Source organism: Balaenoptera borealis, assembly GCF_965194805.1.
Source record: "Balaenoptera borealis genome assembly, chromosome: 5".
NCBI lineage: Eukaryota > Metazoa > Chordata > Mammalia > Artiodactyla > Balaenopteridae > Balaenoptera > Balaenoptera borealis.
In genome coordinates this window covers 81,228,386-81,291,290 of record NC_138862.1, presented here as the reverse complement: position 1 = coordinate 81,291,290, position 62,905 = coordinate 81,228,386, and the positions used below count along the sequence as shown (strand labels likewise).

Here is a 62,905-nt window from a genome sequence, read left to right as displayed (position 1 = left end):
GCCACCTACCTGTCTAGCACTCCTACAGTCCCTGCCACTTAAAAAATATATATATATTTACTTTTATAAATGGTGGTAAAACATACATAACATAAAATTAACCATTTTTAAGTTTACAGTTCAGTGGCATTAAGTATATTCACATTGTTGTACTACCATCACCACCATCCATCCACAGAACTCTTTTCATGTTGCAAAACTGAAACTCTGTACGACTAAATGATAACACCCCATTCTTCCCTTCCCACCCCCAGCCCTTAGCAACTATCATTCTACTTTCTGTCTTTATGAATGTGACTATTCTAAATACCTCATATGAATGGAATCACTGTATTTGTTCTTTTGAGATTGGCTTATTTCACTTAGCATAATGTCTTCAAGGTTCATCCATGTTGTAGCATGTGTCAGAACTTCCTTCCTTTTAAAGGCTGAATAATATTTCATTTTATGCGTGTGTCACATTTTGTTTATCTGTTTATTCATCAATGGACACTTGGGTTACTTCCACCTTCTGTCTATTGTGAATGCTGCTGCTGTGATCGTGGGTACGCAAGTATCTTCTCATATACTTGCTTTCAATTCTTTTGAGTATATAACCAGAAGTGGAATTACTGGATCATATGGTATTCTATTTTTAATTTTTTGAGGAACTGAGATACTGTTTTCCATAGTGGTTGCACCATTTTACAATCACACCAACAATGCACAAGGGTTTCAATTTCTCTATAGCCTCAGTAACATTTGTTATTTTCTGTTTTTTGTGGGGTTTTTTGATAATAGATATGCTAATGGATATGAAGTGTTATCTCATTATGACTTTGATTTGCCTTTTCTTAATGATTAGTGATACTGATCACCTTTTCATGTGCTTACTGGCCATTTGTACATATTCTTTGGACAAATGTTTTTTAAATCCTTTGCCCATATTTAAATTGGATTGTTTGTTTTATTGTTGTTGAGTTTGGGGAATTCTCTATATATTCTGAATATCAATCCCCTTTCAGATACGTGATTTGCAAATATCTTCTCCCACTCTTTGCAGTCCCTGCCACCTTAACTTAGAAATGCCCGGTGAAATTCTGGGCTCCCACCCCACACTTCATAATCAGAATCTCTGAGGGGAAAGTCTCCAGGTAATTTGAATGTAAATGAAAATTCATTCAAGAACTGCTGGGTTGAGTGCTGCCTTGTGAGCACTTAGAATAGAAAGCAAGGATACTTTGCAACTAACCAAGTTTCACTCAGAAGTCATAGCAGGTGATTCCTAAGTCTTTTTGATAAGTCTGTTAGTTACATAACTCAGAGAATGTGGTAGACAGAGGTTGTTTAAGCACAGGATATTTGACAAAGTTTCCCATGAGCCTTGCAGGCACGAGGGAGAAATACGTGTTGAATGCAAAGACAGGGACAGTATGCCCAAGACCACGGATGGAGTGCAGTGTCCAGTGTAGGTTCTGACACGTTAAAGTGAGTTTTAGATAAATTGTAACGGAGTCATAGGAGATTTTCCAGAGGAAGTTAAGAATTAAAAACCCTGTAATTTGATAAATCACTGAGGGAACTTCTTGTTTAGCAATGGTTCTTAACTCTGCTGAACACTGGGGTCACTTGGGGACCTTTAAAAAAAAAATACTCAGGCCCAGGCCCTAACCCCAGACCAATTAAATCAGCATCTCCTGGATTGGGACCCACAACCGGTATTTTTGCAAAGCTCCCCAGATGATTTTAATGTTTAACCAGCATTGAGAACCACTGGTCTAGAGAAAAGGACCATGTTGACAAATTTGTGAGGCTCTAATATGGAAGAGGAATACAAGAGTTTCTGTAAAAACCCCCATGCTTGACCACTCACCTGGCAGAAGTGGGCATTGGTCTAGCTGGGTCAGCATATGGCTATTGGCACAGCTTGCCTGTCAAGCTCAGACTCTCAATGCTGTGAAAAGTCTCCTCCCTTTGTTAAAAAGGCATGAATCTCCTTGATATGGATCTTTCACATACTGGCAGTACACGTATCAAGATAAATGAAAATTGACTCTCCTATGATCTCGTTGGCTCTTGTGGTTTCACCTACCACTTAGACTCATGCCTCCCCAACGTTGGGTCTCTAGCCACATAGCTCGTCTATCAACTACCTCTCCATCTGCATCTCTCACCGACACTGCAAATTTAGCAGGCCCCAAACTGAACTCATCAATAACCTCGCTCCTGCTCCTTGATCCTCTTGGTGGATAGAACCACTATCTTCCCAGATGCACAAGGTAGAAGCCTGGGAATTGCCCTAGGTTCCTCTGCCCTCCTCACTACCTTCATATCCACCTAATTACCAGTTCTTTCCTGATTCTGCCCCTTCCTCCATCCATACTACCTTTTCCAGCCCTCATAGTTCCTAACTTCCAAAAAAAGCCTCCCAATGGGCAGCCCTGCTTCCTGTCTTCTCCCCTCCCAACACTGCAGCTAGAGGGGTTGCTCTAATGTTAAAATCTGATCATGTCAGTTCCCACCTAACATTTCTTGGTGGCCCCTCACTGTCTATGAGAAATGATCCACACGCTTTAACTTGGGAGACAAGACTCTCCTGTCCACATCTCTAGACTCATCTCCCATCATTTCTCAATGCAGTTTTTGCTCCAGCAACACTGGAGACAAGAGCTGCCTCTGAGCCTTGGTTTACACTGTTCCCTCTAACTAGAATGTATTACTTACACTCACTTCTTCACTTAACCTCTAGCCAGCCTTTGGATTTCAGCCGAAGCCCATCTACTCCAGAGACTATTACCTGACTTCCTTGGTCCAATACCTTCCCAGGCTGGGGAGGTGACCCTCCTCTGACTCTCATCTAAAGGTAATGCTGCATGAATATCTGTTTCTGTCTCTGTTCTACCCAGTTCCACCCAGCTCCTGGAAACTCGTCCTGTGTCTAGCACAGAGAGGGTTCTCAATAACTATTTGCTGATTTAATGTTGGTCAGATGATTGAGTGAATCTCCTCAGGGAGATTCACTCAATCATCTGAGCATTTGCCTGGCATCTGAGCGTTTGCCTGGCATCTGAGCATTTGCCAGGATGTGCATGATTTAGGGATTAGGAACAGTGGGGGCTTTGGGGCAGAGCGGGAATTTCCCCAGCTATAGAGATGTACGGCTACTGGCTTTCTAATTGTTGGGAAGGATCATTTTGTGATCTGCCAAAGCCTCCTGGACATCCTGGCATGAGAAAAGGGCAGGGACTGTCTTCTACCAGTGGCTGTCCTGATGTCAGGTTCTGGGAGTCATGAACATCCTTGTTGATGAGACCTTGGGATGGGGAGTGTGGGGGACTGGATAACAGCACCTATTTTGTGTGTCTTTCAAGGATTCTGGAAGGAACACTCTGGCCCTCGGGGCGGGGGGGGAATGAGAGAGCTTTCTCTAGCTCCTTCATGTTATCTGAAGGGCAGGGGCACCGAGGCAGCTGGTAAAGTGCTATAGGCTGCTGTCCCAGAGCAGAGAGGTGAAGAAACACAGCAGGGAATGAAAACGTTTGGGCCAAAACATTTCAAGAATTTCAGCATCTCAGGGTCAAAGTGGCCTTGCTGACCTCTGGCCACTTGGTACTTTCACACCAGATCAGCCAACAGGAATGTGAAAACTTGGTTCCTGTGTAGATGACACCATCTATGCCTTAAGCAAGAAGAAAACTTTACATGCAAACTCACACAGAAAGGAGTGATGGGCCCAAATGGTCAGCTGCTGCACGGCCCCTGAGTTTTAGCCTTCATCCCTTTTCTTGACATAGTAGACTCTTCTACTCTTCACAGCCTCTGCTTCGGTGAAATCACACTAGTGAAATGAGGCCCATGGCATCCAAGCTACCTGCCTCACACTCATGATTAGAATCAGGAGAGATCATGGATATGAATACATTGTTATCTTTCAAGTGGGTACATGTGTAAAGGACAGTTATTATTATTGTGATTTCATCATCAAAAAGTTTACAAACAATACATGCTGGAGGGGGTGTGGAGAAAAGGGAACCCTCCTGCACTGTTGGTGGGAATGTAAATTGGTACAGCCACTGTGGAGAACAGTATGGAGGTTCCTTAAAAAACTAAAAATAGAGCTACCATATGATCCAGGAATCCCACTACTGGGCATATATCCAGAGAAAACCATAATTCGAAAAGATACATGCACCCCAATGTTCACTGCAGCACTATTTGCAATATCCAAGACATGGAAGCAACCTAATAAATGTCCATCAACAGAGAAATGGATAAAGAAGATGTGGTATATATACAATGGAATATTATGCAGCCATGAAAAATGAAATAATGCCATTTGCAGCAACACGATGGACCTAGAGATTATCATACTAAGTGAAGTAAGTCAGACAAAGGCAAATATCATATGATATCGCTTATATGCAGAATCTAAAAAAATGATACAAATGAACTTATTTACAAAACAGAAACAGACTCACAGACTTAGAAAACAAACTTATGGTTACCAAAGGGGAAAGGTAGTGGGGAGGGATTAATTAGGAGTTTGGGACTGACATATACACACTACTATATATAAAACAGATAACCAACAAAGACTTACTGTATAGCACAGGGAACTCTTCTCAATATTCTGTAATAACCTAGATGGGAGGAGAATTTGAAAAAGAATGGCATATGTATATGTATAACTGAATTACTTTGTTGTACACCTGAAACTAGCACAACATTGTAAATCAACTATACTCCAATATAAAATAAAAAATTTTTAAAAAGTCTTCTCTTACTTAGTCCTTTTCTCTCTGTGCCCTTGTCCTGCTATGGAGATATTTTGGCTCCATTTCCCACTTGGAAAATGAGCTTGCTTCTCCTTTCTCCTTTTAAATCATGATACCAGGAAAGAATCTTTAATTTTCACTGAGACATCAATGATTAAGAGGTTAATTCCAAGAGAATAAAAGAACATTTCTGCAGGAAACAAAGCCTTAGGCTTCTTCAGAATCAGAGATGGAAAGAAGGAGTATGTCCTGGACAAAGCACTGGGGAAGAATGGTGAGACCTTGGCCTGTCCTGGAGGTGTGAGCCCATGCAGGGCCCTTCCCCTTTAGATGGAGGATTCCTCAGTTTGAATAGGAAGGCCTGGGACCAATTGCTTCCTTGGCTCCTTCTCTGATCTCATTTTTCAGTGATGCTAGAGACTCTTAGATCTGCCTCAAATTAATACAATCTTTTGGCCTTACTGAATATATTCCAGGGTGCCAAGACAACATGCAATTGAGATCACTGAACCACTCTCCTTAATCTGTTCAGGATCATAGAATAAGAAAGCCACTACCACCATCATTACCATCACCATTATTATCACCACCACCACCACCACCACCATTACCATGAACCACCATCACCACCCACCACCACTACTGTCACCACTGCCACCACCATCACCATCACCCTCATGGCAAAGACAATTTTACTTTTTTAAAATGGGAAAAATAACTTATAAAAATGTCTTAACTTGAGGTGTTGATGTTAATCCCAGGAAACACTGCAGAACAGGATGTGGAATGAGCTTTTAGGACTGAAGTTGTGATCTTGAGAAATCAACGTGGGTTAACTGCTAGTAGTTTATGTCAAAGTAACAAAATTGCTTCTCTGACAACATTATTAGGCAGGGAGATCAGGGAAATACCAGTGATAAAGAGTATCTGGACTTTATCAAGACCTTTGATATGATTCCTCTGATAATCTTTTGAAAAAGATGAAGAGGGGGCTTCCCTGGTAGGCGCAGTGGTTGAGAATCTGCCTGCCAATGCAGGGGACACGGGTTCGAGCCCTGGTCTGGGAGGATCCCACATGCCGCGGAGCAACTAGGCCCGTGAGCCACAATTACTGAGCCTGCACGTCTGGAGCCTGTGCTCCGCAACGGGAAAGGCCGTGATAGTGAGAGGCCTGCGCACCGCGATGAAGAGTGGCCCCCACTTGCCGCAACTAGAGAAAGCCCTCGCACAGAAACGAAGACCCAACACAGCCATAAATAAATAAACAAATAAAATTAAAAAAAATTTTTAAAAAATCAATTGACCATAATTTTAAAAAAAACCCAAAAAACTCCAGCATAAAAGATGAAGAATTATGGATTGAGTGATAGATAGCACAAGAAGTTAAATAAATTTTCTTAAAAAGTGCTATTTACTTATTGAATTAACATTGTCTTTCAGGAGCATATAGTGGAATGTCTCAGAATGCTGTAATATTCATCATTTTTTATTGATGACTTAGTTGAAGAGGTCATGCTCATCAGGTTTGGGGACAACAGGAAGCCAGCTGGAAGGGACAGTATATATGCTGGATAGCAGAATCAAAGTCAGAAATATCTGGGCAAGCTGGCAAGACAGACTGAATTAAACAAGATAAAACTGGGAATAAATGCAAGGGCTCTGTATTTGAGTCCCAGGTATCATCTGTACAAGCACGGAAGGGGAGGGGGGTGGCAGGCAGGGGATACAGTTCAAGAGTAAGTTTAAAAGACAGCTGAGTTTTTTCAGCTGATACTAAACTCAATAGATGTTACTTGTATAGATTGCTAGTTCAACCTGACAGGGTTTTAAGAGAAACATGAGATGTAGAAAAAAGGAAGTGATAATCTCACTCTACTTGGTGCTGATTAAGCATCCCTTGAAATGTTGTGTTTTATTCATTAAGAATAAAGAAATTAGGGAAAAATGGGGCAAGAGTGATAATGATAATACAATACTGGAGCCAGTGGCCTATGGGGCAGGATGGTGCAGTGGGAAAGGCACTGGCCAGGGAGTCGGGAGCCAGGTTATGCCAATAATTGGTGGTGAGATCCTAACCAAGCCAGTATTTCTCTCCCGGGCTGATAATCAGCCTCCCTGAGGAGAAGCACAGGGGGTGGTGGTTGGCTGGCCTGCTCTCCTAGGTTTTGGCCCTCTGGTCAGACCACACTATGGGTGGGTTCCTTTCTCCCCACGTCACACCCATCCAAGGACAAAACCTCTTGAGCCCCCAAGCAAAATTTTACACTCTTGAAATGCTATTAACATTGCAAATAATACCAATATTTCCCTTGGGAAGCCTTCAAGAGTACCCTTTCTCTGACTTCCTGGGAAGCCAAGACTATGACAATTCACATGTGCATTACCACACATGATATTTACTGAGGTGGTAAAGTAAAAGGCCTGAGAAAATAGGCTTTGAAATCGTAAGGGCCTGAGCTAAAACTCAGCCTCTCTACTACTAGCTTTACAACCACTTACTTAAACTTCCTGAGACTCAGTTTCCTTGTCTGTGAAATAAGGTTACCACCAGGCTTGTAGTGATTTGAGTCTAAAGGAAGACAATGCATGCACAAAATACAGCACAGTGAGGGGCACAAAATAGGTGCCCAATAAATGGTATAGTTAATGTTAACACTACATTTACTCCCACCATCCCTCCTCCTCCCCTTCGTCCTCCTCTGGCCAGGCACTGTGTTGGTTGCAGAGGATACTGTGGAAGACCAAATTCACACCTCTGCCTGCACCAAGCTTACAATCTAACCAGCACTGTCCAGTAGAACTTTCTGCAATGCTGGAAATGTTCTATATGTGCATTCTCCAATATGGCAGCCGGTAGCCATATGTGGCATTTAAGTGCTAGAAATGTGACTGAGAAACTGAAATCTTAATTTTATTTAATTTTAATGAATTAAGTGAAAATGGTAATAGTCACTTGTGGAAACACACTGCACAGCTCTAGACAGCTTTCAGGTGCATTTCTGAGACCAACCAATCTGAGCAGAATAAAGATGCATCGACAGAGGAATGCACATAGAGCACCCAGTCCATTACCTGGAAAATTCTCTACCACAAAATTTCCCCTTTCGTATTGCCTAATTCAGTTTCTCTTCTGTGGCCACATTTTTTTCACCTGAGGACATTTTTTTGGATGATATGTATCACCTTGTTTTTTATTGCATGATCCATAGTCACTAGCCGTGAGCGGCTGGGGTGGGGAAGGGAAGTGAGGCAGGTGAACTCTGTTACATATGAAAAGGTATCACCTCCCACTGTGGTTTGGTTGTGGAATTCTAATACTTGGTGTAAACAAACACTTCTGCGAAAATGGCCAGTATGTGAAGAAGCTGTTACTGATTGGCTGGGCTGGCTGAATTTGGCTCTGATAGTGATGTACCTTCCTAGGAGTGAGGGCTGTTCTAATTATTTGTGTGGAGAAGTGGGATGTTATGCCATTTACATATTTTACACAATAATCTGATTTGTGTGCAATTGTGGGTGGTTTGTTTGATTCTCTGCACACTTTTCGACTTCCCACATTTTCTACCTTCAACATGAATTACCTTTATACTAAAAAAGTATATCATAGTGTTGCAATACAATAAGATATTTTTTAAAAAAAAGAGTTTTACCACAACAAAAACGGTAGGGGCAGCCTCCCCTCTAGGGATCAGCAGTAGAGGGGAGAGCTGCTGCTTTATGGGGACCTTCCTGAGCACAGCCTTTCGAGCACAGCTGCGACTCTGGGAGTGCAAGGTTGGCGGGATCCTCCCCTACCTGCTGCAGGTGCTCTGCGAGATTTGAGGGGGAGCTGGAACAGATGTCCTCAGTAGTTTCTCCTACCTCTGAAAGTCTAGGTTCCAAGACACTCTGATTGTTTATCATTTTCTCCCCATGTCTGGGCTGATCTGAACCAAACACTGACATGAGATTGTAAGGTGGCAAAGACTCATCCACTTGCTCCCTACTCCCACACCCCTCCCAGAAAAATGCTTGTAATAACGCCTACAGTGCTATTCACAAACGTTAAGGGTGATCCGTAAAGAAAAGACTTGGATGGGAGGTAGAGCAGGGAAGTTAGCTTAGTGGCAGACGCTGTATTTGATGAGTATAATTTACCTTCGGAACGGAGGCAAGTACAGCCCTTTTTAAGAAGACTAAGTCCCTTCCCACGTTAGGACACAGCCCTGGAATGAGAGGGAAAGGTAAATTGTATGTGTGTGTGTGTCCAAATAGTGATGACACTTGCCCCCTATGATCTAATACCCTTCGCTGACAACGAGGGATGCCCTGTGCTCCAGTAAGCGACTCTGAGGGCTGTTTTTTAAACAAAAAATCCCAGGCACCGAAATAGCGACGTCGTCTCCGCCTTTCGAACCCGAGGGTCAGTTCCCAGCCCTGTGTCCTGACCTCTGCCCCTCCTCAGCGACTCCCCCTGGTCCACACCTCCCAAACCAAGGTGCGTTCCCCCAAGTCCCGAAATGAAAGAAGGACAAACAGCCCTCCCAGGCCCTCTTCCGGACAGCGAGGTCATCGTATGCTAATGAAGCCGGAGGAGACAGCCGCCCCGCGCCCGCCTGCGAGCGCGCCCGCGGGTTCGCAGCTCTCCCGCGCGCCACTGCGGCGCAGCCACAAATCACCGCGCGCTGCTGCAGACCCTCCTGCCTCGCCGCGGGGAAAGAGGGAGGATGCGGGGAGGTCTGAGTCCCGCACCTGGATCGCTCACACGTGGGAGCTGCCTTCTGGCTCCGGTCTCGTGCTTCCCGCTGCAGTGATGGCACGGATGGGGACAGCGTATCAGAATCACCTGTAGGGCTTTTTCGAACTCCACAGCCCCCTCCCCAAATTCTAGCCCACTCGTCTAGAGGAAGAAAATCACTGAATGTGCAGGATGAGTGCACTGGTGGAGTTTTCGAAAGCCCCACAGGTGATACTAGATGCACGCACACACAGGAACACACATCTCGTGAGTCCGAGACTAAACAGGTCAACCCGACGTTCTCTCCCTGACCCTCCTCTCCTTCCGTAGCTACTATTTGTCAAGGTCTCCGCGTTCTCTTCAGCTTCCCTTTACGCCCCCCTAGCTCGGGGGCTTTGCGGAGTCCCCCAAAGTCCTGGAACCCCGCGGGACGGTCAGACGCTTTGGCGGCCAGACGTTAGAAGAAGTGTCCCCGCTCTTTGCCGCCCTTGTGCACCCTGGAGCGCGAACTTAATACCAAAGGTAAGTGTAGAGGGGGCGAAATCTGACCAGTTGCTTCAGCAAACTGCGTGGAGCCAGGACGCCTCCCGCCCGCACACCTTTGAGGTTCGGAAGGTCCTCCCAGTCGAAGAGGAAGCCGGTGCGCCACCCCGGGCGGCTCCCCGTGCCCTCACCCTGACAGCGGGGCATCTCCTCCGGCAGGGGCTGTGCGGCAGGTGGCATCGTCGGGGGCGGAGCGGGGGGGGGGCGCGCCGAGGCCTTGTCTGCAGCTCCGTCCCCTGGCCACGGGACCGGCTCCCGCTTTGCTCCCCTTTTCCAAGTTGCTGCAACCCGCGCCCCCAGCCCGAGCCCCCCTCCACTGCGCCGGCCACTGTCTTACCTCAGCATGCAACACTTTGTTGCGCGGTTCTCCGGAGCGCTCCTTCCTTGGGGCTTATTCCCTTACTTGGGAGGAAAGATGAACCGAGAGACGGAAAGGGGACCGAGCTGGCGTCTGGGCGTCTTGCGGCCCGCGCAGCCCTCCCGGGGAGGGGGATGGAGCTCGGGCGGCCCGGTGGGGGTTAGGCAGCGCCGGGGTCTCTGCCCGCTCCGGTACCCGCGGCTCCCGAGCGGTGCGTCTCGGCTGCCCGCTACTACGGCACTGCGGCGCCCTGCCCCTCGCAGCGGGCAAGTCAGGATGCCACGCTCAGAGCTGAGCCCTGCCTGCGGGCGCAGAGCCCGCCCCCCGCCACACAACCGCGTGCGCGCGCACACGCGCCACACCCCCCGCGCGCGCGCTCGCACACACACGCGTGAATGCGGGTGGGCTCGGTGAGAGCCCGCGCCCCTTTGGTGGTTCGGGCACTTCTCACGGATAGGGGCTTCGGTTTGGGAGGAAGAGTTAGAGGCTGAGTGGTTTGGAGAGGATGCAGCAGTGGTGGGCTCCGCAGGGAGAGGCCAAAGGCCCGCTGACTCAGGGGACAGGGACAACGGTTTGACAAATACCCACATCTCAGCCAGGGCCTAGGCTGCCTCACTATCTCGACCAAGTCAAAGAAAAAACAAAAAATTAAAAGTCAACAAATTCGCTCCGTTCCCTAGGCACTGTCTCTAGCATTCAAATCACTGCCCCTGCCCAGGGACGCATTTCGGAGGCTGGGGATTGGTGGCTGTTCAATCTGAAAAGCTTTCTCCCTCCGCGGGTATAGTGGCAACCGCCGCAGCTCACCGGAGCTGGGCTCTGGTCGCTGGGCCAGGTCTCAGGACTGAGGGTTAATTCCCTTTCTCCTTTGCTTTTAGGTGACCATGGGCTGTTTTCCTGCACAGCAAGTAGACCCCTTCTTACTTTTAAAATGTAGAAAAGTACAGAAAAGGGGCTGGGAGTGAGGGGTAAGTGATGAGGGCCAACATTGGCCAAGGCACCATTCTTTCCATGACGTGCAGGTCTGTATGGGGTGACAGTGGTGGTGATGACACTATCTCAGGCATGTCACACCAGCAGGGTGACTTCTGTCCATTTCACACCACATTTAGAGTCATCCGGAGTTTGGTCTCTCATCTGTAAAATATGTAGAGTTTACCAGTTTCCACAACTGAGAATTCTTTTCGGCCAGCCGGCAGTGAAGGCCCCCGGCTCAGGACTGCAGCCAAGAAAAGCTTTCGGCAGATGCAGAGGCGCCAAGGGGCCCTGGGTGTCTGGGCATTTGGGGAAGAAGCCTCAAACATGAATGTCAAACAGCCCGAGGACCCTGATGGTCAGTGTCCATATTGGGCCATCTGCAGGCAGGATGATGGGACACATGAGAAATTGAGGCTCAGAGATTTCCCCAAGGTTCCAGAGCGTAGTGAAGGCAGTGCCAATACCAAGAACCTCATGTTCACACTTCATCCTACCATTCACCTGTCATCTATCTATCTATCATCCTGGCTTGGTTCTTAAAGTTCCCTTCAGCTAGACTGAAATAATCCTGGTAAGGGTGCTCTCAAAGTTCTTGTATCTTTTCTTGTTTTCCTTTCACTCACTGACTCATTCACTTCTTGACTATCTGTTAAGCTCCTGCTGTGTCTTCAGGCACTTTCCCCTGACTCTAGTCCTGTGCCTTACTTGGGAAGAAAGAGGAAGCAAGAGACAGAAAGGGCTTAGAACTGTCCCTGTCCCTGATGGAGGAGAAGGCTGGTCTCAAGCTTACTGTATATATTTTCACTGTGCTAGGTTGGGTGGATGTAGAAGACAAAATCCTTGCCTTCTGAACCACATTCTCTGTGGAGGAAAACACGCTTATACACACGTCACAAGAAAACAATTTTCTTCTGTCTAATCCTGCCTCCTTCCAAAGAAGGGGAAACTGAGAGAGAGCTTGTATTTGGCCGGGCATCATGGTGGATCTGCGGATGCATGCTTGCAGGTAGGGGTTGGGGCAACATGGAGTTATTCTGCCTATTTGAACAGGAAGGAAATAAGTTGGGTGGGAGGAATGGGGAAGACATGCAGAGACAGAATGCAGACACTTGGCTGGGAGTGCACTGAGGAAGAGTAACGAGAGAGAAACGCCCAGAACAGGGCTGCCAAGCAAGGATTTGGAGAACAGGAATGCTTGCAAAGATCAGTAAGTAGTTTGCTAGGGGAGAGGGGGCTATGAGGTTCCTGCTCTCTACCCTTCCTGTGAGATAAGTCATTTGTAAAGGCAGTTGTTCCTCAATTTTTGAGTGGATTCCTTTGGGGAACTCAGGGTGGTGTTGAGTTCAGCATCTGGGTTGATGTAGGGTGAGTACAGAGAAGCCTGTGTGGGCAGAAGACTTAAAGACAGCTGGCCACTGGGTTACATGCAAATAACATGTGGGAAAAGGGTTGTGCAAGAGGTTGAAGCAATGCGGAAGGCAGGGGGCTGGAGGTAGGGAAAAGCACGGAGAAGAACATTTATGTTGATTGAGACTTCATGGGTGAGGTGAGGCTTGGGATGGGATGTGAGAGGAGAGTAGGGATCTGACACACAGATCAGCAAGACAGGACAACCTAGGCTGAGGGAAAGCGAAAGCACAGAAGGAAGACAACTCATGGTGAGTTCTGGGCCTTACAGTAGAAGAAAGGAAGTTGGGACCCTGTTGTAGAGGGTCCCTAAGTGCCCCGCCAGCAGTGTAGACTTCAGGCTATGAGTATCGAGGAACTATGGAAGATATGCGCTTTTTGTTGTTCTCATTTGGTTTTGACAGGGAAGGGGCTGGGAAGCCTCTGATACCAGCTTCCCCAGGTAAGGGCTTCCCGTCAGAATGGAGAGCCGAGGAGGGTCAGGAGGCAGAGATGTCGTGTTGCTGCCTCCATGAGGAACCAGAGCCCAGGGGTGCAGGTGGCTCACTGCACAGGGCGCGCAGTGAAGGGCTGAAGCCCAGGCCCCACCAGCCCAGCCGTGCAGCGTGGCAGAGACAGTGTCCTGCCTTTTCTCTAGTTTGCACAGAGGCTTGGCATGCGCTGACAGAGGCCCTGGCTGCTGAACTCTGTCTTTGAAAAGGCTGAAGCCCCAGTGAAACGAGTGAGGATTTATTGAGCATTTGCTGTAAGTGCAAATGCAGGTAACGTGGAAAGAGTCTGAAGCAGGAGTAGCTGTGAGCCTGAGCCCACCTCTGCTCTTGGGTGACACTGGGAGATGCACTGCAGGGTACAGAGGAGGAAGCTTACTTCCTCCCCCCAGAGCATTTGCAACCCATGGCGGCTATAAAACAAACACTCAAAACGATTCAGAAGCAATGAAAGACAGTATAAAATTAAGTGTCGAGTTGTATAGAGCAGATTCTCAGGGCGTGAGAAGGGAGACCTCCTCCGAACTTGAAGAGTCCAGGGGGGTTTCAGGGAGGGGGAAGTTCTAGGCTTCCCAGTGGAGCCTGCGTTGGGTCCAGGTTGGAGAGGAGAACCGCGAGGAAAGGGCTGGAGCCTTCTGAGCGTGGGCTTTAGCCTCCGTGGCCACTCTAATGCTGTTCCCATTGGTGGCCAAGCGCTCTGATGAGTCACCCTCGTTTCTGAGAGACAGGGCATTTTTGGATGTTTAACTGGCTCAACACTTTACATTCCCTGAGACTTCGATGTTGGCAGCTCACACTTGCCATGTTGCTCTGGGAACACATCATCCAAGCCAGCAGCTGATGCCTGATCTCTATTGCCAAGGCAAAGCTGGGGCTGCGTCAGGTACCTGTGTCTGGAAAGCTTTAAGCTGGACTGTCTCTGACAAGCTGGGGGAACTGCACGTGATGCTGCACGTAGCTGAGGTCACAGAGGTGGCGTCAGTGACTGGGGACCAGGCGACCTGGCTTCGGTCAAGACCCTGCTTGGGGGGATCAATTTGCTTCATTTTTCTGGGCCTCACTTTTCTCACCTGCAAAACCAAAAACTTACACTAGATTATCTCCAAGTTGCCTTCCACCCAGTATTTCATGATTTCATAATTAGTAGGATCTTTCCATTTTATCAGATAGGTAGAAGATGGGAACGGATATTAAAGTTCTAACTTTAGCTTTCCTCTTTGCTTTGGTTGTAAAGGTTGTGCTTGAAAGAAATTGTGAGGCTGTGGATGGGGACAGAAGAACCAGGAGGCTCGGCTCCTGGTCACAGTTTTGCCATGAACAGGGTAGGTGAATCCAGCCCTGGGAATGTAGGCAGGGCAACCCCCTCTATGGGCCTCGGGTTTCTTATTGGTAAAATAAGGAGGTTGGAAATGGTCTCTACAACCCTTTCTGGCTCTGCTACTGTGTTAAGTATTGTCAACTGAACAACTTTTAAGTACTGCCTCATAACTGGGGTGGACCACCTCCACAAGGCTAGCTTGAAAAATAACCACAATAACAACTGACAAACTTGGGGGGAAAGCACAAGAGAGAAGCCATGAGGTTAAGAGTAATAAACAGACCATTTAGATGGAATTGGAAGACCTGGGTCTGTGTCTCTAAGCCTCAGTTTCCTCTTCTGTAAAATGGAACTAGCCATACCTGTACCACTGGATAGGGTAATGATGAAATGAAGAAGCATATGTGAAAATGCTTTGTATATTTAGAATTGCTATGAGAAAAATGTAGAGTTATTAAAGATGGTCTGTCTTTAAAAAAAACAGCCCAATTATATTACTTACTCACTGGTCTGCTTCCTAGGAAACAACAATTTGGGTCAGTAACTGTCTCCACGCCCCTAAGGATAGCAATATTTTAACATGAAAACTTAATAAAGGAGCTGGCGGACTTTAGACTAACAGGCTGCAAATCTGCCCCCTGCCTAGAATTATGCAATGTTACAGTGGATTTCTCAGGAACTTTGATTGGGTTTATTTGAAAAGGAAGGAGACACCCACCCATCCAAGATCCTGCTTTGATTGTTGCCTGTTGAGAGAGGCCCGGTGGGAGGAAGGGAAGGGAAGTGTGAGGAAGTAGGGACAGAGAGAGAGAAAAGCCTGTTGCCTTCCTGTTGTATTTTGGGCAATGGATGCTTAACTTCATGCTTTAATGAGCTTGTAAAGAGGCTAATTTTGGTTCACTCACATCACTCTGGATCTGTTTTCTGCTATGTCTGGTCAGCAGACACTGCTGTGGAATTCTTCACTGCTGTCCCTAAAGGGGAAGCTTTTCTGGGGACCCCTGGGAAGAGCCACAGGGAGGAAAAGCTTCCAGTTCCATAAATGACCATGTGCTTCAAAGCCTGTCCAACTCACAAAACTTTTGAGAGAATCAGTCCATTTTAAAAAATACCGGTCACTTCTTTATCTCTCGTTAACCAGTTTAGAGGGACAAAATGTCACAAAATGTTAGAAATTAAGGGGGCCCCTAAGTGCTGGCCCTTCTCTCATCCATTCTCCCGACCTGCTGCCAGAATTACTTTCTGAAGGCAGACACCCCAGAGCCCTCCCTCTGCTTAAAAGCCTTCAAGGCCTCAGATTCCTCATCTATAAAATGGACATGATAATACTTATTATGCATAAGTTTTTACGGGGTTTAGAAGAAATTATCTATTAAAAAATTAACACAGCATAGCACAGGGAGATCGGCTCGGTGCTTTGCAATGATCTAGACGGGTGGGATAGGGAGGATGGGAGGGAGGCTCGAGAGGGAGGGGATATGGGGACATATGTATGCATATGGCTGATTCGCTTTGTTGTGCAACAGAAACTAACACAGTATTGTGAAGCAATTACACTCCAATAAAGATCTATTAAAAATATTAAAGTAGCTGCAAAAAAGAGTTAGCACAGTGTCAGTCACATAGTAAGTTCTCAGTGAATGGAATTATTGTTGTTACTGCTCTAGAATAACCTTGATATTCCCTAAAATGGCATGTGAGGTCCTCCGTGAAGTGGGCCTGGCTTACTCATCCACTTACACTTCCTGTAAGCCCTTCAAGGACTCGGTCCACACGTTGACTGACTTCATCATCCCAACACACCTTGGACCCACCCCTCTCTGTGTCCTACTCAGGCTCCTCCCACGGCAGGGAGAGCTGCCTTTTTCCTCTCTCTTACTCTTTCTATAGTGCTACCTCTTAAACACACTCTGCTGAAGTTAATTATCCCCTCTCCTCTCCTCCCACTGAGATTTATTTAACACTTACCCTAGTACTTACAGCAGGCTGCCTCCTATTATGGTTCCTTGCATGTGCTTCACACCCACTGCCCTGCCCCATCCCTGGGACAGCAATTGTTCCTCAGACTACATCTTAATCATCTTCCTATCGCTCAGAGAGTATTGTGCATCGTAGGGGATCAATAATATTGGATTGAATCTAAAGAAGACCTCCTTGTTGTCCCTGAGGTTCTACCACTGAGGGAAGGTTGATCCCCACTTTCAAATCTTCTAAAGAGCTACCAGTCGCTGAGCACACACCGTGCGCCAGGCACTGTGGCGGGTTCCTATGTTCACCCTCCTGAGAGCCGTGTGAGGAGAGCACCTTCAGCCTCACTTTACCCTGGAGACTTGATCGCTCAAGATCACCCAGGCATTAAGCATTGGAGCTGGTAAGAGAAACCAGAACCCTCAGTGAGTACACTCCCTACTTCCTCTGAGTGCGTGTCTCCCACACTGAGCGCGCTTGAAGTTTCATTCTACAGCACTTGTGAACAAATTGAACTGTATGATATAAAACTGGTTTATTGCTGCCTGGCTGTATTTTTTGACGTTGTCTTCTCCAAGTAGTTTTGTGCAATATGATAATAGAAATAAATAACCATTTGTTAACTACTTATGTATCTAGCACTTTACACACACACACACCTACACACACAGACACACACATTAATTCTACAAAGGAGATGTTATTAATCCCATTCTATAGAGAGTTTAATTGAGGCCTGCTATTGGCAGGGAAGTACTGGGGGGGGATGTGATACTCAGGGTGGAAGCTGTTTTCCAACAGGTATAATGTTTTTGTTATTTTAATCACCAGCATACCAGCTGAATCTCAGCCCTCAATTTTTATTGAATGATTGATAGTTTCTTTCATCTCTCTGACATATGCTCTTAACCCTAAACCCATACATATCTCGTGAAGTGACAGGTAGTCAGTCAGTCACTGGCTGCCTTCTTCCACCACTGAAAGGAAATGGGCGGAGAAAAAGGGGCAGGGCGCTATACCAAAGAGACACAGTCTCAGGAGACAGACTTAAGCTCAGCTGAGGTGATGTGCCTTCCTCTCCAGCTGGCAGTCCTCCGGGTGTGGTCTTCAAATCACCTGGGTCAGACTCTCCTGCGTGCTTGTTAAAATGCATATTCCTGGGTTCTATCTCAGACCCATTGAATCTGCCTCCCTGGGGGCAGAGGCTGGAAATTTGCCTCTTTAAACAAGTCCCGAAGGTGACTCACCTGGACCCTGAAATCTGAGCACCACAGCCGGTGCTAAGCTCCTGTCAGGGATCCCTTTCAACTGCAGCTGTTCCAGATGAAACTGGCTTTTTCTCAAGTTATCAGCATCCATAATAAATAAAGAGAAACCATTTAAATTTTCATTTTATTGCTTCCCAGTGTTGCCCCTGGTCCAAAGGCTATGGTACAGTTTGGCACATTCCATATGTCTATTTTATGATGTTTAAAAGAAAAAGTTCCCTTCACAGTATAGCTTTATTGCTTCTTCTTATTTTCCTTTGCAAATATCTCCAGTTAGAGCTACATTGTCAGTTACTTTTCTTAACGTGGGTCCATGAAAAAGTGTATTCAGAATTTCAAACAACAATTTCATAAATAGACTTTCAGAACACAACATGTTCCTAAGTAGGGAACTGTCTGTATTTTACAGTTTTTGTAGTTATTTATCTCTGAGAAAAAGATTTTTACAGTTAGCCCTAGAAGGATGTGCTTTGGGGGGCTCTGAGTTTTCCCAAATCTCCTTCTCACAGAACTCTAGCTAGCTTCGTGGCTTTCTTGATCTGCAAATTGTTTCTAGGTGTTCTGGGAGTTTTGCCAGTTTGGGATATATGAGCTACAGGTGTAGAAAGTGGACTTTTTTTCTCATTTGTGAATTTGTTCATTTAACAGATGCTCTTGGGCACCTCCAGTGTACCAGATGCTATGGTAGGCACTGGGGATTCAGACAGGAGTCTTGCTCTCTGTCCTTGAGAGGCTGAGTCTAGTAGGCGGAACAAAAATTACCGACCACCCAGGGAAGGAATTGGTGGTGAGAAGGGTGCTGTGGGATTAAGGTCTAAAGGGAAGAGAATCAAGCAGTTGGTGGAGGAAGGATGAGAGAGATCCCAAGCACCCACCGGGAGTTCTTTTTCTTTATTTATAGATATTCCATTGCTTTGCGTGATCCCCACCTCTGCTGGCCTAGGCATGCACACCAGCAGATGTTCCCTCAGTATTTGTGACAACAGCAAAAACTCCTCTCCCTGTGCTGGGGTATGGGGGCAGGGCTGGAGGCAGGGGGAATAGACCAGGGCCATTTTTCAAGTGAGTGACGGGCAGGAGATGCTAATTGAGAGGTGAAAGACAGGGAGGACCCTGCATTCCATGGCTTTGTAGAGGCTAGGAGCTCTATTTATTTTTTCAAAGAGACTCTAAACCCGTTTTCTTGCCACTTCCTCTTGTTGGTCCTGATCTTGCCTTGGTATCCGTAAGAATAAAATGCATCCGTTTTTTATAGGACATCTCTGCAGGTGCTTGATGGCAGCTTCCGCATTCCTCCTCCTCTTTGCCCCAGAGCATTCACTCATCATTCATTCTGGTGTCCATCCAATACACATTTAGTGACCAAACGCTCTTTACGAGCCTACTTTTTCCAGGCACTCTGCTAGGTGCTGGGGGTATGGAAATGAAGAATGGGTCTGTGTTTAATGGGAGGACTGGCGTGTGGACAAATGATGACACCATGGCCTCACAATTGATCTGGGAGAGAGAGGCACAGGGCATCCAGCTGGGGTAGGTGGCTGGAGGGGGCTGGAATGAGACTTCTCAGAGGTAGGTGATGATGCCTTATCTGTGTCTTCAAAGCCAGCCAGGGTCTTCTGTCTGTCCTCCTGTGACACATGGGACCCATTGACACCTGCTGCCAGGGGTGGTCCCAGGGCCCTACCCAGTGGGGTGCTGGAGACAATGGTGTGCATCTCTTCCCAATTCTGTGCTCAGTGACATCATGTTGGTAGTTTGAAATCAGCCACAGTGAGAGTATTTATACCACTGTGATTTACAGCAAATGCTGCTGTAAATCAGGCACCCTTGCCCCACTCTCACCAGAGCTGTTTGTCAAATATTTAGTAGCAGGTACCTACCATACCACCCCATACTTGATGCATGGTAGAAACTAACACAGGGAGGAGGAAAGAGCCTCAGCTTAGCTTCTGGTTCTACCATGTGAATGGTCTGTCTACCTTCCTACCCTCACCTCTCCAGCCTCCTGGGTAAACACTCCACTCAGACCCTCACAGTGACCACTGCCCTCCATTGGGTCCCTCAACAGAAGCCCCACCAAGTCTCTAGGAGTGATGGGGTGTGCCACTGTGTTGAGAACTGGGGAGCTGGTTTCTGACGGTGGGTCTCCTAAGGGTGATGGGGCTAAGAAGGTAGAGACTGCTGCCCACACAGTTCTTCTCAGATGTTTCCCCCAGAAATGTCACTGTCACTGCAGGGTAAGCTTGTGTCTTCCTCCCGGGGTCTTGAGGCAAAGCTTGAAGCACATACTGCGAGCTTTGGATTTCTTTACTGCCTCATGCTTGGTCATTAAAATTGATAGAAATTTGGACCTCAACTCCATGATCTTTTCCTGATTGTTTAGTATAGAAATAAACAGCAGAAATATGCTCTTTGTCCTTTTGCTTTTGGGTGGTGAATGGAGATGGAGAAAAGTTCCCAATTTGAGCTCCAAAACCCGAGTTGCTGCATAAGCATCATTGGGCTGCTTTGTTCTAGGTGACTGTCTGCTTCTTGTATGAAACTCAAAACATAAATATATTTGGAGATTTTCTCCCTCAGCCTGGGTATTGGTGTTACTTCATCTCTGCAGCATCAAAAAAAAAAAAAAGAAAGAAAGAAAAGGGGAAGAATAGGAACTTGGCCAGTTTTCCATCCATCCACGAAGTCAGAGTCAGCTTATTTTGTTGCGTTCTGGATGCTGGTTTTTCTGCTCTCTTCTGCTGAAAATTACATTTAATAGTCATTTAAGAGATTGATTTCTATCATTGAGCCCTATGCAGTTTTGTATTTAATTTCTGGTCTTGTCAAGAATCTCAAAGATATCGAGAAGAAAGGAAGAGGGAGAAGGAAAATACGTGTCATGTGCCAGCACTCTCTTGTGGGTTGTGTCATTTCATCCTCACAGCAGCCCTTCAAGGGGGAGGCAAGGACCCTGATGCTCAGGAGAGTTAGGTGAGGCACCCAAGGTCACAGAGCCGGGGTGGCAGCGGGCAGGAGGCAGGTGCGGTTCTGTCAGACACCGAGGCCCAGCCTCATTCCATCTCATTGCCTCTCCTCATAATCACCAGATGTCTTCAAACTCCAGGGAAGCTGAGGCCAAACCTCATTTTTCCACAAACCAAAAGGGGCCACTGGAGCTCCTTGGGTGAAGATGTCCTGCATTCAGTGTCCTCCCAGGCTGTGGCCAGAGAGGGTCCCTCAGGTCTGGGTCCCCACGGGGATGCAGGGTTCTTCCTGGGGTTGTGAAGCAGAGAGAACCAGCCCAAGGACAGCTGGAAGGAGGGCAATGGAGATGATCACAGCGGTAACAACTACAGAAACAAATCCCTCACCTCCCCTGCACTGCTCACCGTGCTGGGCCAACTCTCACCACGACCCCGCAAGGAAAGTATTACTATCCTACAGTACATTTCACAGGTGAAGAAACTGAGTGTCAGAGAGCTTCCATGACTTAGCCAATGTCACACAGCCATGCTTACACCTGGGGTTTGAACCTGAGACTATGGAGCTCTAAAACCTGTGCTCTTTCCATCACAGGACCCACCTTCTGAAGGCACCTACTAGGTCCATTTTCTTTTTCTCTCCTATTGTAGACAGCTTTGGGGATTCCTTTGGATGTAGGTTGTTTGTCATCTTTTGTTCATTTTTATTGTCCCTGATTATCATTATTCCTTATGCTTATCCCTGCCATTCTCCCCACCCTTGTGACTTTTCCCCCTAAGAGCAGCAATCCTCTGGGGTCATCTTTGACCTCTTTCCGCAGGAGCACAAACCAGTTGTTCTTCCCTCCTATTGAAGCTGCTACCCTCCCCCTCCCACCCCTGGAACCAGCAGAGAAAAGGTATATTCACAGGAGCATACCTGGAGGTTGAGGGCAAAGTAAGAAATGGTAGGTTTTGCTGTTCTACACAGCAAGTGAGTTTTCTTGGTAGAAAACTTAGAAGTATTTCTAGACCCAGCCATGGCTGCTAGAGCCTCCAAAGGGACCTCCCAGGAAAATTTTCAGACTGGAGGGATAAACAGATTGGTCTTGGCTCATTTGGCTGTTCATCTTCCTAGAAATAGGGCCTGGGGAGGTGACCCCTTTAGACCGGGTCTAACTCTATATCCCCAACATACTGGATTTTATGGCATTAAATGGAACATTTGAACTATTGACTCCAACTCAGCATGTCCCAGAATCAACTTGTCTCCTTGTGTCCCATAAATTTGCTTCTCCACTTGTGCTCCTTTCCGTAGAGATTGGCTCCCACTCTCTGCAAAGCCAACCAAGCCAGAAGCCTCAGGATCAGTTGGACTTTCCCTCTCCAGTGCCCCCTTCCATCTTCAGCCCCTCAGCAGCGACGATTTGTTTTGCTTCCTTGCTGATTTCCACATCTGCTGCAAGAGAGCTGATTCCTCATGCGTCCCAAAATGCAGATCTGATCATATCACTGTCCTGTGATTTTCTCTTTTTGCAATTTCCCCAATACTTTCAACGTAAAATCATAAATTCCTTTCCCCATCCAATAAGACCTTTTGTGACTTGGTCCCTGCTTACCTTGTTCTGACTCATTTCTCATCTCTGCCCACTCCTGCCTACACTCCAGACGTTCTGAAGCACTACATTTGGAGCTTTAAGTAGCTGCTGGTCCTTGCAACTCCTCTAAAAATACATTTTATACCTCCTTTCAGGTGAAGAATCTGAGCCTAGAATCACACAGCTAATAGGCAGCAAAATCTGATTTTAAAGTCAAGTCTCACTGTCACTGAAGACCAGGTCTTTCAGACAGACTTGGGGAGCCTGGCATACTTTGTGGAGTTTGCCAGGCCTGCAATGAGGGAGAGAGGGGAGACTGAACCCCTTCTACTCAGAAAATCCTGACGTCCTCTGGCTATAGCTCTGTCCTCTCTTTCTGACCCACATGACTGTGCAGATGTGAGGGGTGACTGAGCCCCAAGATTAATAATCACTGCGAAATTCACTGTGGCCAAAGAGAAGGCACACGATTCATCACGTGAACTGTGTTCAGATCCCATTGCTTGAGTTTAATCAGACTAATGAACCAGATGGCTTCCTCTCTAAAGTGATTTCTGCTGTTTCCAGTAGTGAATAACAGCACACCAGGATTTGAAAGGGAGAAAGAAGAAAATTCAGCTGGGGAGAAAGGACATCCTCCAAGTTACCCAGCTGATGGGTTGGCAGTACTGGGAGAGGTGGGGCAGGGTGGCTGGGGTATGGAGGAGGAACAGGGTGGGTGGGAACTTGGTGGTGTCCATTCTAGGCCTGTCACCTCCAGGAAAATGTTCCCAAGGAAGGGGAGGGGTTTTTAAAGTGTAGAAGGTAAGTCCAGGGAACTCAGAGGCCAGTGCCTTCAGAGGAGAGCAGGTGGTAAAGGAACTTGATCCCCATAATGCATTCATTTGTCTAACATTTACTGATGCCACTGTATGCATAGCCTATTGTAAACACTGAAGATACAACAGTGAACCCAACATGGGCTCTGGTTCTAAAACTCAGGGCAATTGTCTTTAAATATTTTTAAACTATAGAATCCTTTGTTCAAAGGAAACCTTACAGATAAGCCCAACAATCAAAGCAAGGCAAAGCTCTAGGTGGCCTCTGAGGAGGCTCTTGTGAAGTCTAGGGACGCACAGAGTGCAGTGGACTGCGCTGCCGAGCAGGAATGACCCAGGGGCAGGGGACCCAAGAGCTGTCTTCCAACATTTGATGGGGGGTCCTGGGGAAGAGGGGTCTGACCTATCCATGGTGGTCCCATGTAGTCAAGACTCTATTACGAAATAGAAAACCAACCCAAACCTCTAAATCACCAAACTGAAGAAAGAGCAGGGAAATGGATGGCCTTCATGAACAGCTGGAACCAGGGATAAGATGCTACCAGATCTTGGTCCCTTTTCTCCCTTCCCCCTCCCCCCCTCACTCCCCTCCTCCCTATGCACTTCTAAGGGAGTCCCTACCCACAGGCCTTGCTGCAGTGAGTGACTAAGAATGTGTGAGCCTGGCCATGTACTATGCCCTGAGGCAGGCCACACGGACACCCCTGAATGGCCCATCCTGGTCACCTGACTTAAGGGCAGCCAACCAGTCTGGAGGCTGGCCAGGGGGCTGTAACTTAGGTTTGCATTAAAAAGAAGAGCTGGGACAACTGAATTCTCTGTGTCTGAAAACATGAGCCAAGAGACACAGAGAAGTTGCCGGTTAGGTTAGCTCGGGGGAAGAGAGAAAAATTTACTTAGATTTGGGGTCTGAGATGGCCATTGTGGGTTGGATGACCAAACGTCTCAATTTGCCCTGGGGAATCCCAGTTGGTCTCAGGTTAATTATGACTAGGGCCTCATTTCACTCTCATGAGTATTCGGATTTGGATGAAAAACTATTCAATCACTTTAATTATGGACCATAATAGGGTGTGGAGTGGGAGATGGGAAGGGATGAGAAAGAAGGTGGGGTCGGGCCTGGAAGAGCCTTGTGGGCCAGGCATAAGAGTTTTGACTTCTATGGTGAAGACTATCGGGATTTTTAACATGGAAAGTACAAGATCAATGTTTGCCTTTACAAAGATCATTCTGATAAAGTGTGGACAGCTGATGAGAGACGGGCTAAAGAGCTGAAGGCGATCAGCTGGGAGGCTGACTGAACACTCCAGGCAAGAGACAGGGTGGTCTGAAATATACCAAGTGACTTGTAGAGATGAGAAAAGCAGATGTGTTCAAGGGCTATCCAGGAGGAAGATTTGAAAGGATTTTGGAGACTGATTAGATTTGGGGGACGAGGGAGAGAAAGGTGTTAATGGTGAACAATGATGCATTTCTGCAGGAAAAGCCTGCTGGCAGCAGGAATGGTGAGTGCGGCTTTGAACGTGTTGGTTTTGAAGGCCATCACAGTGGCAACTGAGTGATCAGGGTGTAATTAGGGAGATGCTGAATGGGGAGTGGTGGTTGGGGGTGGAGGGGGGGGCGGGTAGCTTCATTCGTGGGAGTGGAAAGATTACACAGAGAAGATGGGCAGGGTGAGGAGCAGGAGGTGGGAGGGAGGACAGGTGAGGATATCACCCAGAGCTGTCTGTGCATCTGCGTCTCATGCTTTGCCTTGCATTCTGCTTATTTTTCTTCTTGTCATTCCCCACCACAGACTGTACTGGGTTTGAGGCCTGACACCTTTTAAACGTTGAATCATCTCCCTCAGTGCCTTTGTGTAGCAGGTTGTTTGTATATATTTGGTACTAAATGATGGAAAAATTTTAAAGGCCTATGGGGTTGACCACCAGGAGATCACTGATAACCTTAGGAGAGCATTTTCCCAAGGTGTGTTGGGGCAGATGCCAGACTGCAATGGTACACGGAATGGCGGATGAAGGAAAAAGAAACCAGTAACTCAAGCTATAATCCGGGCTGCCTCACTTTCCACTAGTCCGTCTTCTCCATCTTCACTTTGAAGGCAGTATAGTTTTTAATTATTCTTGAAAGAAGGGCTTGAGATATTTAGTCATTCGGGAGCGGCAGGTGCAAATGGGGGAGTCAGAATGTCTGGTATGTTTTCCCCTTAAGTCCAATGCTGCTAGAAAAACGACAGTGATAGGAAGCACGGTACTATGTTTGAATCCCAGCTTTGCACTTGGGAAGGGCACCATTTAGATAACTCAGAATAATTTGGAATTTGAGATCAGATCAGATTTCAAATTGGGGCCAATATCTGGCTCTGTTATTTACTTACCTAATAGTTTTGCAAACTTTGTAAAGTTTCAACCTCTCTGACTCTTGATTTACTCATCAGAAAAATGGGGATGATAATGAATATCTTTCAATTTGCATAGCTAATTCAATGGGTGGTAGAAACTGAAGCTCACAGAGGTTTTATATAACATTCCCGTGTCATTTGACTAGTATGTGACAGAGCTGGGGTTCCAACCCAGAGCTCATCAGTTTTGTTGTTTTTGTACTTTCTAGGGCACTCTGCTGCCTGACACATGACCTCAACTCTTCTTTGGACTGAAGCAAGGCATAAATAACTCGAAAAATGCCTGGGTCAAGAATATGCAAAGTTCCCTTCCCTACCCTCATTGTCCTTGGGACCTTAAGAAATTACCCCCCGACTCCACCATTATTGCTGAAGTTTCTCATTAAACGGGTAGAAAATTGTATGACCTACTGCATAGGCTAATTGTGAGGGTTAGACTAGTTAATGTCAGCAAAGGTACCCAACAGAGTATTCACATGGTAGGTGCGAATTAAATGGTAACTAAAGCTGATTTCAACTTTGAGACTGGTGTTAACTCTTCTAACAAGCTTTGCTGATAGTGACAGTAATTATAGTGATGGAGGCGGTTGTAGTAGGAGCAGCATTAGCTAACATTTGTAGAACGCTGGGAAATCTTCAAGTGCCAGAAAATAACTCTCATTTAAATAATCTCATTTAAATTCACAACAGCTCTCTTAACAGATGTCATTATTCCTATTTTTACAGATTAAGATAGAAAGGCATAAAGAAGGAGGATAAGTCACTGGTCCAAAGTCATCTAGCCTTATGCGGTAGAACAGGGGTCAAATCCAGGGCTCGGGGTATTAGTGAAGCCTCCACCTCCAGTAGACGTCAACACGTGAACCCCAAGGTTTGGTCGGAATTTATTCCCATGAAGAGTCTTATGAGCTAAAAAGGAAATAAAAAGGCACTTTCCAGGAAGCACCATGACTGCTGAAGAGGCAGACCCAACTGGCTCACTGGCTCTGCTTCTGGGAGCTGACCCTGGGCTTTCGAGGACAGTGCTAGCAGCTGGGACAGAGGTGAGGTCATTGGCACCAAGCCGTCATCTCTCAATGGCTCCCCAGCCCCAGCCTGCGCTTCTGTGGCCTCTTGGCCTGCCAGCCCCCATTGCTGAGGCCAAGGGGAAGGAGAGAGAGACCTGGGCTAAAGGCTGGCAAGAGACATAGTCAGAAGGGAGAGAAGTGGAGCAAAAAAACCTGCTGAGGGGGCCTGGCAGGGAGGCTGTCAGCTGGCCCATCTGTATGCTCGGGGGTGAGGCCTGCAGTGGAAGGCACCGCCTGGGCAGAGTCATTTGGACGTGGGCAGTGAATCAACCAAACCCCATGGGCGCCAGTTCTGGGCTTCTGGGGACTCAGATCCCATTCCCTGCTTGCCCTTATCCTCTGCCCCAACAGTGGGATGGGCCTCTGTGCGTGTGTGTGTGTGTGTGTGTGTGTGTGTGTGTGTGTGTGTGTGTGGTGTGTTCCCACATTAAAGAGGCAGAAAAGATGGAAGGCCCAGCGTCCATCCCCAGCAGGAGCTCAAGCCCAGGACTGTGTCCTCTCACTTTCTCCCTGTAGAAAGTCCTCTCCCCCAGATTGTTGGCAAAGCTGCAGAACTTCTGATTCAGTGACATTTTACAGGATCACTGTGTTCTTTCTTCAGAGCCATTTGAGATAGAACTGAGAACAGGAAGCCCACTGTCTCAGAGAACTGGACCAAGGATGGTGCTCCCCGAGCAACGGAGGGCTTCAGGGAGTCGGAGCAGTGGGGGAGCAAAGGCAGCAGCCAATACCCCTTGTGTTCCAGGCTGGCATCAGGTACTGTCACACGTTGTTTTTTCTTTTAGTCCCCTCAGTAATTCCAGGAAGTGGGTAAAATTGTTCCCATTACAGGGAGAGGAAGTTGAAGCTAAGAGGGAGAAAAGTGATTCACCTAGGGTCATTCAGTGAGTAGGAGGCCTAAACGCTCTTTAACACCAGTCTTTTCTAATTCTCCGTGATGACTCTTCCTTTATGCCATGCAGCCCCCAAGCTTTGCCGTGGGACACATCACTGGTTTTTAAGGTAGTGCTGAATGGCGTGAGCTTGGCGGGGCTTACACGTGCACAGTGGTCATTGTGCCTTGTCTCCTTCTACACACTCTAAATCTAGGCTGTATCAGAAATTCTCCTGGAAAGACAGACGATTACCAGACTGAATTGGCCGCCTCCGTGCATATGGATATAGATGAGTATGCACACATAATCAGACAGACACACACACCTACCAAAGAATCTTGGAGCTGGCAAAGAATTCGTCGGTCATTTAATCCAAATCCCTGATTCATTAACTTTCTAGTAGCTAAACTAGACAGTTTTCTGGTCTGTGCTTGGAGATTTATAGAATGTAAGAATTTTTACAAAGGGAAGAATGGTAAGAAATAGTAGCAAGTGGGGTGTGACCCCAACAATGCGCAGGCTTACAGGGTAAGCGCCCAGATTGTGTGGTGGTTGTGGTCAGGAGACGGTTTGGTTTCGGTAATAGCAGTGGCAGTGCTGGTGGTCCTGACGGAGGAGGTAGGGATGATGATGGAGGTGGTGGCTTGTTGGTAACAATGAAGGTGGTGGTGATGGTGTTGGTGGTGGTAGAAGAGGTACAAGTGGTGCTGATGGTGGCAGAGGAGGTGGCGGTGGCCAATGATGGTGGAAGTGGTGGTGATGGTGGTTGGAGATGAAGGTGGTGGGGGAGGAGTAGAGGTGACAGGGTGGCAGGAATGGTAGTGATGGCAGTTAAAGATGGAGGGGAGGTGATTCCAGAGGAGGAGGCAGGGATGAAGGTGGAAGGGTGTGGTGGTGGCCTTAGAGGGAATGATGGTTTACCCTCTGACATTTAGGCTTAAGCTGAACTTCTCAAAGTATGAGGAGCCAGTGCACACGGGGAAGGCTCCAGGCCCAGCGTTGGCAGAGGGTAAGTTCCTTCCTAGAACACCAAACACCTATCCAGATTGTCTCAGGGTAGCCCACTGCCACGAGGAGAAGCAAAAGTCCATAGCTCCCTCCTGGCCTGCCCAGCCCAGGATGCTACTTGGCTCTGGCAGTCCCCCAGGCCAGAATCCCGCCAGATACCGCCAGTGTCCACCATTCCCAGGTCACAGGACTCTGAGACCTCGCAAAATTTTTGAAGCTTCGATAGAAATGGTTTTGATAGAAACACTCTCAGGTCCACAAACTGTAACACATTTCCTCTGATAGATACATACCCCCCCGCCCCACACACACACTTACACTCACACAGTGTCTGCAGAAGTTCGTGCTATTTGTTTTTAAAAACCAGTATACACAGAATGGAGTATGTGCTTAACGTGCCACATGCCCACCTCCGCCATCCTGATCCGGGCTGCTTACATGGTGCTGGCAGCTTTGCCACTGACTTAGTCACTGAGACACCACTCGTGAAGAAAATCAATATGTTGTTTGCCTCTCTGCAGTGAGAGCATGCCAGATGAAGAGTCACAAAGAGTGGCCTTGACAGCAGCTCTCCACGGTCCCCCAGTCAACACCAGGCTTGCCTTCTGTTGAGTTTCAGCAGGCTTCTTACCTGTCAGGAGTGACATATGGGATACCTGATAGACGAAACCTCTACTCTGCATGATCTATGTTAACTAGTATGACATATGGGCCTCCCTTGGCGAGTAGCTATTTTCAAGGCTGTTTTAGGGTAGCCTTGACCCATAATGACTCCTATCATTTATTATGCACAGAACCCCTTCCCCACAAAAGCATGTACAGCTCATATTCCAAGCACTCCTCAATCCATCACCCCCATGCTCCCAGCAGTACCTCCCAAATCAGAGATTCACTAAAGTGTCTGCCTTTGATATGATCCCTTACTTCCTTGCATGGGTGAGTAATAGAAGAAGGTAGAAGAGCATGTAAATAATCATTCCTCCTTGGTGCCTGATTCTTGGGAGACACTTAGAAAATGAACATTTAGTGAGGGGAATGAGGACTGGGGTTCCAGATGTGGAATCTCTAGTTTTTTTAAGGCCACATTAACTGCAGTGCAGGGAAAAGGTCAACTGAAATCTTCGACGGCCTCCAGAAAGCAAAGGGCCCAACTCAGCACTGCCAGACCATGCATACAGTTTCCTAGGACCACAGGCTATGAAGCCTTTGTCTGGACAGGTTTGCATAAGACAGTGGTACATGTTGGTACCTAGAAATTCTCCAGACCCACAATTTTAAGGGTTTCCTTTGTATCCCAGTTGTCTGCATGAGGATAGGGTCAGCCCTTGGTAGCTATAGCCCCTTGAAACTCTGGACGGTGACTCAGAGATTAGCCATAAACAAAAAGTCACCTGTGGCATGAGGCTTTGGCACTGTGTGTACCTGGCAGCAGTGTCCCTGCAACCCCACCTGGCTCTCAGTCTCGATATAAGGAGGGGCCCCTAAATTCTAGCAAACCACAGAAGCAAAGGCCAGTTTTAAGGAAATTGCCACTTTCCATGGTAAAATAAAATAATATCCAGACTCTCTGCAGCAGATTCTGTTGGTTGCTAACTGAACTTCCCAACTGAATCCTGATTCTATTCAGACATCCACCCATTAACAACGTGGCATTCCACTGACGTCTGTTACTGGTCCAGGAGTGGGAAGTGTAAGAAATTATAGTCCATGCTTGAGGTAGCATCATACTTCTTGATATGCACAAGACGTAGTCCTGATTGCCATTAGCAGCCATCTTAAAACCACAAGGGAAACCAGTTTTGGGTAGGAGCTGACACTGAGGGCAGCTGAGTGGAACGCAGAAAGAACCTGCGTATTTGATGCCATCATTGAAATGTGGATTGCAGCATGCCTGGGGCCTACTCTACCCCAAGCCTCCTGTTATGTCTGATAATGCATCTCCCTATTGTTTGATTCAACACATTCTGTTCCTTGCAGTCAAAATGATCCTAAGTGACATTCGCTGCAAGGCTGAGTTGAGAGGGAAATTCTCCACATGGAGAGAGGCAGAAAAAACAACACGACCCAACTCTCATTTCCAAAGATTCACCTTTCATGAGGACCTCAGAGGGTGCTACTCCTCTTTAATGCCGTAACTACAATCTTTCTCTTAAAAGCTCCTCTGTAGAGCAGAGGGTAGGCTGGGATATTTAAACAATTCTTCATGCAGTGTTCAGAGATAGTAGCAGGAAAAAACACAGAGAGTAATTTTCAACTAGATAATCTGGTTCTCAAGATACTCCTTGGTCTTTAGATTATGGCTTTGGGTTTCATTCAGTCTTTATATGCTGGGCACCATCCAGCATCTGAAAGTCATGCCTTAGAAATCCATGCTCGTTGACGCCTCGTATGCGAGTAAAGGAAAGAGCCCTAGAGGAACAGAGAATCCTTTCTCCCACCTTCTCGGTTTCCTGCCTTTTCTTGTGGTGATTGACTTGGGAAAGGCCACATGTCTCAACCTTAAGAAGTCCTTCTTAAGGCCACAACAGATACGATGAATAATGTTGTTGAATAATCCATGAGAAGGAAACTCCATCCGGTATAATGCAATGACACGAGCATTGATACAAGAGCCAGAAATAGGTCATAAGGGGGACAAGAGCATGATTTCTTTACAAGCTATGGAATGGGTCATGGGTCTCTACCAGTGTGGACCCCCGAATCAGCCAGGCCCAGGCCTCTACAGCCCATGCTGAACACCATATAAAAGAGACATCATAGTACATACCCTCCATTCCTATATTGGCAATGGATCTTGGTAGACCAGAAAACTGTGGCCCACTGCCTGGGTTTGCCCCCGTTTTTGTCACTTGCTTGTTGTTGTTGTGGAAACTTAAGCAAGTCACTTAGTCCTTTGAGCCTCAGTTTCTTTGTGTGCAAGCCTATTACACAGGTTGTCATGATGATTAAGACGGTAAAGTATATAACTGTACCTGGCACATCAGTAGTTTCCTAATACATGGTAATTATTTTTAGTTATTAATAACCATTCAGCCAGTTTCCCAATTCCTTCTGTGACCTGTTTCAGCAACTCCCAACTATGTCTTAGTGGCTCATTCTTCTGTTGGGTTTCCACATGACCCTCACATTGGACACACAACTTACTCTTTCCCAAGTTACAGCATTGGTGGTACTCCATCCTGCAATGTCCCGCAGACATTCTTGGAGAACAGCCTCTGGCATTTCCAGGCCCCAGGACTCTGCCTGTCCAGAGGTGACTCCCTGGGCTGCACTCCCACCCATCACATCCAGACAGGACCAACCCCAAAGCCTTTGAAAGACTCCGGTTGTAAGTAGAGGAGACTGTTCCCAGGGAAAATGAGCCCATGAAGCAGCCTCCTTGGAAGTGTTGGAGAGGAGCATGGCTCTCAGTTGAGCCTTCACCATTTCAACGATATGATGGCATTGAATGGCGAACTGCCCCAGCTTTGGTGGGAAGCAAGTCTGGGCACTGCCAGCATAGTAAACAGTTTGATCTCTCTTAATAAGGCCCATCTGCCTGGGGTGGGCCAGAGCCGACAGAATCTCCTGGGGCTCCTAGAGCCAGATGCCTGTCAACGGGTTTTGCCATCAATCTTAATAAATACAAGGAGGCAGCAACTGGCACGATAAATTCAAAACAATCCTGACCTGGGAGGCTTGTGCTCAGAAACCCTCACCATTTCAAATCAATTCAGCCAATATTTACAGGGCATCTCCCATGAACCAGTCACTATACTAGGCAATGGGATTATAAAAATGAGTAAGATTGTCACTGTCCTGGAGATGCTTAGAGCTGGAGAGAGGTGAGGAGTGGGGCAGATGAGGGCCAAGAGGGTAAAAAAGTATTATAGGTTCTAACACAGGGACATAAATAGGGTGTAAGGGGTACACTGAGGAAAGAGGGGTCAGTTCTCCTGGGATTAGGAGGGTCAGGAAAGTCTTCACAGGGGAAGTGACCCAGCTATCAGGTCAACGAATATTTATTGACTGTTAACACCAATTTCTGTGCTAGAGGATTTCACAGGCATTATCTCATTTATGCTTCACAAAAACGCTGTGAAGTAGATAGTATTATCCCCGTGATTTTCAAAGATGGGGAAACTTAAGTCCAAAGGTCACATGACTAATGAATGATATGGAGCTTTGGTAGAATTAGAGCCCTCAGTCTGACCACCCAAACAATGGATGTCCTAACTTTGGGGGTCTCTTTTGCTCATGCACATAAGCTTCAGCCTAGCACTTATATAAGTAGATGCCCAGATATCTACTCATCATTCTGGTGACAGGAAAATTCATGCAAGTGAAACCCACAAACAGAGAAGCTAAGGTGAACCCCCCTCCCTCATATCCCCACTTCCTTCCTCATTATCTCTCTCAGTTTTAGAGGCCTTAAACTTGACAAAAAAAAAAAAGAATTCTTTGCCTCCAGAAGCCACTATGCTTCTCTGTTTCATCATGTTTGCCTTGAAACTGACAAAGAGCCTACTGCCGAGGACACCAGAGTAGGGTGGGTGGTAGGCTGAGAAGAGAAGGATAACAGTGGCGAGTGGGGAGGGGAAGAGGGAGGGAGAGGGGAATAGGAGGAAATCCTGCCAGGGCTGTGAGGACCTAGGGCTAAGGGACAGGAAAAGAGGGGTGAGTGTGGAGGCAGAGACCTAATCATATGGGGAGAAGAAGATACGGAGGGTAAAAAGGAGATGACCCACTGATCCAGAGAGAGAAGCAGGAAGAACCATAGCGGGGCTCAAAGAGGGCATAAAAAGGGTGGTTTTCACACATTCAGTCAATCCTGGCTACTCCTGCCTTGATCCTTGTGTCCCAGACCTGAAGCCTCTTTGGAGGGATACTGTGCTGTCTCCTTAAAAGTATAGACTGAAGTATTGGAAGTACTGGTTTCTGAAGGAAGAGGCTAGACCTCAGGCTCTCCATCAGTAAAGGAGGGGAGCGAGGATTAGCCCAGGTGATCTTTCCTGCTCTGACACTCCAGGACATCAGGGCCAGCCCACTTCCCTGGCTTTGGTTGGATAGAGAGGATACTAAGAGTCTGGGGACTTGAGCCAGCTGTGTAGGACCATGTGAAGAAGTGGCAGATTTAAAACAGAATCAATAAATAAGCTGCTACTTAAGGAAGGCAATCTTAGGCCTACCCTCCTTCATGTAGTTTTCCCAAAATCCTTTTGTTGTCATACCATATTTCTCTTTCCCCATGTAGACTCAGCTTTAACTGAGCAGTTACTTACAGACTGAAGAGGTCACGAGGTGCAAGACCCTAGCACAGGGTAGTAGGCAGAATCATGTCCCTTGGATATTAGGCCCAAATCCCTGGAACCGGTGGAGGTTACCACATTTGTAAGAAAGGGCTCTGCAGGTGTGATTAAGTTAAAATTTTGAGATGAGGTGATATTCTGGGTTATCCAGGTGCGCCCTAAATGCAGTCTCGTGTATCTTTCTAAGTGGGAAGTGGGGGAGATTTGATGCAGACAGAGGAGAAGACCATTTGAACGACACTGGCCTTTAAGATTGGAGCGAGTGATACAGCCACAAGCCAAGGAATGCCAGAAGCTGGAAGAGGCAAGGAATAGATTCTGCCCTAGAGCCTCCAGACAAGAGTGCAGCCCTGTGACACATTGATTTCTGTCCAGTCAGACTGATTTTGGACTTCTGGCCTCCAACACTGTGAGAGAATATATTTCTGTTGTTTTTAAGGCACTAAGTTTGTGGTAATTTGTTACAGCGGCCGTAGAAAATGAATACACCCAGTCTCATCCTGCCCCCTGACTCATGCCTACACATTCTGCACACATGCCCTGCAGTCTAAGTGTGTCATGGGCTTTCTGTGTCCCTTGGAATGATGGGGCATCTGGACTCTCTGGGCAAGCTGTAGTGAGAAAGCCATAGACTTGGAGGTATGGAGAGGACCTGAATTGGAGATCCAGTTCATTGATTTTTGTGGTGGGCAGAAGACTTAGCCTTTCCAAGCCTGTTTTCTCATCATAAGATGGGAGTGGTAATCCCTGACTATCTCACTGCTGTCATGTTAGGACTACATGATATAATGGACTTAAAGGTGGTTTGTCACCTTTAAAGCTCCGTGTACCTTATTATTTTTCATTAAATCCTGCTTCCTGTGCACAATCCGGGGCAGATCCCTAGTGATATGCAAGTAAGAGTCAGGTTGGGAGAGTCTTCTGTGGCTCTTGGTAGCTCTGGCATTTCTCTGATTCTGTGAACAGGAAGCAGTGGCACAAGGTATGAATGATCCTAGGGAGGGTTTATGGATGTAAACCCTTTTCCAGTCCCGCCTAAACTGGGGTCACTGTGTACTTTGTCCATAGATTGGTCAAGACCATAAAAATCCTAGATGTGTTCATGACCTTAGCATCACCAAGGTGAAAGGACCTGGCATGAGTCTGATAATTTGCTGACAATGTGTTATTTGCTTTATGTCTCCAGTACCTAGGATGGAAGCCCCAATAAATGTTTATTGGATGAATGAAGGAATGAATGGATATACGAATGAATGAATGAACGAATGAATGAATGAATGAAAAGAAATGAGCCCTGAATATCCACAGAACCTCCATATCACAACCTTCTTATATCCTGCAATATAGTCCCTGTTTATGGGTTTGTTTGTTTTTTTTTAACATCTTTATTGGAGTATAATTGCTTTACAATGGTGTGTTAGTTTCTGCTTTATAACAAAGTGAATCAGCTATACATATACATATATCCCCATATCTCCTCCCTCTTGCGTCTCCCTCCCACCTTCCCTATCCCACCCCTCTAGGTGGTCACAAAGCACTGAGCTGATCTCCCTGTGCTATGCGGCTGCTTCCCACTAGCTATCTATTTTACATTTGGTAGTATATATAAGTCCATGCCACTCCCTCACTTTATCCCAGCTTACCCTTCCCCCTCCCCGTGTCCTCAAGTCCATTCTCTATGTCTGCATCTTTATTCCTGTCCTGCCCCTAGGTTCTTCATAATGTTTATGGGTTTTAACCTAAGTTCTCCTGTCTCACACTATCTCCCTGGATCTCTGTTCTGAGCTTGGTTGGAACAAATTCTTTCAAGTCTCCATTAAAGAATCACTTCCAATACCATTAAGTACTGTCCATGGTCCTCTCCTGAATTTACTGGTTACCTGTAATCACCATCCATTTGGGTTTCCACCAGTGCACTGGACCCTAGGGGTACGGCAGCAGCCAGCCTTGTTGTCTGAGGACAGAACCCTCTCTGTCCCATATTCTGTTAGAACATCCAGCTGCACCTCAGGACCAGCAGTAGCAGAATTAGAGTTCCCCAACTTCCATCCCACCACATCTTACCTCTTTTACCTAGGCTGCTAAGGTCCAAGCATGGTTTCCCCAGATTCTATTAGAGACATACTTAGGAGAAGAATGAGAACCAAAAATTTCTATAGATCAAATGGAATTTTTGAGAAGCTTGGTTTTCTTTCTTTTGTATTGCTTGTTACAGTAGTGTATGTTCATTGTATAGAGCTCAGAAAGTACATAAAATCATAAAGTATTAGATAAAGTCATTAGATGGCACAAACAAATGGAAAGATTTTCTGTGCTCATGGATTGGAAGAATTAATATTGTTAAAATGTCCATACTGCCCAAAGCAATCTAGAGATTCAGTGCAATCCTTATCAAAATACCAATGGCATTTTTCACAGAAATGGAACAAATAACGCTAAAATTTATATGGAACCATGAAAGACCCTGAATAGCCAAAACAATCTGAGGGAAGAACAAAGCTGGAAGTATTACGTACCCTGATTTCAAACTATACTACAAAGCTATAGTAATGAAAACTGTGTGGTACTGGCACAAAAACAGACATATAGATCAGTGGAACAGAAAAGAGAGCCCCCCAAAAAGCCCATGCTTATATGGTCAGTTAATTCATGACAAAGGAGACAAGAATATACAGTGGGGAAAAGACAGTCTCTTCAATAAATGGTGTTGGGAATACTGGACCACTTTCTTGCACCATATAAAAAATAAACTCAAAATGAATTTAAAGACTTAAGTTTAAGACCTGAAACCATAAAACTTCTAGAAGAAAACATAGGCAATGTGCTGTTTGACATCAGTCTTAGCAATATATTTTTGGATCTGTCTCCTCAGGCAAGAGCAACAAAAGCAAAAATAAACAAATGGGACTACATCAAACTAAAAAGCTTTTGCACAGTGAAGGAAACTATCAACAGAATCAAAAGGCAACCTACTGAATGGGAAAAAATATTTGCAAATGATATATTTGATAAGGGGTTAATATCCAAAATATATAAAGAACCCACACATTTCAATATCCAAAAAAGAAATAATTCAATTTAAAAATGGGCAGAAGACCTGAATAGACATTTTTCCAAAGAAGACACACAGATGGCCAATAGGCACATGAAAAGATGCTCGACATCGTTAATCATCAGGGAAATGCAAATCAAAACTGCAATGAGATATTACCTCACACCTGTCAGAATGGCTATTACCAAAAAGCCAAGACATAACAAGTGTTGGTGAGGATATAGAGAAAAGGGAACCTTTGTGCACTGTTGGTGGAAATGTAAATTGGTGCAGCCACTTTGGAAAATGGTATGGAGGTTCCTCAAAAACTTAAAAATAGAACTACCATACAATCCAGCAATTTCACTTCTGGGTACCCACCCATAGAAAATAAAAACACTAATTTGAAGAAATATATGTACGCCTATGTTCATTACAGCATTATTTACAATTGTCAAGATATGAAAGCAACCCAAGTGTTTATTGATAGATGAACGGATAAAGAAGATATAGTATATATTAAATATATACAATGTAATATTACTCAGCCATAAAAAAAAATGAAATCTTGCCATTTGCAACAACATGCATGGACCTAGAGGGTATTATGCTAAGTGAAATAAGCCAGACAGAGAAAGACAAGTACTATATGAATTCACTTATATGTGGAACCTGAAAAACAAAACAAATGAACAAACATAACAAAACAGAAACAGACTCACAGATACAGAGAACAAACAGGTGGTTGCCAGAGGGGAGGGGAGTGAGGGAGGAGTGAAACAGGTGAGTGAGATTAAGAGGTACACACTTCCAGTTACAAAATAAATGAGTCACAGGGATGAAATGTACAGCATGGGTGATATAGTCAGTAATATCATAATAAATTTGTATGGTGACAGATAGTAACTAGACTTATCATGGTGATCATTTTGTGATATATAGAAATATCGAATCACTATGTTGTACACCTGAAACAAATGTAATATTGTATGTCAACTATACTTCAACAAAAAAAGAAAAAGAAAAAAGGTCATCATAATTTTACCATCTAGGGTCAATCACTATTAACATTCTGGTATATTTCCTTCCAGTCATTTTTCTATAATTTTTACATAATTGAGATCATAGAGTATACACAAGTTAAATTTTTCTTTCTAAATGTAACATTTAGCATAAAGCATTTATATCATAAAAATGCTCTATAAATATAATTATTATGTATTATATATATTAATTGCTGCATAATGTTTTTCAATCTAATATTAGCAATGATTTATAGATGTAATCCTGAGTCAGCTCTCCCTTAGTGCTCCAACTCCATCCTATATTCTTTGTTCCCTGTACAATCCATTTGCAGAACTCAGCATCACTTTGAGCTTTCTAAGAAGAATTCGTTCATTCCAAAGCAACAATGAGCAATGAAGAATGTAGACTGGTACTGAAGATTTGACAGGGAAGACAGAAGAAAGATACTGCAATGCATTATCCTGAAGCAAACAACTTTAATAAATGCATCTCTTAACCACTTCTGATTTATATTAAGCCCCTATGTGGCTGGAGCACCAGCAAGAGTTTTTTCATTTTTGTTTTTGTTTCCCAATTCTTCTTTCCTTCTTCCTGCATACTACCCCCAGCCCCCCATTATATATTTTTTTAACTACTAAAAGCTCCTAGCTTCACAGACTTACACTCATCCTGGGACTCAGGAAAACAAAGGGTCTTTGAACACCTGGACCCATGTACCTTCTGTAGAAAGTAATTTAATGACAAACATTTGATAATTGAATAGGACTTAAAAATAACCAATCCATCCCCCCATCCCCACTGACCTCATTTATCATCATCATGTATTTCTTCCAGACACATAAAATGCCTTCCCTAAGAGTAAATGACTTTCTCAATTTCATTTAACTGGTGTGTAATAAAATCTCCTTAATTTGTTTTTCATGGGATCAACTCTTTCTTACTTGGGTCTGAATAAGAAAAACTTGTTTTAAGGGAAAAAAAGTGGAAAACCATGCATACAAATATGAAACGTGTATATGTGAATTCCATAGATTCCCAGAAAATCTAAAGGGATGTTTTATTGGGGGAAGAAGGGAACGGTGACAGTTTAAACAAAATCCTTTCGGTAGAAAGAAGGCATTGGACGAGTGAGGAAGCCTAAAACCGAGGGTCAGGAAGTGGTATTTTTATCTTCTGGGAAGGTCCCTGTCGCAGGCAACAGAAGACCTGTCCGCGTAAGGAAGGTCCTGCCTAGAACGCTGGATCCAGGGGTGCACAGCTCATTTCTGAAAACCACAGCCAGTTGGAGCTTGTTCAAAGGGAATTACGATAACCATTCGAAGGGCTGTAAGAAAAGCCTGAAAGAAGAGACCATTGGCTCCGTGTTAAGCATCCAGAGGAAGTAAACGGGGGTAGGGGTGATTCCCACTTACAACCAGGCAAAGACGGGTCTGACTTGCAAATCCTGAGAGACTAAGCAACAGAAGATGCAGGAGGTCCCCGAGAAGAAAGCGCCAAGACGGAGACGGAAGCAACAACCACCCCCCATGAGCTGACCAAAAGCATTGCCTCCTCACAGCTTTTGTTTGTGAACAAGAAAATAACACGCTCTACTGGGAGTGGTGTAGCTAAAGAGCCGCCCTGATGAGCACCCCCTTTCTTGGAGCCTGGGGACTCTGCAGAACCTGGAGGTGGTTCCCTGCCCCTTCCTCTACCCATCAAGTGTCCTGTCTGTTACCCGAGCCTTCCAGAGTGAGGGTCTGGGGATGAGGGTGGGCTAGGGTTGCAGGTTTAGCACAATCTTCCCCCCCAAAGCAACCAAAAAATCCAGGATCTCCAGGTAAATTTGAATTTCAGATAAATAATGTTTTTTAGTGTAAATATATTCCAAATATTGCACGGCAACGCTAAGATGATGACAAAACTAATGACTGTCCAAGTTTCCCATTAATAGTAAAGAAAAGAGGAAGTTAGAGAAATAGGGAACTGAGTTATTGGAGAAGCAGTCTGTGTGTGTGTGTCTGTGTGTGTGTGTGTGTGAGAGAGAGAGAGAGAGAGAGAGAGAGAGAGAGATTAAACTGTCAGCACTGTCACTGGTTGAAGACAGATGCTTAGAGAACTCACAAGAAGATAAAAATGCTTTTTAAAAACCTAGGTTCCACTGTAAACAGAAAACAAGTCATTTATGTGGATTTTCCACCATTTCTGTTTTTTTTTTTTTAAGATCCCACACTTTTTCTCCTCATAAGGACCTTTTGTACTTACACCATCGGAACTGTGATTTGAGAGCTTGCCAATGCTCTCCAGGCACCCTCTTGGCCACGAAATTACACCTATTCTTTGCGGAGGCTCTGACATCTGCCTTCCCCGAGTGCAGGGTGGATCTTTAAGGAGGTCCAGCTATCTACTCCCATGTCATCGTGAACTAACTGTGAGACTATTTGGAAGTTTTTTTTTTCCCAAAGTTCCTTTCCACCCGCACCATGACCACATCACCATCACAACTTCCTTACTGGTTGGAATTTGGTCTAGAAAAGTTTATCTGCTACTTCCTTTGCTCCCTGGGAGATAAAATAGTCAGAAAGGCAAATTATGAATGTATCAGATGCTCTGCTTTTAGCCTAATGATGTTCCACAGATCTGAATAGTACAAGTTCCCAGCTTACTATATTCTCCCTGGGGCCAGTTTTATGACCTGTATCAGAACGCACCCTCCCTTTCCTCTCTCTGACCAGGTTCTATCGTGTCTTTTCCCCCCACTTGCTCCTTTGCCTGGTGCTCCTCTCGGGAGCATTGTCCATTTCCAGGTAGCCTAAACCTTCTTGACTTCTGTCTCTGCTTTGGCCTGTTGGTGGTGGGTATGTGCTTTATGAATGGCACCTATCCTTCAGTTGTCCTATTTCAGCCTTGAGGCCCATATTGCTGTGACCCAGAGAGCCATACCAGAGCACATGGGATGCCCCGTGGATCACCTGTTTCACTTTGCTCAAGACGCAGACGTTTTGGACATCTGCAATGAGAAATATTGTCTCAGGTACTCCAGCGAGGCACCTCGGATTCTCTTACTCATCTTGTGGTGGTGATCTGCCCAGGGTTCCTTTCCTTCTCCTGCTTCTAGTGATAAGAACTTCCTCTTCCCTTGGAAACTGCCCTCCTCCAACCCCCTTATGTCTCTGCTGGAACCATCAGTTGCAACACCCCACCCTCTGGCCACAGGGGAAGTTTCATCAACCCCTGGATGAATCCGCCCAGGCAGTTTCATTGCATCTTTCTATCACAGAGACAAGCTCATGAGACAGCACATGTATCAATTTGGATCAGTCTTCCCCTGAGAGCACCTATGAGGTCATTAGTGGGGTGATTTAGACCTGAAGGGTGGGTAACAATGATCCCCTCTCCTCCTGCTAAAATAACCCCATCCTTAAAGGCAAGTAGAGCTGAGTGGTGGAGGGAGGGACAGATCTGGTGACATCATTCAAGTCCCTTCATCCAGTTATGCCTGTGGCTACCCCACTCCTGGACTTTCAATTTTTGCTTCACCTGCTTTGCATTGGGTTTAACATTTGCAGCTAAAGAGTCCTGAACAACACACACTTGGCATCTACCGTTCTCCCTGGACTTAACTGACGCTAAGTGCCAGCACATGCATTCTCTCCCACAATTCTCAACATCAGTTCCATCAACTAGGCTGATCATCCCCATTGTAAACATAAAGGAGACTTAAAGAATGCACAGCTATGGGGCTTCCCTGGTGGCGCAGTGGTTGAGAATCTGCCTGCTAATGCAGGGGACACGGGTTCGAGTCCTGGTCTGGGAAAATCCCACATGCCGCGGGGCAACTGGGCCCGTGAGCCACAACTACTGAGCCTGCGCATCTGGAGCCTGTGCCCGGCAATGGGAGGGGCCGCGATAGTGAAAGGCCCGCGCACCGTGATGAAGAGTGGCCCCCGCTTGCCGCAACTAGAGGAAGCCCTCGCACGAAACGAAGACCCAACACAGCCAAAAATAAATAAATAAATAAAAGTAGCTATCAAAAAAAAAAAGAATGCACAGCTAGTAAAGAGTTCTGCTGGAATCTCAATGCAGATTTTGACTCCAAGTCTTTTTCAAATTTTTTTACTGTGATTCACAGAAAAAAATTTTAATATGCTAAATATGCACATATTGTTAAGGTGAACCATATGAAACTGCAGATATTGGACCTTTTTGACCTTAAAATGGTAATTTCATATAGTTCAATCTCTATGTATGGTATAACAGAAACAAAAAGGTTATGAGATAATACTTACCTCTGTTATGTATAATACATTGTAATACTTATATTTTATCCTACTTCATCTTTTTTTCTCTCTTTTTTTAAATTGAAGTTATAGTTGATGTACGATATTGTGTTAGTTTCAGGTGTACAAAAAAGTGGTTCATTTATACATATAGATTATTTTTTTTTAATAGGTTATTATAAGACATTGAATATAGTTCCCTGTGCTATACAGTAGGTCCTTGTTGTTTGTCTATCTTATATATAGTAGTGTGTGTCTGTTAATCCCAAACTTCTATTTTATCCCTTCCTATCCTACTTTATCTTTTAAAATGCTGGTCACAACCCACTAAACTGATTTCATGACACCCTAATGAGTTGTGAGAAAATATGACCTACACGAAACCATTCTGGTAACCATGCTTCTCTGAAATGTTAATCCCACTCCCTTTAAATATCACTTTAAATCTCCTGTGTAAACTTTCAGACACAAATGTCCTTCTTCATCATCGTTTCAGCCAGAGCTCATCTGCCTGGATTCTCTTCAGAAGTATCTAGAAGGGCTGCATGCTAAGTCACACCTGGGGTATGGGATATGGTGAGCCCACCATGAGGATCACTCCAACTAAATTCAAGAACCACAACCTAGAAATTGTCATATGAAGTGAGGTAAACCATACAGAGAGAGACAAATATCATGTGATACCACTTATATGTGGAATCTAAAAAAAAATACAAATGAACTGATATACAAAACAGAAACAGACCCACAGACATAGCAAACAAACTTATGGTTACCAAAGGGGATGGGGAGGAGGGATAAATTAGGAGTTTAGGATTAACATATATACACTACTATATTTAAAATAGATAACCAACAAGGACCTACTGTATAGCACAGGGAACTATACTCAATATTTTGTAATAACCTATAAGGGAAAAGAATCTGAAAAAAAGATATATATGTGTGTGTAACAATCACTTTGCTGTACACCTGAAACCAACACAACATTGTAAATCAACTATACTTCAATATAAATAAATAAATAAATAAATAAATAAATAAATAAAATAAAATTTGAAAAATAATAAATTCAAGAACCACAAATGGGGTTGTAGCTACTTGCAATAATGAAAATGGTGATTCATAATAAATATTATTGCAGCAAGCATACCACCATTAGCCCAAAATGAAATCCAAATTTCTCTAAACGTGTCTGGTTGACTTGTGGTCTGATTAGCCCACACCAGTTAATTTCGTGTGGGTCCCTGGAAGAATTAATTTTTGTGAAATTGACTCGTCCAAGGCCTTTGGTTTTGTCTGAATGAGAAGGAAGGTTTGTGCTGAAAAACCTGATTGGTGGAGAGAAGTGCTGAAGAGGGCAGATGGGCATCTGTTCCCTACCTGGCCCGGGGGGTTGGTGTCCAAGCCCCAGGGAGAGAGGGGCTCCAGGAGCTCTTCCTATGCAGGGCTCTGTTGCACCCAAGAGACAGTATGTGACATGGGGTGGGAGTGGCAGAGGAGGTGCTCAGCCATTGGCATCATGCCCACTGGGCCAGCTCTAGAGCAGGAGAAAGTGAGGTGCAGGAGCTGTGCCTCTGGTATCAGATTGTGTGGGGTGCCCGGTAGAGGTCCCCTGGAAGTGTGACAAGTCCTTAAGGGGAACTTTATAGGCACCAGGGCGCAGCTTGCTCCACAAGGGTAGCAGCCAGTGAAGCATGGATAGTCACTGTAATGGCACCTCACCAGCTAGTAGGTCTGGTGAAATTCAGGTTCCATTAAGCAAGCACAGTCACATTACAGAACATCGTGTTTGGAGAGTACATTACACAAATTGCTTTCAAGTACATATTTCGCAAAGCTCACAGCAACTCTTAAGAGGTGGGCAGGGACGGCACAGGATCCCAATTTTTCAGGAAGCAAAGGTTGTAGAGGGAAGGTGGTGGGCATGAAATACCATGGCCAAGATAATATGGCTGGAAAACAGCAGAGTCAGGATTCAAACCCAAGTCCTCACACTGCTGGTTTCTGTTCTTTCTGCTGTGCAGATTGTTCCCATGGCAACCCTATTAAACTGCCCAAACAGTGGTGCACAGGAGGGAAAGAAAACCAGGATGGCAAGGGTGGGCGCCAGCTCCCCCAACCCTCCCCTGTCTCCCCAGTGCCTTGTGGTCCAGAACAGTGAGTCATCCAGCAGCACTCTCCCTCCTTCCACACCCATTTGACACCCCTACTCTCCAATCCCTCTTCAAAATGGACTGCAAAGCCAGATTTTGTGGGCATCTCCCCACAGGGCTGGGAGCGCCGGACTCAGGAGGCTGCTGCAGGCAAATCCTAGTAGCTGTCCTCACCCATCACCCCTCCTTGGAATCACCCACCCAGCAATCAACTGTAGGGTAGATGGCAATGGACCTTCCCAATGAAAGTCCCTGAGAGCAGCTTCCATGTCTCTTCTTTGGAGGCTGATTCCATGCACTGAGCACCTGCTTTGGGTCAGGCCTTGTGTTTGGCCTTTTATATGCATTTATTTGATTTTCACTCTGTCTGAACTAAGGGAGCACGACCATCTCATATTACAGGTGGGGAAGTTAACGTTCCCAGTGTCATACAGGTGGTAAGAAGCAAAGCTCAGATTAGGACCAGATGTCCTGCTACCACCTCTGGACAGCTTTCAACCACACCATATTGTTTGGGGGCTCATTTTTCCTGCTCTGGAAGGAGAGGGCATGGATGGGTGGGAAATGAAGCAATGACAACCACTGGATAGGGTTCCTGCAGATGAACAAACTCACCTGTTCCCAACTGGTATGTGGCAGATACTCTCTGGGAAGGCTGAGCTGGCTGTTTAAATACTGACCGGTTGGTAAATTGCCACCTGAGTGACTTTGCAGCATCCCAGCCATGCTGGTCAGTTCTCCCAGGATTTTACAAGTCAGCAACTAAAGGGCTATCGCCAGGGCCTCAGGGGCCTCAGGACCATGGTCACCCCAGTGCTTTGGTCACTGTTCACTCTGACTCGCTGGCTGTGCCTGTGCATACCTGTTATATATTTTGGCGTCACTTCTGCCTGACCTAATGAATGACATGGAATGGGGGCTCTTGGATGCTGAGCAATATCTGAAATGCTTAGTTGGATTCTGGCTTAAGAAACATCCTGCTTTCAGAGATAACTTGTAGGTGGTGAGGTGTGTTCCAGAGTGAGGGGCCATGGGTGCTGGTGAAGACTGGCTCAAGGATTCCCCACGATTCAGAAAAGATGTGCCCTACTGTATAGCACAGAGAGCTATATTCAGTATCCTATGATGAACCATAATGGAAAAGAATATTTTAAAATGTATATAATCAATATATGTATAACTGAATCACTTTGCTATACAGCAGAAATTAACACAACATTGTAAATCAACTATACTTCAATTTTAAAAAAAGTCTAAAAAAGAAAAGAAAAGATGTGTGCCGGCAAAAGCGGGATAACATGAGATTTTTCAAATGAGCCCTATCATCTTATTGATTCTCATGATAAAAATCAGAATTACACTTGAATGGTTAGCTCATTACTGATGGACAAAGACCTGTTCTGATCAGGCAGGGCTTGAGAAGAGTCCTGTGCCTGAAGCCTGCTAGCTGTTGGTTTACAGGATTGCTTCTGTAGAACTTGGAGAACTTGGCACACTTCACTGACCTTGGGGTCTCCTGTCTGCTGCCACCTCTCAACCCTTCTCAGAATATAAGAAATCCTCTAATCCCTGAAAATATTGACTCCACACTCAGAACTTTTGGAAATTGGCTCACTTCCTTCAATTTCTGCTGGAAAATAATCATAATACCTCCCATTTAATGAACAACTCTGACATGCCACACGCTGTGCTAGGTGGTTAACAGACTTTATCTCCTTCACTCCTCACCACAGTTGTACTATGTCCATTTTATAGACAAGGAAACTGAGGCTTGGAGATGTTTAAAAATATTATTCATGTTAACCCAGATGGTAAGCAGGAAAAACCAGTTGTCAAACTCAAGTCTGTTGGACCTCAGATCTCATGTTCCCTGCTTAATCGTCTGGGTGGTCAAGGCATCTAACTGTGCTCTAAGGCCAATACAGGGCTGGCTGCTGCCTTCTACTGTGACCTCATCCTGTATTCCACTCGCCCCCTCACTGTGCTCCAGCCACACACACCTTCTTTCCGTTCCTCAAATGCACCCAGATTGTTTCTGCCAATGTGCTTTTGCTCTTGTGGCCTGCTGTGTCTGGAATGTAGAAACTCTGCAACTTCTGGAAATGTAAAGATATGTAGGACACAACGCCTGCCCTTGGGAAATCTACAATCTGGTGATGGGAGGCTGACCCGTAGATAGATCATTATAATGCAGTCTACTAAATTCGTTAATGGAGATCTCTAAGACATAACAGAAATACAGAAAAGTAAAACTGACCGTGTGTGTGTGTGTGTGTGTGTGTGTGTGTGTGTGTGTGTGTGTAAGAGGACAGCTGCCAGGAAAGACTTTATCGAAGAGTGATGCTTAGCCAAGTCTTAAAGAACAAGCAGGAGTGAACAAGATGGAGTGTGTAGGAGAGGGAAGGTTGTGACACATTCCTGGCAGAGAAGACAATGGGAGGAAAAGCCCAAAGATGAGAAACAATGGCATATATGATGTGGGTGATCTGCGGTTTAGTGTTGCTGGAACATAAAATGGTAAGAGATGCAGCTAGGAGGTAGGCAATAGTTGGATTGGGGACAGTCCTATGGTTAGGGAGACCAAATAATTTCCTAAAGGATACTTTGAGAGTGAGAGTGGGCGCTAGCAAGCTGGGACCTCAAAACAACAGGAATAACCTGGAACTATCCTGGGGACACCGCAATGTATAGTCACTCTCACCTGGAGTCTACACTGAGGAATTTGATCCTCAGTCTATGCACAGTGGGGAGACATTGACGGTTTTAAGAGGGAGGTGGTAAAACCAGACTTAATTGTTAAGGGTTATTCAGGCACCAATGTGGAGGATGGATTGAAGGGATGCCAGGCTGAAGAGGAGGACCACTTAGGATGCTCTGGCAATAGCATTAGAGAGAGTGGGGATGGGTTGGAGGTGATGGTGTGGTGAAAGGTAAAAAGAAGAAGGATTTTTTTCAAGGAATGAAGGAGTACTGAGGAGGTAAGATCTTCAGGGTTTTATGATTGGTGAAGAGAAGGAAGAGAAAGGAATAAACTTCCCTCCTTGGGTTCCTAATTAGGAAACTGGGTAGATGGCAGTACCACCCACACTAATGTAAAACAGGCTTTGGAGTGTTGGGTTTCCCCTTGGAGAGGTTGATCTGAGGTGCCCGTGGGATGTCTGAGGGAAGGAGTCCAGTAGACTATTTGTTGTGGGTCTGGAGCTGTGCAGAAAGGGCTGTAGTCTTACATAGAGCTCATCAGAATATAGAAGGGTATCAAGAGAGTGAAACGAACTCTCACAGAGATTATGTTCGGTAAGAAGAATGGTGGCCTAACACTATTTCCATTCTCCTCTTGGCAATTTTCTTTCAAAAAATGAACTTTATTTCACTAACAGGATATTTAATTAACACTCTACTAACTTGTGAAAATTAATAAGCTTATGATTTTTCCCTTGCAAAAACCTGCCTCAGGTTCTCCAAATTCTTAATTACGTTGTTATTTTCTACAAACTTAATTTCTGTTAGTTGTGTATGGCATGGCTCATTGCCCACGGTTTGTAGGGGTCATTGTTTCGTTCACTAGGTTGCCACTGGAGACTGGCCATGATGACAGGGCTGCAGGAATTGAGCTGCGCTGGGGCTTCTATTTTTTAACTTCTAATTTATCTTTTTTTAAACTTATTTTTGAATATGTAATACATTCACATGATTTATAAATAAAATAAGTATATATGAATATATAAATATATACAGCAAAAAGTGTCTCACCCACCCCTATCCCTCATCCATACCATTCCCATCCATCCAGGTAACCACGGTCATCAATTTCGTGTATGGCTTTCCAGAGTCTCCTTAGCATACATGAGCAAATACAAATATATATTCTATCTCCCCCCTACTCCCTGCCATTTTTACACAAAAGGTGTTAAATGATACTTACAGTTCTGACTTTGCTGTTTACACCTAATATGTCTTGAATATTTTTCCATATCAGAACATGGAAAGGTTCATTATTCTCTTTAAACCATAATTTACTTAGCTAGTCTCCTACTGATGGACATTTGGGTTATTTCCATATATTTGCTGTTGTAAACACCAATGTCATGAATAACCTTGCACATGTGTTATTTTACACTTGTGTAAGTATCTTTATAAGATGCGTTTGTAGATGTGGAATTGCTGGCTTCAATATTTTATTTTGGGAGATTACTGCCAAATTGTCCTCCATAGTGGTCATACCAACTTCCATTCCTATCATTAATGAATGAGAGTATCCCTCTCCCCACAGCCTTCCTGGCAGAAAGTAATACCAAACTGATTATGGGGAAAATGGAAGTGACTCAGGGTAGTTTCAATTTGCATTTCTCTTAGTTTGAGTAAAGCTGAACAAATATTTTCATTTGTTCCTTGTATGTAAACTATTCGTCGATAACTATGCTTGTTTTTCTATTGAATTTTTGGTCCTTTTACTGATTTTTAGGAGAATTAGACCTTTGTCTAGGATGACTAGATCTTTGTTTGTGATATTAGTTACATTTACTTTTTCTAGTTTGCCATTTTTAGTCTTTGGTGTTTTATTTACCATGTAGAGGTTTATTTTTTACTTTTTTAAGGCAGTTAATGTATCATTCTGTTCTTTTGTAGCTTCTAGGTTTTGAATCATTTTAAAGACCTTCACCACTCCAAATTCTTAAAGGATTTTTTTCCAGATTTCCTCTGGTATTTGAATGATTTCAATTTTTAAATTGAAATCCATGATCCATTTAGAATTTATTCTGGTGTACACTGTATAGTCTGAATCCAACTTAATATTTTCTAGAAGACTGAGAATCAGTAGTCCCAATATCTTTAACTCACTAGTTCCTACCGTCCCAACTAATTTAAAGGCTACTTTTATCATATTCTAAATTTCCATATGTATTTGGATCTATTTCTTGATATCCTTGCTGTTAGCTTATGGGATAATTTCATAATGTTTTAATTATTGACATCTTATCATTTGTTTTAATATTTGATAGGGATATTCCTATCCTTTTCATTGCTTTTTACCTCCTGGCCATTCTTCCTGTATTTAATTTTTTTTTCCATTTTAACTTTACAATCAGTTTGTCTATGTAAAAACAAAACAAACAAGCAAAAACCAACTACTGGTATTTGTACTGTGATCGTCTTAAAGTTGTTAAGACCTCCTATCCCAAACTTGAAATATCTTATCATTTTTTCAAATCTTCTTTCATGACTTTCAGGAGCTTTCTTTTTAAAAATAAAGATCTTGCTTATTTCTCATGAAGATTATTCCTAAATGTTTTATCTTTTTGGGTTTTTTAATATGTGAAGTTTTCCCTTTCATTACATTTTCCAACCGGTTGTTATTTTTATTCTCTGCTACTTAACAGAATTCTTTGTTTTCTGTTGATTCTCTTGATTTTCTGGGTATAAATTCATTATTATCTCCAAGTGGTAATAATTTTTTTATCCTTTCCAATTTTTATAGCTTTAACTTCTTTCTATTTTCTTATTACTTAGTTTAGTACAGTATTTTAAAAATTAGTAGTAAATGTGGATTTGTCTTCCTCCTAACTTTAGGGGAAATGTCTAATGTTTGCTGTTTTGCATGCAGCTGGCTCTTGGGCTGAAAGAGATGTATTTCATCACATTAGGGAAATATAGTTACTCATAATTTACTGAGTGTTTTAACTTGAGAAATGGTATTGACATTATAGAAGTATCTCTAGAATATATTAAGGGGAAAAAGCAAGTTGGAGAAAAGAATGTATCATATACTACTGTTTATTTGAGAAGAGGGATGTGAATGTATTAGGTAAAACCAAATGAAATTGCCAATATTGGACTATTTTTGACTTAACAAAAATAGCAATATCATATGACTCAACCCAATATATATAATACATAATTGGTCATATTAAAAATATGGATGATGTAAGCCATTAAAATAATAATAACAATAATAATAAAGGTTATCTATGGTATGAGGGAAGGGAGAATCTACATTTCTCTGAACATAGCTTTGTAGATTTGACTTTGAAACTATGAAAATACTTTATACAACTATATAACAAAATAAAAATTTAAAAAGCTATCCCCCAAATCAAAAGCTAAATGAAATAAATGTATTTTAAGTTGGTGGCATAACCACACAGAACTAAAACACAATTATTTAATGGTACATTCCTACTGGGAGACAGGTAAAAATAAAAAGAAACTTACACATACACTACACATGCACACACACCTTAAACTGTTTTCAGTAATCATATTGTTGGTGGTAGTAATGGTTTTGTTATCTCGAGATTGTTGTATGTGCGATAAAGAAAGTAATTATGTTGATATTGTTGAGAATGGGGAATTTTGACATGGAAGAAAGTACGGAGATAAGAGTGATAATAGCGGATAAAAACCCTGTCGTCCTGAATTTGAGGTATTGCTAGAAATTCATGACGTATTTTATCACAGTAAGGGTGCACGTTTCCTAGTCCACTCAAAAGGACCAGAAACAATGACCAACCAGCAGTGATGAGCATCCCTAATGCCTACTTTGTGGTCCCTAAATTGTGCTTCCCACAAAAGGAACTGGGACTCCTTGGAGGAATGACTGATTACAGGTCTGTGGAGGGAACTATATAGGATAAGCCTAGAACATCCTATCATACAGGAAAAAAAAAAAAAAGCTGTTAAAGACTACTGAGGTCGTACCAAATGGATCAGGAGCCAAAGTGAAGAAACAAACAAAAGATGAAACCAGTTTGGGCATCAATAAGGATACTGACTGCAATAGATTAAAATGTAGCATCATGACACCACAGGCAGACCAAGCAAATTCTAGACTGTAGAAACTCTACCAGATTCTTCCACAAATAAGTTGACAGAAAGAAGATAAGAAGAGGGTAAGGGAGAAAAAAAAAAATCTAAAAATTAAAAGAAACTTAAGAAGTGATATCAACTAATTGCCACATATGAACTTCATTTGGATCCTGGTTCGAACAAAATGGAAAGCTACAATCAGTTGCTACCCTCATTTTAAAGGCAAAGAAGAAAATCATTTATTTACTGACAAATGTCAGTAAATGGGAGGAAGGAGTCCATATGTAAGAGCAGCCTAGAACTAAAATCAGTCCCCAGGACTCCCGTCCCAGTAGCCAACAGTTCAAACAGGGCAATGTGAGGGAGAACGGTAGCATATTCAGTAATAAAACTTTTGTCAACCAGAGGCGTTTGCTTGTGTAAACCATAATTTCTGTCACTGGTAGGGCAGCCAGCCTTAGGGCTCCACTCCATCATGAGGGCCAGTAGAGTAAGTGGTAAATAGCCCCTTTAGATCATGGTCATCCTCAGGTTCTTCAGCTCTAAAGCACTTGGCCCCTTTCAGGCCAGTCTGGGGCAGAATATCCACCTTGTGCTGTAGCATCTGAGGAAGGGAGGGATTCTTAGCCACTACTGGAAAAAGTTAGCTAGAAGTCCCACCTCCCACCCAGCTAAAGAGCAGTTCCAAGGGAAGGATTGATTGGAATTAGTGCATTTCCAAAGGAAAGGGGCCCCTTGCAGATAAACGGGCTGGTTTCCCCATGACTGCACTGTGGTTGACAGTGTCAGAAAAAAAAAATGTGTTCCCCTGCCCCTTGCTGGTAAGATAGGTCCCTCTGCCTATCTTATTTAGTCAATATGTACACTACCAAATGTAAAATAGATAGCTAGTGGGAAGCAGCTTCATAGCACAGGGAGATCAGCTCGGTGCTTTGTGACCCCCTAGAGGGGTGGGATAGGGAGGGTGGGAGGGAGGCGCAAGAGGGAAGGGATATGGGGATATATGTATACGTATAGCTGATTCACTTTGTGATACAGCAGAAACTAACACAACACTGTAAAGCAATTATACTCCAATAAAGGTGTTAAAAAAAAAAAAGCAGATAACTGCGTCTCCTATTGTCAAAAGAAGGCCATCCCTCAAGAATTGCATGAACCTGTTTAGATGCAATTGAATACATGTGTATCTAAGTGAAGGCCTGGGTGTTATTCCCTGAAACGGTAACCGTGATTATTTCTGGGTAGTGGGGTTTGGAATGCCTTTCACTCTCTTCATAATGCACGTAAATTATTTTTATACTTGGAGCGTAAAGCCATTTCCATTTTGGGAAAGAAAAATAAACTATGTATCCCAAGAAATATTGTCCCCTCTGGCCAAACACTAAGCATTTCTGAGTACTCTATCTGTTGCCCCCCATACTTGATGAGGGAGATCTGATTCTCAGAAATATCTAATTCCATCAACTCCTAATTAGAAACTGGGAACCAGGACTTCATTGTTCTTGATGGCTCTTTCTAGGAATGAGACTAGGCAATAAGAAACCAGGTACCAGGTCTCTCCATGGTCTGTTTTGTTGGGACCCCGTGTTGTGTCCAGTTGCCTCCAGCACAGAACCTCATTCGCTGGGACCTCCCTGACCCAGATCTCAGCGCTCCTAAGTCTGGTGCCTCGCCCGGGTTTCAATCCCATTTGTTTATGTTTGGTCTTTTCCCCAGTTTTCATGGTGACCCATCTCAAAACCAGAGTAGCTTCTTCTACTTGAATTAAAAGTACATGTGACTTTCTGGATTTGTATCTGGGAGCCAGGATCCCGGGTGAGATGACATTTCCACATGACTTTGGTTCTTAGGTTAATACGAATTCTTAGGCTAACAAATAATGAATGATCCTTCATAACAAATGGGACCTAAATATAGATTCATTAATTAGCTAAAAGTTGTTCTGTTCTCACGCGTCTGAAGCCCGGAGAGGCAGGACAGTGGTCCCGACTGCAAAGTGCTTTGCAAAATATAAAAGATGCTGAGCAGCTGGAGGCGGGGGCCAGTGAGCCAGGAGCCGGAGCAGAGGTTAGGCTGTCGCCAATCAACTCCTCTCCATAAAAACAGTGAGAAGGACCAGGAGCCTTTGCCATATGCCAGGGGATTACTCTGTGAAAAAGCACAAGGTTGGCTGCCCACCAAGACACAAGGTTCCCAAATAGAGCCTGAGTCCTGAAGGGAGAGAAGAACCAGCTAAAAATAGCTGTGACGTCCCAATGTTGATTTTCTTCTTTCCTTCCCCCTGCCCCCGCTTCGATGAGTTCACCTAAAATAGCCTGGCAATAGATTTTTTTGCCCTTTAAGTGGAAAAAGAAAAACAGAGAGGTCAAGAACTGAAGTTAAGCTTCTAAGAATCCTGAAGTTTCTGCCCAAACACACGAGGTGTCCCCCTGGGGTGACGGCCGTGTCCACTCCAGTGTGAAGGCTACATCCCTGAAGACAAGGGCTAAGGCCTGGGGATTGTCAGGGAGCAGCGCAGACGCCTCTGGCCCTGTGGGATTGTAAGGGAGCTGACCAGAGGCTGGACAGGCATCCAGTCATTGGAGGGTGCACAGGCCTCCAGCTTAGGAGAAGGTACCAGGCTCTGAGATCCAGCCCTGAGCCTAGAGTTTCAGAAAACATAAGGACAGTTTGAAGTATCTGGCAAGCAGCAGCCCAGGTCTCTGACTGAGCCACTAACTACAGCAGGTCAGAGTCAGGAAGGCCCGTGACACTAGCAGAAAAAGTCCTGGGAATTCCCTGGTGGTCCAGTGGTTAGGACTCCATGCGTTCACTGCCAAGGGCCAGGGTTCAATCCCCTGGTCAGGGACCTAGGATCCCACAAGCTGCGTGGTGTGGCCAAAAAGAAAAAAGAAAAAGACATCTTGGGCGCAACACCTGTGGAAGGAAAGCAGAATGGGCAGGGGAAGAAGTTGAGCTGTGGTGCGCGCTCAGTCTAGGCCTTGGCAGACCCCAGGTGGAGCTCAAGAGCGGAAATGACCCTGCGGAGTTGTCCTCAGGGCCCTTCAAAACAATGATCTTCACAGCCTGTGGCTGGTTATATATTTTAGGGTCAGGCTTTTAAAACTGCATTTATTATTTTCTCTCTGATCACAAAGGCACTGCATGGTAGAAGGTTGGAAAACAACAGAAAAGTAAAAGAAAAAATTAACCATAAACCTACCACTTAGAGATAATGACACCTAGCATTTAAATTCTAGTCTTTCTGGGACTTCCCTGGTGGCGCAGTGGTTAAGAATCCACCTGCCAACGCAGGGGACAAGGGTTTGATCCCTGGCCCGGGAAGATCCCACATGCCACGGAGCAACTAAGCCCGTGTACCACAACTACTGAGCCTGCACTCTAGAGCCCGTGAGCCACAACTACTGAGCCCACGTGCCACAACTACTGAAGCCCGCGTGCCTAGATCCCGTGCTCCGCAACAAGAGAAGCCGCCGCAATGAGAAGCCCGCGCACCGCAACAAAGAGTAGCCCCCGCTCGCCACAACTAAAGACCGCATGCAGCAACGAAGACCCAATGCAGCCAAAAATAAATAAATAAATGTTCCTTTAAAAATTTAACAAATAAATAAATAAATTCTTAAAAAAAAAAAAAAAAGAAAAAAGAAAAAAAAAATGGTCCTGACACAGGGCAGTGGGTTTACCTGGAGATAAGGTCAGGTGAGGGAGAGGCCCCCATGAGCAGTCAACTACTCAGAGAATTCTCTCCTCTCAGAGGGCTTTTCATTCCTCCTCCCCTGCCTCGGACGGAGGATGACCATCCTCCTTGCTTCTCTGTCCCTGGCCTCCCGCGCTCCTGACCTCTGTGGGGCAGCCTAGCGCGGATCCCTTGTAGAGTCCTCACTGAGACCCGGCCGCTACCCTGGGCACTCTTTTGAAAACCAACCCTGAGTCAGAACTCAGAGCACAGAAAAAGGAGGCAGTCCTGTTCCCTGGGAACCAAAACAATCCCAACAAAGACTTGAGGCTGTATAATTACAATCCCGCGTGAGTCTGAGAATTTTACAATTGAATAAACCCGGGCTCAAAGAAGCTGAGTTTATTCTTTGCGCAAAGCTAGAGAGTCAGCAAATTTTAGACAGAAAGGTCAAATCCAGGTCCCCGTCTCCCAGGCCACGCTCCTTCACTAACTTGCAGAAGTTTTAAGCGAGGGGCTGGCGGCAGAGGGGGTGTCACTGGGTGGGATTCAGTGCAGATGGTGAGAAGATAGGGGGCTGAAGTTTGCAAGTGCGAGTCTGTATCCTACTGTCAGCATTCAAGTGTTGTCACTTAGGCCAGAACCTTGCCCTCTGCTGGGCTAATCAATGGACCTGACTCACTGGGCAGTCAGGACTAATTCAGATGATATATGTTAAGCCTGGTATAGAAGAAACACTAATAATTTTAGCTACTTTATTTCTATTATTTTCATAACGTCCATGGTCCAGAGCCCAGTATAAAGCTGGCAGACTCAGAAGCCTGGTTTTGCCAAAATACTGAGAATGAATTCGTCTCCAAGGTTGATTATTTAAGTCAGAAGACAGGTGTGCACTTTCCAAGGCGATGTCTGTCTACCCCTGCAGACTGGAGGGTTGTTCTGCACGACTATGGCTTCTCTCCTCTCGGTGTGTTCAAAGGGTCTTGTGAGCTGAGCAGGTGCTCCTTGTCAGAATCCCAAGGTTAATGACATCAGGCCGGGTCTGACTCAGCTGTCTTCACAGTATGGATAACTGCCGCCTGTCACCCACATGCTCGCACGCTCATCCATTCCCAGATGCTTCCTGAGCTCCTATTATGTGCTGGCACTGCTCTGACACAGGGGATATAGCAGGAAATAAGATAGGCTCCTGCCCTCATGGACCTTACTTTCTAGGACAAAGCAAGGCGAGCCCTTCCCTGCCACCATCAGCGGTGCTAGGAATGGACTGGCCTGGCACTTGCTCCTCTCACGCTTGCTGATGCCGTGCCTGCAGCCCTTCTTCTGGAGACACAGATATTTCCTTTGGGGGTGTTAATGTCGTATTTCCCTGAGGGTGAAATGCAGGTGCCAATACATCATCTGTCCCGCTGGCTGCTGGCAGCGCCACCTTGCTCCTGCCCAGTCCCAGGAAGATAAAACTTGTAGCCCCGTGCTGTGGGGTGCACACCTTCTACCAGCTCCCCAGCACTTCACCTGCCCACATCAGCCAGATCTGGCCCCTCCTCAGCTCTCTCATCTCTGCATCCCCTTTCTTAATACCCCCGATGTGCCATTCTGGGCCTTGACGGCCCCCAGTACTCCGTCTTCTCCTCTCCCTGCAAACCCCAAGCCTGCCCAAATCTCAACCTCCCACTCTGTGCCTCCTCTGGGAGGCCTCGGCTGTCCCACAGTACCCCTCCTGAGCCCCGTGCCTCTCCCAGTCCCCAGCTTCTTTCCACAGTTGCATTCTTGCTGGCCTGTCTCTTCCCCACCCTGTCTTCCTCCCTGAGCTTCCAGCGAGCGATGTTCCCCCACTGCTGGGGTTCTTTCTTTCTCTCCAGGCCTTACCGCTCCCTGCCCTGCTCTCTCTCTCCTCCACCACCTGCTCGTCCTCCCTGTTCTTGGTCTTATGACCCCTGCCCTCTCACTCTGGGGGAATCATTTTCTTTCTGGGTCCAGGATCTGTCCTAGTTTTCATATTTTCCCCTTTATACAGGAGTTTCCTCTTCAATATTTTAAAAAAATTGTGTGGGGTATTGTCATTTTAAAGGGAAATATTACATAATAATGGATTAGACAGTAGACAGATATTTCAAGAACTGAGCAGATGAGACAGGGATGGAAGCTTGGGGAAGAGTTAATGAGTACACTCAGTTAGGTACCAATTACATCTTCCAGACCCAAGTGCTGGACTATCTCTTAAGGTTGGATTTTGCTGTCACCCATCAGATCATCTGTGCTGATTTGAGAATGACCACTTAGAGGACCCTTTTATTTCAGGTTCTTGAGGAAAGCCTCACACTAGTCCCCAGGTCCCAACAACTACACCTTGGCCATCAGCGTAGGCAGTGTCTCCTTAAGAGTGGGTTTTATTTCCAAAGTTAGCTTGTAGGTAAACTGAAGCTCATTTTCTCATAGAAACACTTAAGTATAAGGTAGTTAAACTCCAGACTAATATGCAGAATGCCTTATCACCCACGAAGTACTTGCCCAGAATCTGAATGGTAGTCTAAGGCCTTTGGCTCTGCGAGTCTTGTCTGTGGGCCCTGACTGCTACCCCAGGTTTGTTGGCAGGAGACTGAGAACTAGGGCTCAGAGGTGGCATCAGAGAAGCATCCAAGTGTCTGGTCTGTGTGTGAACCCCTTGCCTCAAGATCATGTCTAGATTCCATGTGCAACTTGATAGAATCTGGGCACTGGAGGAGTCTCAGGAATCTGTTTTATAACAAAGTCCTGGGTAATTTTTATGTATCCTAGAATTTGAAGACCATTGCCTCAGTGGCTTGACAGCCTCCAGAGCAGCCAGGAGGTGGGTATGGGAGGGTGGCCAGGCCATAGATGGCAAAGACCACTAGGCCATCAACAAGCCAAGTGTCTGTAATGTACAAATTTGATCCACCTATAAATTCTACTCTCTTCTCTTCTTTGCACATATATCCTGCAGGATGCCTTTTGTAAATTTTTTTCCTTTCAAAACTGCCCTTGGTATTCAATGGAACTTAACTCAGTTCACTTCTTTGAAATCCTATGTAAATCAACCATTATGACGCATTTGAATAAAAGAAAGCCTCAAAGGAAGCTACAGTAAGTCCCCTACATACGAACGAGTTCTGTCCTGAGAACATGTTCGTAAGTCCAACAAAGTTAGCCTAGGTACCCAACTAACACAATTGGCTATATAGTACTGTACAGTAATAGGTTTATAATACTTTTCACACAAATAATATATAAAAAACAAACAAAAAGTAAAGAAAAACACTTTTAATCTTACAGTACAGTACCTTGAAAAGTACAGTAGTACAGTACAACAGCTGGCATACAGGAGCTGGCATCGAGTGAACAGGCAAGAAGAGCTACTGACTAGAGGGGGGAGAGGAGGTGGGAGATGGTAGAGCTGAAGGATCACCAGCAATAGGAGACAGAGGGCAAGCTGCAAGTTCACTCACGCCTGACGTTGATGGCACAGGTTCTGGTTTCTTGCTGGATTCAATTCTATCTACCCTCTTGAAAAAAATGATCCAGTGATGTCTGGGTAGTAGTTCTTTTTTTCTCGTCATAGATGACATCCTGGACTTGAAATAAAGATACTGTACTACTGTACTCTATAAAGTACTGTACAGTAAAGTACACAAAAGCACAACCACTTGTAGAGGATGCACGCACGTGACAGTGTACACCAGACACATGGACTAACTTATGTGATTGGACGTGCAAACGCACGTTCGCATCTTTGAAAGTTCGCAACTTGAAGGTTTGTATGTAGGGGACTTACTGTACTCTCTTGCCATTTGTTGAGTGCCTACTGGGTGCCAAAATAGAGCATAAGACTAAAGCAGCCAAGGCCATCATTAGGGTCTTTGGACCCCAAGGAAAATACCCTCCCCACCCCCAGCCCCTGGAGATGTTCTAGGCTGCCTCCCTCTCACTGTGTTCTTGACCTTGCCTACCCTTGGGCTGTCCGGAAAGACCGAGAGAACACCCTTTCCCTGCTCCATTATCTCCCAGAGCAAATGAGGAATTACAAATAAATTGCATTTATTCATTTGTGAATTCTGAGCATCTGGCATAGTACCCAGCAGCATTTTGCATAGTATATAGCACCTAGCAGCCATCCCCAAAATATTAGAAGATAGAAGGAGGGATACCCTGTCTCCTAGCTGCACATGCCAGGCCAGGAGGGCCCTCAGGGCAAAGAGCTGGAGCTGTGGGCAATGGGACTTATCCTGACAGCAGGCAAGATGGCTAATTTAGAGCACATCAGTGTGGCATTACATTTCTTTTGAAATGCAACTCAAAACCCACTTCCTCTAGGAGGAATGCCAAGTGGCGTCCCAGAACAGGACAAGCTGTACCTTCACAGGAGACTGGGAAACTAGAAGGTGGAAATGCCATCATTAATCCGTAAGCAACAGGGGACGAGGGCTCTGGCCTCCACCAGGCATGGCAGGAAAAATAAACAGTGCTCCCCATGTCCCCATGCCTGTGAAGGACTAGGAGAGCAGCAGAAACCTTTCCAGTTCTTTTACAAGCCTCGGGCTATTTTTAGCTCATTGATATCTGGGGGCCTTGCAGGGCTCATGGTTTAAGACACAAGCTAGAAAAAGATTTATAATTCTTTTCATAGAGCAGGTACTCCCTTCTCTATACATCTACTGGCCTCCGGAGGCCTAATTGTTTTTCACAGGACAGGAAGGAGAGCATTAGAGTCTGGGAGGGGAGGGGAGTAAAATGAGAAAGGGAAGTTGAGACATAGCAAGAGGCAGTGAAGCAAGAGACAGTGACAAGGTGGGAGAGTGGCATGGACATATATACACTACCAAATGTAAAATAGATAGCTAGTGGGAAGCAGCCGCATAGCACAGGGACATCAGCTCGGTGCTTTGTGACCACCTAGAGGGGTGGGATGGGGAGGGTGGGAGGGAGACACAAGAGGGAAGGGATATGGGGATATATGTATGTGTATAACTGATTCACTTTGTTATAAAGCGGAAACTAACACACCATTGTAAAGCAATTATACTCCAATAAAGATGTTAAAGAAAAAAAAAAAAAAAGAGGCAGTGAAGCCCGTGCCTATGGCCAAATTGGGCCAGAAAGAGCAGCCTTTTGAATGCAAATCAGGAAATGTGAATGGAAGCCTCAGCATGGCCAGGTGGCTGTTGGTAGGTACCTGCCCAACTTGGCAGGGAATGGTGGGAGACTGCACCTCCTGCTGTTCTTGAGAACCAGACTGATGACCATCTAGAAGCCTCCTGCTTTTTCTTCCTTTCCCTGTGCCCTGAGGTCATTTTATTTCCTATTATCACTCCTTCCTAAAAAAAACAAAAACAAACAAAACAATCAAAGAAAAAACAGTAAGGGAAAAAGGAGAAGTGAAATTAAGGCAGCTTTCTTCTCATCTCTAATTTAAAATCTAAATGGTGGGAGAGATGAAAACCATTGCCTAAAAAGCAATCACCTGTGGATTTTACTGATGGGTTCTATTATCTCCACCCTGTTTCTGATTGGCATAGATAATCAAAAACTGGCCTTCTCCCCTCACCTCCCCCACCTCACCTCTGCCTTTCTGGCAATAAGGAAAAATTATTTTCTGACTTTTCCCCTCTGTAAGTGTGGGCTGCTTAATTTAAGACACTTTGCCCAATTGCCTTTGTTCCAGTTCTAAGCAAATAAGTGAGTCATGGGAGTAACTCAATACGTGTTGAGTTGATTTGTTACCAAGAAATTGTGGGTAAATTGAATTTTTGTATTTTTGTAGGTTGAATCATATTTAAACATTCTGGACAGTTCAACAGTTATGGGATGCCTCTGGTGAATCCTCTAGAGAAACTTTTAATGGAATCACTAGGTAGAATTGGATGCAGTCGTCCACGGCCTCCTTCTTGAAACGTTATGCAAAAACTGGGTTCGCCTCTTGTGGCTGTCAAACCAAAAGACACAATCAAGCCAAAGGGTGAGAACAGGAAGGATTTATTATTACTTGCAGCAAGTAAAGAGAACACAGGGGATCTTTCCCAAAGCAGGGTTTCCCCCCAACAACAAAATTGGGGAATTCTTAAGCCTTGGTATATGCATATTCATGAAGGGGCTTGAGCAGAAGAGAAATGAGCATAGAATTTGGGCAAAGGTTGACAGAGTCCAAGTTTTAGTTGACTGAAGTCAGGGGGGTCGACATCATCACACCGTCTTCCACCTGGGTGGGGGCCTTAATTCCTGCAGAACTCAAAGATATTATGTATAGCCCTTGAAGAGGAGCTAGGACTCTGCTTTATCACTGTACTATTGCTTGGCTGCCTTTTCTCTGTTCCTGCATTCCTTTGTTCCCTTAAGATTATTGATTATTGAGACCTGTTCAAGGGCAAGCATTGTGGCCAGGCTTAGACCACAAAATGGCTTAGACCAAAATAGCTTCTGCTGAACTACTGCTTTTTTCCCTTGGAAATACACGTCTCTCCTAGGGTTCCCCACTTCAGTAGATGTAGCATCATGGACCCGGTTGCTAAAGCCAAACACCCAGCAATCATCCTTGATTCCTCTCTTTCCTTCATTTGCCAATTCAATTAATTCAAAATCTTTCTGGTTCTAATCCAGTATGTACTCAGAATCTGAACACTTCTCAACACCTCTGCTGCTCTGACTTTACACTACCCTCGTCTCTCCTGGGACTATCTCAAGAGCCTCTTTCCCAGGTCCCTGCTTCCACCCTTGCCTCCCCCACCCATCCTCCAGTGAAAAGTGTCAGTCAGATCCTATCAGTCCTCTGCTTGAAACACACTGAGAATAAGCTCAGGTTCCTCATATAGGCCTTCAAGAGTCTAAATCAAGAGTTGACATACTATTGCCCTTGGGCCAAAGAAGCACCCCCTGCCTCCTGCCTGTTTTTGTCAATAGAATTTTATTGGAACACACCCATACCCATTCATCTCTGAATTATCTATGGCTGCTTTGCCACTACAAGGGCAGAGTTGGGGAGTTGCCACAGAGATTGTGTGGCCCATAAAGCTTAAAATAGTCACTGTGTGGCCCTTTTTAAAAACACGTTTGTCTTCCCTGCTGTAAATGACCTGGCTCCTGCCTCCCTCCCCCATCAGGTTTCTCTTTATTTCCTGCCTTGTTCACAACGTTCTAGTAACACTGGCCCACGTTCTCTTCCTTGCCCGTGCTTGGCTCTGCCACAGTATCTTTACACTTGTAGTTCTTGCCTGGTTTGTCCTCCCGCCAGATCTTCACACGGCTTCTTCCTCAACTCTTCCGGCTCAGCTCAAATGTCACCTCTGCAGAGGTCACTATTCTAGCTATAGCATCCCTACACCAGTTATCCCCTACCAGATTATCCTGTTTCATCTTCTTCATAGTACCTATCACCACATCCATGCCTATGTCCATATCTATATAGTTGTAAGTATGAAAGTATGAGTTAATCATGTCTTCCCCATCAACATGTAAGGAGCTTGAGGGCAAGGACGGACTTATTCACCTGTATGTACCCAAGACTTGGTACTGTGCCTGGCACATACCAATAAATACTTGTTGACTTATTGAGTCTTTGCAAAGCAAATTATTCTTTATGATATAAACAAGCAGGCCTTACTTTGTTATGCAAATTCAGATATTCATATATCAAATTTTCTTGAGTTTCTATATACTTGTCTGCTAGCTAAATCCTTTCCAAAATTATGTGTTATTTTTCTTGTTTTATAATTCATATCGATCACTGAGTGCTCCGTACCAGCTAAATACATTACATACATTATCGCATTTTAATTCTTATAACAATCCCGTGAGGGAGGTGTTGCTATCTCCCTTTACAGATGAGGAAATGGGTACCCAGTTGCTAACAACTTGCCCTGGGTCACACAGCTAGAAATTTACAGAGCCAGAATTGTATCCCATAGCTGTGTGACCCATGTTTTTACTGTTATGTCAAGCTGTGGGTGAGTCGTTCCCCAGTGCTTTTCCTCTATTACCAGCAGATCTTAATACATCAATGGATTAGCTTACACCATCCTTTCAGCTCTAGGAGAAATGTAGACATCTCTACATCCATCTCACAAAGGCACGAGATGTTCCCATTATCTTCAGATTTCCTTTCAACCAGAGAGTTGACATAGTAGAGAGTTCTGAGAAACCCCAAAC

At 45.0% G+C, this 62,905-nt stretch overlaps 1 long non-coding RNA gene across 1 annotated transcript; it reads left to right on the top strand.

Annotated features, from left to right (window-relative positions):
* The first annotated feature begins 10,927 nt into the window (after positions 1 to 10,927).
* On the top strand, positions 10,928 to 36,990 carry LOC309629222. The gene is made up of 2 exons (XR_014244929.1): positions 10,928 to 13,008; positions 14,480 to 36,990. It is a non-coding gene; the product is annotated as an uncharacterized lncRNA (long non-coding RNA).
* The last annotated feature ends 25,915 nt before the right edge of the window (positions 36,991 to 62,905 follow it).